The sequence below is a fragment of the Panthera uncia genome, assembly GCF_023721935.1.
Source record: "Panthera uncia isolate 11264 chromosome E2 unlocalized genomic scaffold, Puncia_PCG_1.0 HiC_scaffold_19, whole genome shotgun sequence".
In the NCBI taxonomy this organism is placed as follows: Eukaryota; Metazoa; Chordata; class Mammalia; order Carnivora; family Felidae; genus Panthera; species Panthera uncia.
Window position 1 is genome coordinate 4,976,186 of NW_026057588.1, and position 56,633 is coordinate 5,032,818.

General features: G+C 48.3%; 2 protein-coding genes and 1 long non-coding RNA gene across 4 annotated transcripts in view; 2 read left to right on the forward strand and 1 right to left on the reverse strand.

The window, feature by feature from the left end:
* The first annotated feature begins 5,338 nt into the window (after positions 1 to 5,338).
* TARM1 (T cell-interacting, activating receptor on myeloid cells 1) lies at positions 5,339 to 31,629 on the forward strand. Of its 2 annotated transcripts, XM_049621492.1 has the most exons (6): positions 22,391 to 22,540; positions 27,742 to 27,777; positions 27,909 to 28,199; positions 28,455 to 28,751; positions 30,259 to 30,436; positions 30,774 to 31,629. In XM_049621492.1, exons 1-5 carry the CDS (start codon positions 22,507 to 22,509, stop codon positions 30,399 to 30,401), a joined length of 801 nt encoding a protein of 266 aa, XP_049477449.1. In that variant the 5' UTR covers positions 22,391 to 22,506; the 3' UTR covers positions 30,402 to 30,436; positions 30,774 to 31,629. The 2 variants fall into 2 exon arrangements, with proteins under 2 accessions (XP_049477450.1, XP_049477449.1); XM_049621493.1 differs by lacking the exons at positions 22,391 to 22,540; positions 27,742 to 27,777; positions 27,909 to 28,199; positions 28,455 to 28,751 and adding exons at positions 5,339 to 5,754; positions 6,032 to 6,328.
* A 237-nt stretch (positions 31,630 to 31,866) lies between these two features.
* On the forward strand, positions 31,867 to 36,741 carry LOC125915600 (uncharacterized). Its single transcript, XR_007455711.1, has 2 exons — positions 31,867 to 32,640; positions 34,125 to 36,741. It is a non-coding gene; the product is annotated as an uncharacterized LOC125915600 (long non-coding RNA).
* A 19,277-nt stretch (positions 36,742 to 56,018) lies between these two features.
* Positions 56,019 to 56,633, reverse strand: part of LOC125916108 (T-cell-interacting, activating receptor on myeloid cells protein 1-like) — a 2,439-nt gene continuing 1,824 nt past the window's right edge. The window contains exon 3 of the mRNA XM_049622275.1: positions 56,019 to 56,163. Coding sequence (XP_049478232.1) covers positions 56,021 to 56,163 — 143 coding nt within the window. The 3' untranslated portion in view covers positions 56,019 to 56,020. The remainder of the gene's footprint in view (positions 56,164 to 56,633) is intronic.

Here is a 56,633-nt window from a genome sequence, read left to right on the forward strand (position 1 = left end):
GAGGGAGAGCAGGAGAGAGGGAAGGAGAGAGGGAGAGCAGGGGGAGAGGGAGGGAGGGAGAGCAGGGGGAGAGGGAGGGAGGGAAGGAGAGAAGAAAAGCAGGGGGAGAGGGAGAGAGGGAAGGAGAGAGGAAGAGCAGGGGGAGAGGGAGAGAGGGAAGGAGAGGGGAAGAGCAGGGGGAGAGGGAGAGAGGGAGAGCAGGGGGAGAGGGAGGGAGGGAAAGAGAGAGGGAGAGCAGAGGGAGAGGGAGAGAGGGAAGGAGAGGAGGAGAGAGGGAAAGAGAGGAGGAGAGCAGGGGAGAGGGAGGGAGGGAAAGAGAGAGGGAGAGCAGGGGGAGAGGGAGAGAGGAGAGAAGGAGAGACCTGATGTTTTCTCATGTCTCCTTTTCTTTTTAATGGTTTTTAAACAATTTTTAAATGCTTTTATTTTTATTTTTGAGAGAGAGAGACAGAGCATAAGTGGGGGAGGGGCAGGAGTGAGGGAGATAAAAGCAGGCTACAGGCTCTGAGCTGTCGGCACAGAGCCCAACGCGGGGCTGGAACCCACAAACAGTGAGATCATGATCTGAGCTGAAGTCGATGCTCAACCAACTGAGCCACGTGGGTGCCCCTAATGTCTTTCTTTTTAAGTTTATTTTTGAGAGAGACAGACTGTACTCTTCGTACAGAGACAGAGTACAAGCAGGGGAGGGGGAGAGAGAGAGGGAGACACAGAATCTGAAGCCGGCTCCAGGTTCCAAGCTGTCAGCACAGAGCCCAATGCGGGGCTCGAACTCACGGACTGTGATATCATGACCTGAGCCAAAGTCGGACGCTTAACCGACTGAGCCACCCAGGCGCCCCGATTCCAGCCAATTTAGAACATGCATAGAAGCAAAAGGAAAAAAAATACTGAGCACAATTCCACCACTTGGAGTTCAATCATGTCCCCACAGCAAACAGTTTTCAAACCCACCACAGAACTTTCTCTTCTTCAAATTTCTTGTCCGCCATGCTGCCTGCCACTGAGGGTTCTTGTCTCTTACCTCCTCTCTGTAGGGCCTGTTGTCTCGTTCTCCCAGATCCTCATCCGTCCCTGATGCCTTGTGACTTCTTCCCTCTTTGCCCTCAGCTCCGGCTCTAACCCTGCCCTCAGGGTCCCTGGGGCATCACCCAGAAGTTGTGCACATCTCTTCTGCTTACATCCTATGACCAGAAGGACCTACGGTTCCCCAATGGAGAGAAATGGGTCTCTTATTCTGGACTGCTGGGGACCCAGCTCTTTTCAGCCACTTGGCAAAAGGGGACAAAGGCTAGCAATTTCTCCCATGCTTTGCATATTCATGGACGTGCCTTAGCCATGGATGATGGCTGTGCTGGGCATGAAGCCTGTGGGAAGTGGCTTGAGAGTGTGTTGCAATAATCCTTTCCTAACAGAGACCAGAAGACACAAAGTGTGGGTAGGTAGAGCAGAGGTTTGAAAAACTGGGAGCAAAGCTGTTGCTGCCTGTCCTGGAGTCAAGAGAACGTTTTGGCTCACCACCAACAGCAAAATTCAAGGAAGATCCTTGGAGGAGGCTTGGGGGGGCCGCCATGATGCCCCAGCTCCCGACCTGGCTCCGCACCGGTAAGCCCTGTGGGGGCAGATGGGCTATGGCGGCAGCTGGAGTTGGTGGGACCTTCGGGGGCAGTAGTGGGGTGGGGGTGAATAAGCACAGACTAGAACCTTCCATTCCCTGAATGCATGTTAGGTACAAGGACGCTTCACACACATTTTCCTGTTTCCCCAAACTCAGTCATCCCTGAACTGCCCAATGAACGACATTGTGCCCTATGTCTGTGACATGTCCCGGGTTTTCACATTAGTATTTTTATGCTCAACTCTATTTTATTATTTAAAAAAGTTTTAAAAATATTTTATATATTTTTGAGAGAGAGAGAGAGAGAGAGAGAGAGAGAGAGAGAGAATTCGAGTGGGAGAGGGTCAGAGAGAGAGGGAGACACAGGATCCGAAACAGGCTCCAGGCTCTGAGCTGTTAGCACAGAGCCCGACGCGGGGCTCGAACCCATGAACTATGAGATCATGACCTGAGTTGAAGTTGGACACTTAACCAACTAAGCCCCCAGGCACCCCTATTTTATTATTTAAAAAAAAATAAGTTTATTTATATTTGAGAGAGAGAGAGAGAGAGAGAGCGCGCGCAAGTGGGGGAGGGGCAGAGAGAGAGAGAGAGAGAGAGAGAGAGAGAGAGAGAGAAAATCCAAGCAGGCTCTGCACTGTCAGCTCAGAGCCTGGTGTGCGGCTCAAACTCATGAACCCTGAGATCACGACCTGAGCCTGAACCAACAGTTGGACGCTTAACCGACTGAGCCCCCCAGGCTCAACTGTACTCAACTCCATTTTAAAAGATCTGTAAAACTCATGTATTAGTGGGAAAATCCGTGCCCCTCATCAAAAACAGACCCGAACCGGCCCCAGTTTTTCCCGGTCTTGTTTCTGAGAGGTAGCAGCGAAGCCAGAAGCTACATTCAGCCGAGCACCCGGCTGTGGTATCTTCCAGGGGCTTGGTGGAGAACGAGCCGGGAACCGAGAAGAGAGAGACTTTCTCACAGACTCAGTGATACCCTCCTGTCATCATATGACCGGGAGTCACCTTACATCTCTTAGAGAGCTTCTCCAAAATAGTCCTCTTCCCCATACTGCATTCAAGGAATCTGAAAATCATCCCTGAAGTCCATGCCAAGGCCACTCAGCTACTAGGCGGAAAAGCTGAGCTCAAATTCTGGTCTGCGCAGGGCCAAAGACCGTAATTCTCCATGGAGCCACACGAGGGAACTGAAAGGGTCCAACGTGGGGGGGCAGGGGGGCAGGGCTCTGGGGCGGAAACATCTGGAGGCTGAATAAAGGGAGTCATGGTTAGCACGACCACAAGAAGGTGAGTGAACAGTGAATCCCTCTTAGGAAATGTCCGGCAACCTTTTCAGAAGGGCTCTGTGGCCGCAGGTTGTCGGTTCCCCTCAACCGGTCAGAATGGCCCTCATCTTGCGACAAGTGTTGACGAGGATGTGGTGCAAAGGGAGCCCACGTGCTCTGTTGGCAGGAATGCACACTGGTGCAGCCACTGTGCGGAAAACAGTTTGGGGGCTGGTTCCTCAGAAAGTTAAAAACAGAACCACCCTGCGATCACTCACCCCACTTCGGGGCTGTGTGTCAGAAGGAAATGAAAACAGGAAATTGAAGGGATATCGGTGCCCCCACGTTCATTGCAGCGTTATTCACAAGGCATGGAAGCGACCTAAGTGTCCATCCACCGACAAACGATGTAAGAAGATGCAGCATGTTATATACAAGGGGATGTTATTCGGCCGTGAGAAAGAAAGAAATCCCACCATCTGCGACAACACGGAGGGACCGTGAGGGCATCGTGCTCCGTGAAACCAGTCAGACAGAGAAAGACACCGGACGACTTGTATGACCTCACTTGTATGTGGCACCTAAAAATGTTGACTTGTTGAAACACGACGTGGGATGGTGCTTGCCAGGAGCTGGGGGTGGTGGGGAGAGGGAGATATGGATCCAATGGTACATGCTTGCAGTTCAAAGACGAGTGAGTTCTGAGGCTCTAACATACAGCATTGTGACCACAGATGGCAATACGGTATTACGTGCTTAAAAAAAAGTCTCAAGATAGTGCCCAACATCCCTGGTGTGTGTGTGGGGGGCAAAGCCCCCCACCCAGTAGAGAACCACTGTTATACGCTAATCAAACTAGAACACCTATATGGATGTGCAGGAACATATTTCTTGGGGTCAGTTTGGTCTAGATCTGAAAGTAAGGCCCCCAGAGGGGAAAGGTGGGGGACACACACTTCATCCTTCCAAGTAATACCAATCTTAGATTTCTGAGATTTACTCTGGGGCACCAAGGAGATGACTCATGGCCAACCGTAATGTCCGAGATGCGTTTCGGTCATACCTTGAGGGCAGACAGAAGTATCTCAGCACAAAGGACTGTGTTCTCAGTGTCTAGATGTCCCCCTATCATAGGGCAGGGAATCTCCCCACCTCACTCCACGTCCTGACTCCCGGGAGCTGTGGATACCTTCCTTTACATGGCAGAGGACATACATACAGGGTGGCAGGTGGAATTAAACTTATCAGTTGACCTTGAAGTAGGGAGCTTCTTCTGGATTACCTGGGTGGTCACAGTGTAACCGCAGGGTCCTTAAAATAGCAAAGCAGGGGGCGCCTGGGTGGCTCGGTCGGTTAAGTGTCTGACTTCGGCTCAGGTCATGATCTCACGGTCCGTGGGTTCGAGCCCCGCGTCGGGCTCTGTGCTGACAGCTCAGAGCCTGGAGCCTGTTTCAGATTCTGTGTCTCCCTCTCTCTCTCTGACCCTCCCCCGTTCATGCTCTGTCTCTCTCCGTCTCAAAAATAAAAATAAACATTAAAAAAAATTTTAAAAAAAACCTTAACATCCATAAAGGTGCATTATTGAAACAAAATTTTTTTCCAATAACCCTCATTTCCAGAGATACCTGAATCAAGACTAATGCATTTGTAGAACAAGTCCAGTTTTAACAAACTCGGCCCAATTATTTACATAAGCTCAGCAAGAATAGTGATTGATCATATAGATCTTTTAAATTTTGGGGCACCTGGGTGGCTCGGTCGGTTAAGTGTCTGACTTCGGCTCAGGTCATGATCTCACGGTCCGTGGGTTCGAGCCCCGCGTCGGGCTCTGTGCTGACAGCTCAGAGCCTGGAGCCTGTTTCAGATTCTGTGTCTCCCTCTCTCTCTGCTCCTCCCCCGTTCATGCTCTCTCTCTGTCTCAAAAATAAATAAACGTTAAAAAAAATTAAAAAAAAAATAGCAAAGCAGGCAGAAGAGGGTGCCAGTGCACCAACCATTGCTAGTTTTAAAGTCAGAGGGAGAGGCTGCCATGATGAAAGGCAGGCATCTCTAGAAGTAGGAAAAGGCCGGGAATGGATTCTTGTCTAGAGCCCCAGAGGGAACGCAGCCCCAAAGAGACCCTGGGTTTAGCAGTGAGACTGTTTTGGGGCTTTTCTACCCCACAGAACCGCAAGATAATAAATCTGTGTTGTCACAAGCCACCAAGTTTCTGACAATTTGTTAATGGCAGCCATAGGAAATTAACACAAGGTGCAAACCAATGCCCACGCCAGATAGGTTCTTGGGCAGGATGCTGGGACTGGCCGTGAGCGGGACCTCCAGGGTCCGGTCTCAGCGGCAGCCCCCCGGGAGGTCCCCTCAGGATGGGGCTCAGGTCTCACGGACAGAGGGTTCTCTTGCAGAGGGCTGTGCGCTGGCCAAGGAATCAGGGGGACTGACGGTGAGTGTTCCTTCAGTTAAACCCTCCCTCTCCTTCGCTCCAAATTCCCCGCATCCCTTCTCTTTCCTTCAAGGGGTTTCCTGACAGCAGGCGAGGGCACCAAATCCTGTCCCCAATGTGCTTCCTTCCAGAGCCCCTTCCCAAGCCCACCCTCAGGGCCTGGCCCAGCTGGGTGGTGCCTCCCAGAAGCAGTGTAAGGCTGCGATGTCAAACCCCGACCAAGAATGTCAACTTTGCTCTCAGGAAGGGAAATATTCTTTTGGATTTTTCACGATCACCGGCTTCCAAGGAGGGCCTGGCTGAATTTCACCTCACTGGCCTAAGAACCAGCCACGCTGGAGACTACACCTGTGAGTGCTACAGACCAGGGGCCCCGGACATAAGATCACCGCCCAGTGAGGTCATCCTGCTGCTGGTGACAGGTGAGGAGCAGGATGGGCCTGGGGGAGGGACCAGAGGACGGGACAGAGAAAGTGGAGAAACACAGTGACTTGGTCGGCCTCATCCAGGGCTCGTGGGGGCAGGGGGACCTCCTTCCCGCAGAGTCGAAAGAGGGTGACACCAGGGATCTGTGTCCCACCCTCAGAAGGAACCCCCCGCGGGTTCCTGGAACCCGCCAGAAACAAGGCCAGCAGGAACAAGGGTGAGTGGGGGACCCCAGCTTCTCCCCGTGACCTCGGAGCCCCCCTTCTCTTACAGGAGGTCTCCCTAAACCTTCCCTGCAAGCCCACCAAAGGGGTGTGGTGACCGCAGGAGATGACGTGACCCTGCAGTGCCAGAGGCCAGACAGTGTTTTCGGGCCCATGAGGTTCGCTCTGCTCAAGGCGGAAGTGGCAGAGCCCATCCGGCTCCGGACCCCAGTCGGCAAGGAGGTGGACTTCTCCCTGCAGACTGTGACAGTCGGTGACACCGGGAACTACAGCTGTGTCTACTTCCAGACCGGGACTCCTTTCTGGGCCTCACAGCCTAGCGATGGTCTTGAGATCCGGGTGAGAGGTGAGGTTTTTACCATTGGGAGGACCCCAGCTGGATTACCTGCCCGCTCAGGTGCTGGCACAGTCTGTCTCCACAAGATTCTGCAGCTTGGAGCAGTCATTTGGGAAGGACGGAGGGAGGGCCAGGATTCTGTGGAATAGAGCAGAGGATCTTCTGCTGAGAGAGAGGGAGCACCACCAATGGTGGAGATCACATAACTGGAGGCTGGGAGGGGGGCTTCCCACTGTAGGTGACCAGCTGTGTTGTGAGGGGGCCAGGCCTGGAGGAGGAGGGATCTGTAATAATTGACCCCCCCCCCACCAGGAAAATAAGATGTAGGCACAAAGTCATTGCTGTTCTCCTGGGAAGGGCACAATTCATTTAGACTAAAGTGTGGATGACACCTCCTGGGGTTATACAGGAGGAGAGTCTAGCAAGAAGGCAGAGGAGGAGGGAGAGAATAACAAAAGGGTCCAGGAACATCTTTCCGAGAAAGATTCAGACTCCAGGAAGATCTCAGTTTCATTTTAACCGGGACTCTAGCACTCTTGCCTTTAGCTCAACTGAATCGAGTTTTTCTCTTCCTGCTGAGACTTTTCCTTCTTTTTGAAAGGAATGATTTTTAAAAATTATGGCAAAACTGCATAAGGTAAATTTTGCCATCTTAAGTATTTAAAAATTTTTTTAACGTTTATTTTAGAGAGAGAGAGAGAGAGAGGCAGAGAGAGAGAGAGAGAGAGAGAGACAGACAGACACAGAATCCGAAGCAGGCTCCAGGCTTTGAGCTGTCGGCACAGAGCCCGACTCATGAGCTACAAGATTATGACCTGAGCTGAAGTCGGATGCTTAACCGACTGAGCTGCCCAGACGCCCCTTAAGTATCTGCCTCCAGAATGCTCTGCATCTTGCAACACTGAAACTCTGTCCCCATAAAACAGCCTCTCCTCACCCCTCCTCCCCAGCCCCTGGCGACCACCATCCTACACATCGTCTTAATCAATGTGACGAATCTAACGACCCCACATCATTGGAATCATTGAGTATTTGTCTTCTTATGACTGGCTCATTTTGCTCAGAATAATGTCCTCATGGCTCAGCCACACTGTAGCACATAACTGGGCTTCTTCCTTATTAAGGCTGATAACATCCCATTGTATGGATAGACCGCATTTTGTCTCTTCATCAGCTGATGGACGTTTGGGTCGTTTCCACCTATTTGGCTGTCGGCCGGTCACCTACTGGCCATCACTTCTTCCGGATGTATGCTCAGAAAGGGGGTTGCCGGATCATACAACCCCCTACGTCTGCTTTTAATTTTTTGAGGACCCACCACCCTGCTGTTCTCCATAGTGACCACACCATTCTACATTTCCACACCCAGTGCACATGGATTTCTGTTGGTTTTTTTCTGAAATGGATGTTTTTTGACCCTTGTGTATTAGGGCCAGTTTTGAGGACTGAGTTTGTCCAGGACAAGGGGAGGGAGAGAGGCCAGCAGGAAGCAGGCATCCTCCCGGATGGGGGTACTGAATCCCCCAGGGTTGATATGGGGCCAGTCATAACTGCACAGGGCACTGACCAATGAACCCAGATTCTCCCAAACCACACACGGGGCAGGCATTCAGGGCCTCTGAGAAAAACCACAGGGGGTACGAGATTCTGAAGTCAGTGGACCCGCAACTCCCTTCTCTCGTCTGTCAAGTTGGGGGGGGGGGACAGTGATGCATACATCTGACCATAAACTTCTGTGAGAAGGAGACATAATAGTAATCAATTATAAAGGAGAGTTTGATGATTGTATTAGTCATGACACTTGGTTCCAAGTGAAAAAAACACCGATCTCGAAGTGACCTAGAAAAGGTGAGGTCCTTGGAACTAAAGGGGTCATTCAGGGCTGCCCAACCCGGCACTACTAACATTTGGAGTTGGATAATTATTCTGGGGGGCAGGTGAGGAAGAAAAGTGCCTCCTGTGTAACATAGGATGTTTGCAGCATCTCGGATATCTACCTACTCCACGTTCCCTTTTCCAGCTGTGACAACCATGGTGTCTCCCGACATTCCAGATGTCCCGCAGGGGGCCAGACTGTGCCCGGCCAGACACAGCGGGGATCCAAATCTAGTGAATCTTGGGAAGCATGAGGATACCACCTGGCTTCACAAACTAGAATGAGGGACTGGAGTCTTGCCCAGATTCTCTTCCTTTCTGACACTTGTGTCTTTATTGTACCTGTTTCATTCTCTTTTAAACTTTTAAAAATGTTTTTATTTTTGAGAGACACAGAGGGTGAGCGGGGGAGAGGCACAGAGAGAGAGAGAGGGAGACACAGAAGCTGAAGCAGGTGCCAGGCTCTGAGCTGTCAGTGCAGAGCCCGAAGTGGGGCTTGAACTCACAAACCGCGAGATCATGACCTGAGCCAAAGTCAGATGCTTAACTGCTTTACGGACTGAGCCACTCGGGCACCCCTGTTTCATTCTCTTTTAGTGGGGACCAGTTCCCTCTTTGGGGCAGAGAGCTTCGCTTTTAAAGCTGAGTTTCATAGCTCATAAATTCTACTCCCTGGAGAAGCATCTGGCTCTCCTTCCCAGACCAGTTCAAAACAGACAGACAGATAGACAGACTGGGGAGGGCTGTGAATAGTCCTGGTTAGCTCAGCCTCTAGATCGATCCTAGGAAATGCTCATGGAAGGATGCCATTCAAGAAAACCCAGCCCCATCCAGGGAGACTGGAATGTAGGAGGGTAATGAACAGTTCCTAAAAGAATGAGAGTTGCTACCCTTTGATCCGATCCTATGGGCTGAAGGTCTATGTCAAACCCCACCCCCCCAATTTCATGTTGAAATCCTGACCCCTAAAGTGACAGCATTAGGAGGTGGGGGCCTTTGGGAGGAGCTTAGGTCATAAGGGCGGAGCCCTCATGAGATCAGTGCCCTTCTAAAAGAGACCCCAGAAACTCCCTTGTCCCCTTCCTCCATGAGGGGCTCTAGAAGTCTGCCACCCAGAAGAGGGCCCTCCCTGGACCATGCTGCCCCCCTGGTCTTGAACTTCCTGTCTCCAGACCTGTGAGAAAAAGGTATCTGCTGTTCATCGGCCCCCTAGCCTGTGGCATTCTGTTAGAGCAGCCCCAATGGACTAAGCCGACGACGGGGAGGTACGCCCAGCAAGTGTGTTTGCTTCAGAGTCACAGACCCCCGAACAGAGCAAGAAAATCCCAAGGTCCGGATGTTGATCTGAAGCCCATCGGCCACACGGGGTAGAGGAGAATGTTTGTCTCTGCCCCCTACTGGGGCCATGGAGCCCAGGAGTGAGGCAGGGGATTCTCACATCTAGGATTCACCTGCTTCATGCTGTTTTCTAGGTCAGCGTGAAGGACATTCCATGTCCCCTCCACCAGGGAGAAGTAAGGCAACTGGGGGAAAGGGGAGAACAACCACGCAACCAGGGATGGGCATCCATCACTTGGGTACATGGCCCCACTGTCTGCAAGTGTGTGTACGGACTCTTGCGTTGCAGATAATTATAACCGCTTGGATTTGGGCTGGGGCCAGTACCTAACAAGCTACCTTCCTACACATTCCTTAGCTTCCCTCTGTCTCAGCTTCCGTATCTGTCAGGGGTTCATAGTAGTACCTACACAAGGGACTCGTGCTTGGGATTTTGAGGAGTTATTTTACCTAAATCCCTCCTAAACTGTGTCCGGTGGACAGCAAAATATTATCTAAGGATCTGCCATTATTATCATTATGAAACACCCAAAACTTCCTCCTCTGACTACTGAAGCAGCTTTATCAAGAACTCCATTCCTCAGGGGAGACTTTCCAGGAAACAGAGAGCCTGCATATCCCTCGGAAGGTACCAGTAAATATCCTTATCGTTATAATGAATGATAAATATTAGTGGAAAATTCCATGACCTGTTAAGGGCTTCCTGGTTCTAAAAAAGCCCATGGGTGCGTGTCTGTGTCTTTAACTCAGTTCAACTGTACGTGACACGGTTAAGCACCGATGAGATGGTCTTTCCAAAACAGGATGATAAAACAGAACGGAAAGAAAAATACCACAAGCTAGATTGGCTCTCTGTAGGAGGGGGAAATTTTACATAATTTTGGGTTCTTCCACAGCTGGTGAATCATTTTTTTTCCCCACTTCTTTATTTATCCTTGGCATATGAGGACACTTCTGAGTTTTTTCCTCGATGGTCATAAATATTGCTGCTTCTGACATGAATACATCAGTGACAGGACGCTTCACCAAGAAGGACCCGGGAAGCTGTTGTCAAGTTCAACGTCGACCTTTCCTGCCTTCCTTCAGCCACGGTTCCGACCCTGGCAACTGTCGCCAAGGGCAAGACTGAGGAAGAGAGGAGGACATCATGGCGGGGAGGGGGTGTTTGGCAGGCAGATGACTGGGTACAGGTGCATTGGCAGATTATTGAAAATGGAGCCCGAGGGGCGCCTGGGTGGCTCAGTCGGTTGAGCGTCCGACTTCGGCTCAGGTCACGATCTCGCAGTCCGTGAGTTCGAGCCCCGCGTCAGGCTCTGGGCTGATGGCTCAGAGTCTGGAGCCTGCTTCCAATTCTGTGTCTCCCTCTCTCTCTGCCCCTCCCCCGTTCATGCTCTGTCTCTCTCTGTCTCAAAAATAAATAAATGTTAAAAAAATTAAAAAAAAAAAAAAAGAAAATGGAGCCTGAGGGTTTCCCTTTGGGATCCGCCAGAGCCTTTTACAAACCCTCACAGTTTTACGCGGCTCTTGCAGGGGCCAGAACCGTCAAGCTGCAGCTACACCCCCGTGTTTGACTCGTGGGGACGTGAGCGTCACCTGACTGGCCAAGGGCAGGAGGCGGGGAGAAAGTGGGCAGCAGGAATCCTGACAAAGGACAAGGAAAGAGAAGTCCCTCACTTTTGGGTCACGTCTTATTTTCCTCAGGCCACTGGTTGTCCCCTGGGGGCGATTTTGCCACTCGGCAGCGTATGGCAATGTCTGAGACAGTTTTGGCGGTCACAGCTGGGGGTGGGGGATTCTTCTGGCATCTAGGAGGTAGAGACCACGGATGCTTCAAAACACCCTATGACGCAAGGACCCCTCCCCGCGAAGAATCATCTAGCCCCAAATATCAGTGGCGCCCAAGAGGAGAAATCCTGCTGTAGACCCACTGTCTAGTTTCCAGTTAGACACCAGAGTTCTTGCAGGGATCTCACAGGTGGAGACCATACTCTCCTCCAATTCCTGAAGACTCCAATTACTTAAACTACGTGCCCCAGACCAGTAGCTGTTTCAGAAAATACTTACCAGTGATACTGGCATCACCTGTCTTCCTTGAAGGCCGCTCGTGATGTTTGGGGTTTTTTTCTTTTCTCCCTTTATTCCGGTTTGATTTGTCTCCAGGCTCCCAGAGATTTCTTTGGAGCCAGTCCCCAGGGTTTCGTGGGGTTTCCTCGTCATTTCCGAAGCTGGAACAAGACGAGTGCAGTCTCCGGTTCGGAGGAGAGCAGAATGCAGCTGGCGGTGGGGGAGGCTGAGTCGGCAGGAGGAGGCTGGGACAAACGGTGTCCCACCTCCTGACGGTGTGGCTGTGCAGGGCAGAAGTGAAGAACCATAGGCGGTACCACAGGGAACAGAGGAGACAGTGGTCGGGAGTCAGCAGGCTTCCCAGGCTTGCCTTCTCTGAAGTGTAAGGCTGAGGGTGGAGGTCGCGGCTTCAGGCTCGAGGAGGCAGGGCCAACACAGCTGTGGATGATAAAGGCAATGAAGAGTCATGTGGTGTCACATCAGTAGAGCTTTGTGAAGCTTGGCTCTGCTACTCACTGCCTGTGTGACCCCGGGCAACTCTGGAGCCAACAAGCTAGAGACCCCGGGAAGAGGTGATGTCGAGTCTGAAGGCAGCCGGAAGCCGAATTCCTTCATCCTCAAAGGAGATCAGTCTTGTCTCCTTGGACCTTTGACCGATTAGAGGAGGCCCACCCACATGACAGAGCGTAATCTGCTCCGCTCAAACGCTACCGCCTTAGATGTTAAACACATCTTCTTTTTAATGAATTGACTTAAGATTGCATTTGCTTTATTTGACTGTAATTCCAGTGTAGTCAACATAGAGCGTTATATTAGTTTCAAGTGCCAGCTTCCTGGCCACCTTTCTAGGCTCGTATTAGACCCAAACAACTGGGTACCGCGGCCTAGTCGAGTTGACACATAAAACTAACCATCACACCCGCCCACACGGGAGTCTTGGGGTCCTTGAGTGGGGTCTGGACATTTCTGGAATACACTCACCTTCTCTTTCTGCATTCCATCTTACTTGTTTCCTAGCTAAACCTAAAACTCACAAAAATTTCCCTCCAGAAACCAGCAAGACAACGGATGAGGATTAGCTTCCTTTTGGGGCACCTGGGTGGCCCAGTCAGTTAAGCGTCCGACTCTTGATTTCAACTCAGGTCACAATCTCACAGTTTGTGGGCTCGAGCCCCGCATCGGGCTCTGCACACTGTCTGTGGCACTGTCTGTGCGGAGCCCGATTGAAATTCTTTCTCTCTCCCTCTCTCTCTGCCCCTCCATCACTCTCTTTCTCTCTCAAAATAATAATAATTAAAAAAAAACCTAAAAAGAAAAGAAAGAATTTCCTTTCTTTTTTTTTTATTTTTTATTAAAAAAATTTTTTTTCAACGTTTATTTATTTTTGAGACAGAGAGAGACAGAGCATGAACGGGGGGAGGGGCAGAGAGAGAGGGAGACACAGAATCCGAAGCAGGCTCCAGGCTCTGAGCCATCAGCCCAGAGCCCGACGTGGGGCTCGAACTCACGGACCGCGAGATCATGACCTGAGCTGAAGTCGGACGCTTAACCGACTGAGACACCCAGGCGCCCCAAGAATTTCCTTTCTTTTGAGAAATCTGAAAAAGTACTACCTAGTAGAAATAACAGTCAAATATCAGATAGTCACGTATCCACCACCCATAATTATACTTGTTCACATTTTGTCATATTTGCCCCAAAGCTGTTTTCTTTCCACAAGATAAAAAAAAAAAAAGAAGTCCTTTTTCTCTCTCAACATTACTTCTGTTATTTTTCCCCTTTCCAGAACTTACCGCCCTGAAGTTGGTGTTATTTCTGTGCAGGTTTTTACACTTTTACTACATAGACATGCCTTTGTAAACACAGCATAGAGTTTTACATTCTATTTACAATTATTTAAGTTTAAAATTTAACTCTAGGGGGCGCCTGGGTGGCTCAGTCGGTTGGGCAGCCGACTTTGGCTCAGGTCACGATCAGTCTGTGAGTCTGAGCCCCACGTGCTGACAGCTCAGAGCCTGGAGCCCGCTTCAGATTCTGTATCTCCCTCTGTCTCTGCTCCTCCCCCTCTCACACTCTGTCTCTCTCAAAAATAAATACTTAAAAAAATAAAATAAATAAAATTTAACTCTAGAATTCTCTCTTCTAGATAAAACTGAAAGGAAATCACCCAAGGGAGCAGAAACAGGACTCGGTAGGAGCACAGATCTTACATACATTCATCCATGCGTGGGATGAGATATCCTTGTGACGCTGTGAAATGTCCACACCTGGGAAAGTTCTCAAGGATGTCTGTCTGTCTTGTGGTGACGCCTGAAGGCTGTGGCTCAGTGCGAGGTCTTTCGAGGTGGGTAGGATTAGGGGCGCAGCCCTGCCTAGTTACCTGGGCCACTTTGGAAAGGGAACTTCAAATCTCTTGATGCCCAGCTTCTGCTCTGTGAAGTAGGCATCACTCTGTCGCTCTCCCGGGATACTTGTGTGAAGAGAATGTCGTGAGAGCTCCAGCAAGTGGTAGGAATGTGATCGACGGGAGACACAGTGAGGTGCCTCAGTGCACACTCAGGGAACCACTGACCCTCTCACCTACTATCCTCTCCCCAGGGACCACGGGGATTTTCCCCCCCTCGCTGTGGTCTTTGCCCTTCTCTTCCTGCTTGGAGCCTTCCTCATCTACAAATACACCCGGTGGGGCGAGTTCAGGAAAACAAGGGCTAAGTACCTGGGAGGAAATGGGAGAAACAGAACGGGAAAGTAACATCACAGGGTCAACACTGTCTCTGTCTCTTTCATCCCCAGGGGCGGCTCCCGACAAGATGACCCAATGGTAGAGCTACTCAGCAAATCCCATCAGCCCATACCGAACCCTTCCCCCACTATTGCCTTGACCACTCAAGACCCCCTTTCTTACCTGAACCTTTCATGTGCCCCCGACCAGCCCCGACGATCATCCCCAAGTGTCTCTCCACATCCTCTCTTCTCATGACCACCTTCCACTTCTCGCTCAATGTTCTTCCCTTGGATCCTCTCCTCGTGGACCACACTGTCCCCAACCACTTCTCCTCCTCAGCTCTCAAGACTTTGCTGAGCACCTGAATGATGTGGGGACCCTCGTGTGGGGTGTATGAGCTTGGAGGAGGTTGGGGGGGACTTTGGTTTACACATAATCTTGCTGGGCGCCTCACCTCCGCCTCCCCGCAAGGATCCTGACGTCTCACTCCAATTCCCTTTGTCTCCGGTGCCTCACGTTTCTCTCTTCCAGCTCCTGCTCTTCTGAGGAAAAAGTGGGGACAAGTAATCAGCCCGGGAAAGAGAGCGATGGTGGGTACACATGTGTATGTGTGTGTGTGTATTTGGATGCGTGTGGTGTGCTCACATAAGCATGTATATTTGTGTGTGAGTCTGCACGTGTAGGTGTGCAGGGATGTATGTACACGTGTGAACACGCATATGCACGTAGAGGTACGTGAATGTGTGTGCATGTGTATAGATGTGGATATGTTTGTGTGTTGTGCGTGCACACGGGTGTGGTTTGCACGTCCGTCTGTTGCACGTGAATGTGGGGTATGTGTGTGTCACGTGCATGCCTTATTTGTGTGTGCACACACACGTGCGTGCATGTGTGTGTGAGGATGTATAATGTAAATGTGCATGTGAGTGGGATTGTGTGTCCAGAGTTAACCCCTGGGGCCTGGGGGTGAAGCAACAGCAGGAACTTTTCCCTCCCAGATACAGCCACAGCCACGATGAACCGTCCTCCTGCGTCGGTGAGTGTCCCCTGTGGACATCTTCCATCCCCTCCTTGTCCCAGGCTCTCCGTTCCTCCTGCTAGTTTTGTCAATGGTCTGGGCTCCCGCGTCCATCCACCGCCACCCTCACTCTACATTCCAGGAGAATCTGGTCTGAACCCTTCTGTGCCTTCTCTGGCCAGGGGACCTTCATCCCATGTCCTTTCTGAGGACATTTTCCCAGGTGACTTGTGATGAACATCACCTTTTTGTTTTTATTTTTTTTTACGTTTATTTTTGAGAGACAGAGAGCAAGCAGGGGAGAGGCAGAGAGAGGGGGAGACACAATCCAAAGCAGGCTCCGGGCTCTGAGCTATCAGCACAGAGGCTGACGTGGGGCTCCAACTCGTGGACCGTGAGATCACGACCTGAGCTGAAGTCGGACGCTTCAGGCACCCCCGCATCACCTTCTCCCTGGGATTAACAGGGTGGCTTAATGAGCTCAGAGACACAGAGGGGTCAGTGGGATCTCAGGCACGCCCTAAGCATTCAGTACTCTGAAGCTACTGCTATTATAAACCATTGGTTATAATCGCGGGTGAGTGACTCTCCCACCCTGAGCCTCAGGGTCTCCATGCGCACAATGGGGGTAATATGCCCCACCTGTTGGGCAATTTAGGAAAACACGGTAAGAGCTCTTTGTAAAGCACTTACCGTGAAGTACCCACACAGCACATTTATTAATAGTAACGCTTATTTTATCCTTTACAGTTCAGTTTCTTTTACAAAATTGTGGCGAAATGCACATAAGCCTAAAATCCACCATTTTAACCCGGGATATTCACAACTTTCGTAATATTCACAACGTTGCCCAGTAATACCCCACGAATCCAGTTCGAGAACATTTTCATCGCCTCGAAGAAAACCCCACACCCTGTAAGCAGTCTTTCTGCACACCCACACCGCCACCCCAAGCCCCTGACAACCACTAGCTTCCTGTCCCTAAGGATTTGCCTACTCTGGACATCTCACATTCACACTAATGTGATGGCTGTCTATTTGAGTTATCTGAAGTTTCATAGTGGGACTCAGGTCCTTGCTGGCTGTTGGCCAGAGACCACGTTGGCCATAGGGACCTTTCCATACGGCAGCTCCTAACACAGCAGCTGGCTTGATCAGCATGAGTGAGGGAAACAGGTGTGAACAAGATGGAAGTCATAACCTTAGTCTTTCATAACCTAGTCTTGGACACGACACATGACAGCCCATCCTTCTTGCTTATTCCGACTGACAGATGCAGGTCACTAGGTCCCGCCAACCTTCGAGAGGGGAAGGGACTGCACGAAGACTGGAAGGGCAGAAGGCTCTTCCTAACACAGCTGTCTACCACACTGTCATCACAAACGCTAAATCTCCACAATCTAACACTCTTTTCCGGGGGGACTTGATCCTTCTCTCCCTGCTTACCTTCAGGATGAAGCATCCCAGGTCTCAAGAGCTGAGGAACCCCACGGAGTGACATATGCTGAGCCGGACATCAGAGCCCTAAGTGAGGGTCCTTCCAGCCAGATGGAACAGCCCCTAGAAACCTGTGTGTACTTGACCCTCAAGACATAGCTGGGAGAGTGCCTGGAGCCCAGCAAACAAGATCTTCCGATAGATGATGGAGAGCCCTTGGGGCACCAGGCAAATGGGGATCCCTTTCCTCAAATCTGCAATGAAGACTCGTTTCCTTCTAAAAATTTATTTTTTACATGAGAGGTATCAGGGCGCTGGGGTGGCTCAGTCGGTTGAGCGTCTGACTTCGGCCCAGGTCATGATCATGATCTCATAGTTCATGAGTTTGAGCCCCACGTCATGCTCTGTGCTGACAGCTTGGAGCCTGGAGCCTGCTTTAGATTCTGTGACTCCCTTTCTCTGTCTGTCCCTCCCCTGCTCATGCTCTCTCTCTCAAAAATAAATAAACATTAAATTTTTTTTAATAAATAAATAAATGAGAGGTATCATTTGCACAGAGTAAAATGCACAAATCTTGCACAGCTAAGTGACTACAGATAGATGACTGACAGACAGATATAGATATATAGATATCCCAATAATCTATCTCTACCTATCCCCTTTGGTATAACCACCATCCAAATAAACACAGTATTTCCAGAACTCCAGAAAGTTTCCCTGTGACACCCTCCAGTCAACCACCACAGCCCCAGAGACCCTTCCTTTTTCTGCCTTTTCACCACCTTTTCATCACTTTTCAAGCCTGTTCTTCATATGCCCTCACATACACGCAGCCACGCTATGTGTTCTCTTCTGTGTCTGGCTTCTTTCACCTAAATATGTCGTTCCTGAGGTTTATCCCTGATGTTACATGTAGTTGTGTTTTCTTCCCTATCTACCGCTGAGCATCACTCCAATGCACATTCGTGCCACGGTCACGGAGAACGGTCTCCAGGGGACGGACAATTGGGTTGTTTGTAGGCTGCGGCTTCTGTGGGCCAGCCTGCACGAACACTCTTAGCTATGTCTTTGCAGACATGGGCACATGTGCGCACTTTCCCCCTGGATTATAAATAGTGGGATGGCTGGGTCAAAGAACAGGTGTATATTTAATTTCATTTGCTACTTCTGAACAGTTTTCTAAGGGGGTTGTACTACTTCCTGCTTCCTTCCTGACAAGTGCTCAGTGTCTTTCTTGATAGCCGCTCTTCTGTTCACACTCCCTTCTCGCCACAAAGCTGCCCCATCACCTTACATAAGTTTGTGGGTGCGAGCAAAGCCTTCACTGTGACCTGTGACCTCCAACTATTCTCACTCCTGGTATTTCTGTCCCTGGGCCATCCCTCCCCTTGGTTTTGTCAACTTGCTTCTAACCTACAGAATATGGCAAAGGAGATAGGATGTCACTTCAGTGGTTATGCTACTGAAGAATACAACTGCCATCTTGACAGTGGGCTTTTTCTACCTTCTTTGTGCATTTGGATGATGATGTGGAATCCCTGTTTTGGGAAAAGCCCACTTGGCAAGGAACCGAGGACCGTCTCCAACCAGCAAGGAACTGGCTTCTTCCAACAAGCATGTGGGCTTGTGTTGTATAATAAAGAATTTGGCTGGTCGTTGTCCCTGGCTCCCGGGAGCTAATCTCTAAGCGCTTGGAATCTACCTCTCACCCTTTTTTGAAGTTTATGTATTTATTTTGAAGAGACAGAGGCAGTGCAAGTAGGGAGGCGCAGAGAGAGAGGGAGAGAGAGAATCCCAAGCAGGCTTCGTGCTGTCAGCACAGAGCCCGATGTGGGGCTCAAACTCACAAACTGTGAGATGGTGGCCTGAGCTGAAATCAAGAGTCAGATGCTCAACTGACTGAGTCCCCCAGGGAACCCCTTGGATCTCTTGGGTAACAGCAGCGTCTTTATTATTCACAGCAGGCACCTTGGACCACACCTGAATTTATGGCAGTGAGATGACTCAGGAGGGGCTGGTGGTGCCAGAAAGACCATGTGATTACAAGGTTACAGCCTTGACCTCTGGGGATGAGAAGAGGCTGCAGATAGAGTCAATCATGTGGGCAATGCTGCAATCAATCATGCCTATGTGATGATATCCCCAAGAAAACTGTGCACACTGAGGCTCAGGGAGTTTCCTGGCTGGTGACACATCCTGAGACCATAGGAAGCTTTGCTTTTGGGGCCCTCCCAGGCTTCACCCTATGTGTCTCTAAATCTAGATGGTCTTGATTTATATCCTTTATAATAGAAATTGTAATCATAAATATAGTGCTTTCTTGAATTCTTTGAGTGGTTCTAGCAAGTTATTGAACCTCACGGAGTAGTGGGAACCTACAAAAATTTAGGTCATCTGTTCATGGGTGCAGGTGGCTCGGGAACAGCTGAGCACTGCAGTGAGGACAGTCCTGTGGGCCCCTCACCCTTAGCCTGTGAAGTCTGTGCTCACTCTGGGTGATGCATGTCAGAACTGCAGCACGGAAGTGGATCCTTCCCCAGCTGAGCTTCCGGATTAGACCCCAGCCCCGGCTGACTCGGCGACTGCAGGTCACAGACAACCCTGCTCAGCGATGCTTTGGCTCCTGGCCCCCGAAACAATGAAATACTGAAGGTGTGCTGCTTAAGCCGCTACCTTCGGTAATGCTGTTACACAGCAATAGATAACCGAAACACTCACACCGTTGTGGGCATCATTCCACAGAATGGACCCAAGACACAGAGACACCTTCACCACTGGGGGCCAGGGGTGGGGAGCGTCATGTGATTTTCTGGAAAGGAAATGGGCTTTGGAGACAGAGCTGAGTTCCAACTCCTGCACCTGCCTCTCCTACCTCTGTCTTTGTGCAAGGAGACCTGCCTCACTGCCTCTCAGGTTACATATTCCCAGTTAATTTGCCCCCACCCGCCAAATTTTACCAAGTACAATTTGGAATTTTGTCAAATACAATTTGGTAAAAAATAATGGTTCACCTACACCATGAAGTCAGCAAGTTGGTCAAAGTGTGGGTAAACTGGGATTTACATTAAAAAAAATTTTTTTTTTAATTAGGGGTGTCTGGGTGGCTCAGTCAGTTAAACGTTGGACTTTGGTTGAGGTCGTGATCTCATGGTTCATGGGTTCGAGCCCTGCAATCTCACGTTTGTGGCTTTGAACCCCTCGTTGGGATCTGCACTGACAGGTGGAGCCTGCCTGGGATTCTCTCTCTCTGCCCCTCCCCACTCACACTTTCTCTCTCCCACTCAAAACAAATAAATAAACTTAAAAAATTTGTTTTAAGCCCCGCCCAACTGGGCCAACCTCACTCTTTAGGAACACCATGCATCTCTCTGCCTGCTTAGTTTATGGACTATAAAGTGCTTCATAGTTTGATTTTTAGGGGAAAACAATACAATTTCAATTGTATTTCAGTTTGCTGGTCCATCTATTCATATTTTTTATTTTTCTTTTCTTTTTCTTGGATACAGAAAGAGAAAAAATTTATTTTTATTTTCAATTGTATTAAAAATATTTAAAATTTTTTTCTACCGTATTTTTTATTTTTGTAAATTTTTCAAATTCTACTTTACTTCCATCATTTCATTTTATTTCATTGTATTCATTTCTCAAATTTTCAAACTTTTTCCTTTTTTTTCTTATCTTTCCCTTTTTTCTCTAATCTATCAAGCTCCTTTCAACAACCAGACCAAAATACACCTAGGATCTAGCATCATTTATTTGATTTTTTTGTGTATTGTTTTTAATTTTTTAATTTTAATTTTTTTACCTTATTAATTCCTTTTATTCTCTCAAAATGACAAAATGAAGGAATCCCTGCCTCAAAAGAAAGAGCAGGAAGAAATGACAGCCAGGGACTTAACACAGATATAAGCAAGATGTCTGAACCAGAATTTAGAATCATGATAATAAGAATACTAGCTGGGGTTGAAAATAGATCAGAAACGCTTTGTGTGGAGATAAGAGAAGTGAAAGCTAGTCAGGATGCTTGGAAGTAGGCCTCACGCCCAGTGTGGAGCCCAACGCAGGCTTGAACTCATAACCTGAGATCAAGACCTGAGCTGAGATCAAGAGTTGGACGCTTAACCGACTGGGCCACCCAGGTGCCCCTGAGGATTTACATTTTTAAGTTGCAGCAGTGCATTTTCCTACCTAGACACAAAATCAGTGGAGGAAGCAACAAGAAATGGAAAAGGGGCCGTTTCGGACCTTCTGATAATTTCATTTCTTGGCTAAGTAACAGCCTGTGAGTCCCACACAGCTTTTCCAGGAGACGAAAGCGATCTTGGGTGCAGAGAGCACGGCGTCCCCTGAACCACTGCGCATCCTGAGGAACGTGGCTCAGTGGCCACGCATGAAGGTTACTGGAGCACTGTGCTGTGAGGGTCGTTCCAGCAGGAGCTGGTCTGAGCTATTTGGTTGGCATGACGAGGTACCCCATGACACTGACTTCTAGTCACGGGAGGAAACCTACTCACCCCTAGTGTTGCTCTGTGACCAGAGGTCCAAGAAGTCCCGGGGAGGTTTGTGCCAGCTTCTCACAATTACTTATTGGTAAACGTGAGAACAATGATTTATACCGGGTCCCGTGAGACCCATCCAGAGGGCTCTGCCCCTGGGGCTGGCAACATGCCCATCATGGAAGAAGAAACTCAAGCCCAGGCCCCGTTTTGGGTCTCCTGGTTCTGAGGTGCTCTGTGAACGTACTGGTGGGTCCTGACCCAAGAGAGAAAGCCCATCTATGCAGCTGTGAGGAAGGACAGAATTCCTTTTTGCCTGGCATACATACTCTCATTTTATTATTTTTTATTTTTAAGTTTATTTATTTTTAATTTTTTTCTTTAATATATTTTTTTTAACGTTTATTTATTTTTGAGACAGAGAGAGACAGAGCATGAACAGGGGAGGGTCAGAGAGAGAGGGAGACACAGAATCTGAAACAGGCTCCAGGCTCCGAGCTGTCAGCACAGAGCCCAACGCGGGGCTCGAACCCACGGACCGGGAGATCATGACCTGAGCTGAAGTCGGACGCTTAACCGACAAGCCACCCAGGCGCCCCAAGTTTATTTATTTTTAATTTTTTTTAATGTTTATTTATTTTTGGAAGAGAGAGACAAAGTGTGAGCAGGGGAGGGGCAGAGAGAGAGGGAGACACAGAATCCCAAGCAGGCTCCAGGCTCTGAGCCATCAGCACAGACCTGATGAGAGGCTTGAACCCACGAACCGTGAGATCATGACCTGAGCCATGGTCGGACACTTAACTGACTGAGCCACTCAGGCGACCCTAGTCCTCAGCTCTTAAGACAGTGGACAATGTCCAGCAACCTGAGTGTCCAGCATTTTCCAGTATTCTCAACAGTGAAATATCTTCATCTTCTCTTAGGAATCCTTCAGGCTCAGGCCCCAGCTACGTGGGGGGTTGCATGTCTGATGCATGCAATCTGAAGACAGACAAGGACTGAGGACTTCCGTGAGTCAAATCCTTGAAGCTGGGCATGTGAGGAACATGTTGCAATCAGCAGCACTGAGAACGTTTCCAGTTTGTAGCTGTGAAAGGAGGAACTTAACAGTTAGCGAAACCTTGTTCCTGCCCACACTCTGGAGTCAGGAGCGAGGTTGTGGCCGTCCCAGCTCCGCTCCCTCCCACAGGCTGCACAGCTGAAGACGGGGCTCTGGACAGGCTGGTTTGCTGCCATGATCCCTAGGCTACTCCCACTGCTCTGTCTCAGTAAGTCTCACGGGGCGACCCTAGAAAACAACAGACTCGGTAAGAGGTTTGGGCTGGGGATTGAAAGAGAAAGCAAAAGCATCAGCCTTGGTTTATTGAGCACATACTACGTATCAGAAATCTTGCCGAGTGCAATCAATGCACACATTACTTCTAAACTGGTGCTTTACAAATTTCAATGAATGTTCCAAGTTCATGATTTCTGCAGAAAAGCCTTTGCTACCTGTACTTTATTGGCTTAACGTGTTTTTTTTTTAATTTAAAAATAATATTTATTTATTTTTGAGAGAAAGAGCACAAGTGGGGGAGGGGCAGAAAGAGAGGGAGTCACAGAATCCGAAGCAGGCTCCAGGCTCTGAGCTGTCAGCACAGAGCCCGACGCGGGGCTCGAACTCACCAACCGTGAGATCATGACCTGAGCCGAACTTGGATGCTTAACCGACTGAACCACCCAGGCGCCCCGGCTTAACGTGTTTTGTTTTTAATACTAACTTAGCCTTTTTTACCTAAATAAAAGTGCTTAGGAAAGAAACTTTCGATACTATGAATGAAAATCCAGGTCGGGGCACCCGGGTGGTTCGGGTGGTTGAGCATCGGCTCTTGGTTTTGGTTCAGGTCATGGACCTCATGGTTTATGGGATCTGAGCTGCGCATCAGGCTCTGCACTGACAGCATGGAGCCTGCTTTGGGGTTCTCTCTCTCTCCCTCTCTCTGCCTCTTCCCCACTCAAGAACACACAGACCCGCGCTCTCTCTCTCTCTCAAAATAAATAAATAAACTTAAAAAAATCCAGGTCAAATACAAAAACTATAAAGTAAATGCAGTGAGAAGGAAACAGTATTAGCATTCTCTAACTATACGCTGGTCCTTGTCAAGCTTCTGGGCCTGAGAGCTGCTAGTTCTCTGCTATGGAGGCAATTAGCCCCCATCCAGGTATGTCAGAGGCTAGCTTCAAGGAGGCTCTCTTGGTGCTTACTGCATACAATCACGCAGCGCTTGGACTGTCCTTCCTTCCGCCTCGAACTCATCACGTCTAACACTGATGGGACGTATTCCACGTTTGGGAAATACCACGCTGGTCCCCACCCCTCAAAAAATAAAAACAACACTCCCCACAACACAAACCCTGCAAGAGAGAACGAGGTCCACGTCTGCAGATTAGGAATCCAATCTGAGTCTGCAGAGCGAAGTGCCTCGTCTCGGATCGCACGGGTGGTATGCAGGGAAGCCAGATCTCGACCCAGAACCGCCGGGTTCTAAAAACGTTTCCACTCAGCCAAGATGTTGAAGTAAGAGGGACACACACATGGGGTCCTTGGTATGGAGCACTCTAGGAGTGTCTGAAAGGGTTTCGGGGTTGGAAACCCCTGAGGAGGCAGAGATACGTGATTCAGAATGTCCCCAGTGATGGGAGCTAGAATGTACCTCAGAATGAACTGGTCTCCAGAAACCAACAAAGCTTGATACCCACAAACAGGAAAGGAGGACTCACGTCAGCGTGGCTCTTTGCACTTGGCTTCCTGCCATCGCCACGGATCTCTGATCCCAAGACTTCAGGCTTGCTCACAGAGGGCCCCTTATGTCAGAGGCTCGTCGTAGGAAGACACGCCCGTCTGTGTCCAAAAAAAAAATATGTCTACTATCCCTTTTATCGTTCATTCTCCTCTGGCTGGGTTAGGCACAGGTTCAGCTAGCAACACCTTCCAGAGATCGTCTCCGGACACATGTCTGAAATCTTCACTCCTTTTGACGGCTGAGTACTATTCCACTTATACATGGATCTCATTTTGTTTCTCCATCCGCCTGTTGGTGGGTGCCTGGGTTGTTCCCACCTTTTGACTATTCATTCTCTGCCTCACTGCAATGAGATAAACCTTTTTCCATGTTTGGCTTTGAGAGCGAGTGAGTCTCTCCTAAGAGGACTTCCTCTTGCCTCCATAAGCAATGAGGCCTCTAAGCAAGTGTCCTGCTCAAGACAGGGGTGAGATCAGAGGAGATGTGCCGGGGGCCTGGGGCCGAATGATAAACCCCACGTGGCCTGAAGGTGTGTCCAACCACCATCTACCAAGTTCCATCTCCTTCCTGCTAACAGAGCACAGGAGGCCACTGAAGCGATTAGGCCCATGTTTCTAACACATCTCCATTTTTTTTTTTTTTTACCCTATGTGGACCACCAGTTTTGTGTCTCAGCAGTGAAAAGGGGGGAACTACCAGATCTTTTTTTTTTATTTTTTATTTTTTTTTAACGTTTATTTTTGAGACAGAGAGAGACAGAGCATGAACAGGGGAGGGTCAGAGAGAGGGAGACACAGAACCTGAAACAGGCTCCAGGCTCTGAGCTGTCAGCACAGACCCCAACGTGGGGCTCGAACTCGCAGACTGTGAGATCATGACCTGAGCTGAAGACATGTAGCCTGCTGAGCCACCCAGGTGCCCCTAGAGCGGAATATTTTAAATGCAAAGGTAGGGGGCGCCTGGCTGACTCAGTCGAAGGGGGCGAGACTAATGATCTCAGGGTTGGAAGTTCAAAAGCCACATTGGGCGCAGAGCGTAGCTTTAAAAAGTAAAACATAAAGAGGGGTGCCTGGGTGGGTCAGTCAGTTAAGCGTCTGACTTTGGCTCAGGTCATGATCTCACGGTTCATGAGTTTGAGCCCCATGTGGGGCTCTGTCCTGACAACTCAGAGCCTGGAGCCTGCTTTGTATTCTGTGTCTCCGTCTCTCTCTGCCCCTTTTTCGCTTGCTCTCTTTCTCTCTCTCTCAAAAATAAACACTAAAGGGGCACCTGGGTGGCTCAGTCAGTTGAGCGTCCAACTTCGGCTCAGGTCACATCTCACAGCTCATTGAGTTCAAGCCCCTCGTCGGGCTCTGTGCTGACAGTTCAGAGCCTGGAGCCTGCTTCAGATTCTGTCTCCCTCTCTCTTTGTCCTTCCCCCACTTGCCCTCTGTCTCTTTCTCTCAAATATAAATAAACATTTAAAAAAATAAATAAACACTAAAATTTTTTTTAACGTTTATTTTTGAGACAGAGAGAGACAGAGCATGAACGGGGGAGGGTCAGAGAGAGGGAGACACAGAATCTGAAACAGGCTCCAGGCTCTGAGCTGTCAGCACAGAACCCGACGCGGGGCTCGAACTCATGGACCGCGAGATCATGACCTGAGCCGAAGTCGGATGCTTCACCGACCGAGCCACCCAGGCGCCCCGAAACTACCAGATCTTTATGCTAAAACTGTCTCCCTCCCTCCATAGTTCTCTGATCCCAAGACGTCAGGCGGCCCCACAGAGCGATCCTTACATCACCTCCTTACCTCCCTCAAAGGTGTTTGGGACCGAGCGTCTTGAGGAGTGCAGGAGGGGGCTGAGGGACACAGGGCTGGGACTGCAAAGGCTCTGAATTTTCACAGGCCCCGAAATGTCCCGTGAGGCAAGACAGAACACACGCTGACTTCTCTGTCCTAATCGCAATCCCCTTGTGAGCTGTCCCATGCCATCTAGAATTTATTTTTTCAGACTCCCACTTTGTCTGGCATTGGTGAGAATTTTCTTTTCAATACCGTAAACACACCCATTATGTTCTACTTTTTATTATGTTAAATATATGTAAATAATATTGATCCTCTTAACTCTCTGTAAGTACACAGTTCGGTGGCATTTCAGTGCATTCACAACGATGTGCAACCTTCACCCAAAACGTTTCTGTCATCCCCGACATAAATTCTGTACTCGTTCATCAATACTCCTTTCTGCTTCCTCCCCAGCCCCCTGATAACCATGCATTTGCCCATTCTAGCTAGGTAATTTGTGTCAGTGGAATCACACAGTAATTGTTCTTGGGTGTTGGGCTAATTTCACACAGCAAAGTGTCATCCAAGTCCACTCATGATGTAGCATCTATCAGCATTTCATTGCTTTTAATGTTTATTTACTTTTGAGAGAGAGAGACCGAGTGAGAGCAGGGGAGGAGCAGAGAGAGAGAGGGAGACACAGAAATAGAAGCAGCTCCAGGCTCTGAGCTGTCAGCACAGAGCCCGCCGTGGGGCTCGAACCCACGAACTGCGAGAGCATGACCTGAGAGGAAGTCAGATGCTTAACTGACTGAACCACCCAAGCGCCCCAGCATTTCATTCCTTTCAAACGGCAGAAGAGTATTCCACTGTCTGTACAGACCACATACCTTTCCTTTATCCACTTATCCTTCACTGGATGCTTGGGTCTTTTCATGTTTTGGCTATTTATCACTTTTTCTTTTTCTTTTTTTTTCAAAACATGGAATGTAGTATTTTTGATTTCCCCAGACAATTTTAGCACAAAGGCCTGGTAACTTCCCCCTTTTCATGACTAAGACACAAAACTGGTTCACACAGGGAAAGAAAGAAAGAAAGAAAGAAAGAAAGAAAGAAAGAAAGAAAGAAGAAAGAAGGAAAGAAAGAAAGAAAGAAAGAAAGAAAGTAAGTCTAAGTCAACGGATTTTTTTTTTAAGTTTTTATTTTTGAGAGAGACAGACAGAGTGCAAGCGGGGGAGGGGCAAAGAGAGAGGGAGTCACGGAATCCGAAGCAGGCTCCAGGCTCTGAGCTGTCAGCACAGAGCCCGACGTGGGGTTTCGACTCATGGACCAGGAGATCATGACTGCAGCCAAAGTTGGACGCTTAATGGACTGAGCCACCCAGGTGCCCCTGGCATAGAGCAGCCTTCAGCATGGGGTGGGGAGGGGTTCTTCCAGCACAGGTGAGGCTGTCTGCAGACTGTCAGGCCCACTCAGGGTCTCAGACAAGATCAGAGGTGGCCCAGGGTCACATTCAAGTCCCATGCTTCCTGATCTTTTTCAGGGTTCCTGCCTTCTACATCCAGGGTGAATTGGCGGGGGCTGGTGGGGGGGATGTTCAGGAACTGTAACACCAGCTTGACAGAAATGCAAGAACCTGTCCATGATAGAGGCTGAGAATCCAGGGGTCTGTGGACGTTTGTGAAGCCAGGAGAGCCCCTGGAGTGGCAGGTGGCATCCAAAGAGGAGACCTTCTGTGGGAAATGGGGCAGGAGCTGAGGGCGGAGTGGAAGCCTGGGTCCAGCATGGGGAAATGAGAACCCTCCCAGATGCGTGACCGCCAGGGTCCGGTCTCAGTGGCAGCACCCCCCCCCCCCCCCGGGGAGGTCCCCTTGAGACAAGGCTCAGGTCTCACGGACAGAGGGTTCTCTTGCAGGGCTGTGCGCTGGCCAAGGAAGCAGGGGGACTGACGGCGAGTGTTCCTTCAGTTAAACCCTCCCTCTCCTTTGCTCCAAATTCCCCGCATCCCTTCTCTTTCCTTCAAGGGGTTTCCTGACAGCAGGCGAGGGCACCAAATCCTGTCCCCAATGTGCTTCCTTCCAGAGCCCCTTCCCAAGCCCACCCTCAGGGCCTGGCCCAGCTGGGTGGTGCCTCCCAGAAGCAATGTAAGGCTGCGATGCCAGACCCCGACCAAGGATGTCGACTTTGTTCTCAAAAAGGGTAATGTTGTTTTGGACGTTTCACGATCACCGGCTTCCAAGGAGGGCCTGGCTGAATTTCACCTCACTGGCCTAAGAACCAGCCACGCTGGAGACTACACCTGTGAGTGCTACAGACCAGGGGCCCCGGACATAAGATCACCGCCCAGTGAGGTCATCCTGCTGCTGGTGACAGGTGAGGAGCAGGATGGGCCTGGGGGAGGGACCAGAGGACGGGACAGAGAAAGTGGAGAAACACAGCAACAGAATGACTTGGTCGGCCTCATCCAGGGCTCGTGGGGGCAGGGGGACCTCCTTCCCGCAGAGTCGAAAGAGGATGACACCAGGGATCTGTGTCCCACCCTCAGAAGGAACCCCCCGTGGGAGAACAAGGGTGAGTGGGGGACCCCAGGCTTCTCCCCGTGACCTCGGAGCCCCCCTTCTCTTACAGGAGGTCTCCCTAAACCTTCCCTGCAAGCCCACCAAAGGGGTGTGGTGACCGCAGGAGACGACGTGACCCTGCAGTGCCAGAGGCCAGACAATGTTTTCGGGCCCATGAGGTTCGCTCTGCTGAAGGCGGGAGTGGCAGAGCCCATCCGGCTCCGGACCCCAGTCGGCAAGGAGGCGGACTTCTCCCTGCAGACCGTGACAGTCGGTGACGCCAGGAACTACAGCTGTGTCTACTTCCAGACCGGGACTCCTTTCTGGGCCTCACAGCCTAGCGATGGTCTTGAGATCCGGGTGAGAGGTGAGGTTTTGCACGACTTTTCAGAAGTTGGAGAAATTCAATTCATTTCTTCATCAGCTTGTTTTTATTTTGGCTGTTTTGCTTGCTTTCCCAGTTGGGTGGACCCATCACTGACTTACAACACTATCAGTTTAAGGTGAATGACGTGCTCTTTTTTCTACCTGGAGAGCGTTGTTTCTGTTCCTTTCTGATTCTTCTTTCTCTTCTGATTTTACCGTCATCTCCTCCTCACACCTGCCCTTTCCTAACCTCTAGTCTTTGGCCTTTGTTGTTCTGTATTCCTGGAGAATTGCTCAAGTTGTTCTTGCAAACGATCCATCCCGCCAACCGTCAGCGTCCCTTCCCCTACCCTTTGCGTCTCTTAGACTTGTGGGTCGTCCCGGTGATGGCAGCCTCATGGCTTGCGGTCTCGTTCTTAGTGCGCGGTGCTGCCCCGGCCGCCGGGTTCTGGGTCACCCGTGCAGGATCTTCCACAACCATCTTGTGTGTCTGGCCAGAATGTTGCTTCCTCGGATGCCACACCCCGTGCTTCCGTGGCACCGTAGACGTGTGCATGTGAGCTGTGGTGGCCCATCGCCCTCTGGTTGGAAAGCAGGGACCGTGCAGCCAGCGCAGACAGGTGCAGAGGGCACCCTGGGCTCCGCGACGTCACCACGGGTTCCTCCCACGGACTCTGTCTCCGGGAAACGTTGTGGCTGGTGGGCTCACACATGAACTCTGCACCCACGGCCTGTGTGACATGGAAGCTTCACTCGCAGGTCCTCTTAGGAGCCAGGGCCAACCCCGAGCCCAGGTCCTGGTTAGCAGCCAGGGCCAACCCTGAGCCCAGGTCCTCATTAGCAGCCAGGGCCAACGCCAGCCCAGGTCCTCATTAGCAGCCAGGGCCAACCCTTAGCCCAGGTCCTTGTTAGCAGCCAGAGCCAACGCCAGCCCAGGTCCTCGTTAGGAGCCAGGGCCAATGCCAGGGCCAACGCCAGCCCAGGTCCTCATTAGGAGCCCAGACAACACTGAGCCCTAGCTCTTCTTGGGTGTGGTGGGAATGAAATGCACAGTGCTCTCGGTGCTTAGCTACTGGGCTTGAATTTTCTTGAGCTCACGGCCGCCTGAAGTCTTTGCCGTGAGGAGGGGGTGCACAGACACCCACCGAATCATTTCCGAGCTCGGGGCAGTAACTTTGGGTTTTGGTCTTGCTCCTAAGCCTGATTCCTAATATCAGGAGGGAGAAGGGAAAAGGGACACGTGGGAGGGTCAAATGATATGAAGAGCCAATAAGTGAAGGAAGAGAGACCGAGCATAGAGAAGACAAAGGACAGAAGACCAAGGAAGACCCACTAGAACCCTCACAAAATCCCACGTTGGGTTTTCAGTGATTACAACTTCAGGGCGGCCACAGCTGACCACTGGCCAGGGCACACAAGTGGGTGCAGGAGCGTCCCGTTGGGCAGATCCACGTGGGAAGGACGGGCGCTCCTCTACTGGCTGGTCCTGACGCTCTCCTCTCTCCCAGTCCCCCCAGGTGCCATATCGAGGGACTACACCACGGGCAACCTCATCCGCCTGGGTCTGGCTTCCCTAGTTGTGGTTATTATGGGCGCTCTCCTGCTGGAAGCCTGGTGCAGCCAGAAGGAGTCTCCACGTGGATCCACGTAGAACAGCTGAGCTGTTCTTGTCTTGTTCATGGGCTGGTATAGTGACGCGGGGTTCTCTGAACACCAAACTCCACCATGGGGACATGCTGTGTTTCTCACCATGGGCACAATTGGCACTTTGGGTGGGATATTTCTTCAGCACGTGGGACTGTCCTGTTCCTTGTGGGAACATTCAGCACCATTTCTTTTTCTCATTAAAGAGCGGCTGAAGCCCCAGTCATTGTGGGACAAGATAATGAGTGCTATCAGGACCTTTCCCAACATTCCTAGAGACGGGGAATGGGAGGTGGGGTGGTGTTCCCCTGGTGGGGAACCCTGTGTTAGGAGGCCAGGGAAATAATATTCTTCCTCTTCCTTCCTCCCCTGTCCTTAGGTCTGTACTACCCACATGCTCCAGGGCTTCCCAGGGAATGATGAGTGCGGATGGAGAGACCTGCCGATCCTTAACAGTCCTGTGGAACCTACATTCTTAGCTCTATGAAGAACCACTCAAGGACGAGGCTTACCTCTTGCCACAGCTTTGCCTGGGGCAGAGCACAGAATGGAACATAAAGACACATTCAAAAAATTTGGATGATTTGAAAAAAACACTTAAAACTTCAGAGTCTGGCTGGGTAGCACGTGCAGTTACCTCCATAGGAACCGTGATGCCATTGACATGTAGGGAAAACACTGCTTCCTGCATATTATCGACCCCCCTCCATTCTCTATTTTGTACTTCGGGACCAGCAATTAGTCAAGTGTGAAACTTTCCTTATTTATCCTATGTGTCTTTTCAATTTTATTTCATAGAGTCTCCATATTTTGCCTAATTTTGGGAGGCTCCCTCTCAACTTCATAGCATCAAGTTGCTTCTGAGCTGTACCCAGGATTTCTTCGTCATCTGGTGCAGGTCTAAAAAGGTTATCCACGATATTTTCACCTTCATGATCTGTTGCTGTTTGTTCATAATCCTGTTGTCACCAATACTCATTCTTATTTTAGAACTATTGTCTCCTCTCTTAAAACCCGGGATATATGCTTATAAAAATCGAGTTCTGGGGTCGCCTGGGTGGTTCCGGCAGGGGTCTTGACTGTTGACTGTGGTTCAGGTCATGATATCAGGATCATGAGATCAAGTCCCACACCGAGCTCTGCACTGAGCATGTAGCCTGCTTAAGTTTGTCTCTTTGTCCCCCTCTGCCCATCTCCCCCACGTGCTTTCTCTCTTTTTCTCTCAAAAAGAAAAAAAAAAAGTCCTGTTTGGAGTAGAGATGATTCTTGCAAATGTAATTCTTTGTTTCATCTGCTTCGTTTTGTTGCACTGGCTTTCATCAGATCATGGACGAGTCTTGCTTCGGGGTTCCGGGGGCAGACAGGAACTTCTCCCAGGCTGCAAATCTTTTGGCCGACTTTTTCAATGTGGACACTCTGGTAGCCTCAGGCACCAGGAGAATTTTTTTGTTCCTTCTACCCAATGAGTGAAACTCATGGTTCCTACTGAGAACAGACCCCCTTGGCTGGTGTTTGGCCAAGAGTGGTCAAATGGACAGAACTTTGGATTTATGCCCAGTATGAGTGTGGCACATCACAGAGACACCAGTTGTTCACTGGACAACCACATCTTGCTTCAGTCTCTGCCTTGGCTGTGCATGCAACAGACTTTGTGATGTTTCCACTCCCTAACGTGTAACTGCCCATGTCTGTTTTAGACTGCCTTTCCTCTTCAATCATATCTTACTTTTATTTTGAAGTCATTCAATTCACAGGAAGTTGCAAACTCAGGACAGATACTTGTACCCTGCACCCAATTTCTCCAATGGTTCCATGATATGTCCATTACAAGATCCAAACCAAGAAGCTAACACTAGCACAATGCGAGGGTAGGGTTTGATGTTGTTTTGTCACCTGTAGATTCGTGGAGCCACCAGCACAACCAACATAGCGATCCATCTATCACCTCATGCTGTGCCTTACTGTCACACCCACCGCTCTCCCCAACATCACCCTCCAACCTGGGCAACCGCTGGTTTGTTCATCTTTACCACTGTGTCATTTTCAGAATGTTTTATGTGACATCACCTGACTTTCTTTTCCTGACCTGCGGGTCACATGAGAGGAAGGAAGGGAAAGGCTGGAGGAAAGAGGTCACTGCCCACATGCAGCTGTCCTCCGTCCAGGGGTTGCAAAGCTGAAGAGGGATCCTTGGATCAGGCTGCATGGCCAGTATGACCGTGGAACTCCTTCCTTCCTTTGCTTTGGTACGTTCCTTAGGATGGTACGCTGGGGGGTTCAAGATAAGGGTGGATGGACAGGTTGAGAGACGCGGAAAATACAAAAGACATAACACTGGTTGTATTTACAGACCGCTTCACACATGTCAGGGCCCACGCTGCAAGCTTTACATCCATTCATCACTCAAGTTTTTTCCAATATTCAAATATGTACATTCCACATTCATGACTGTGTGCTATGCCTGCACCACGGTTACTCATTTAGTAATTTACTAATAGGAGTCAACGTTTGTTCTTTAAATACACGGTTTTATTTGAAAATGGAAACAGTTAGCAATAATTTAAAAATGCAGTGTCACCTACCTGGTAAAGGAGGGTAAATATAAATATAGAATATGATGGAAAGGCAAAAAATGTTAGGACGTGCTAGCCTTACACTGTTGATGGTCAGGCTTCTGAGCCCACGGCCAACCACTCCCTAGTTACAAAGAGTGATGAGCCAGAGATAAAGGTGTTCTAAAGTCGGCTTGAAATGCATCTTCTCTCCTTGATGTGATCAGAAGGGCATAACGTGATTGAAAGGGTAATAACTTTCTAACGCCATGATCAAAGCTACAGAATACCACGTCACTGCATTGCCCAAAATCATCTCCTAGAGCATTCTGTGGGACATGTCACTCTGACCCTTGCAAACACTCCTGTGTGGTGGGAATTAGGCCCACTTGGATAAATGAGGACCCTGGGACCGATGGCTGAGGGTTCCTGCTCAGGGCCACAGGGAGAATGAGCAGAGAAGTCAAAGCCCAAGTCCATCTGCTTCTAAAGGCATTTCTGTTTCCACTGGGTTACAACAGGAAATTAAGACGGATACAAGTATGAGGTCTTCAAAACAGAAATGTCCTTGGGGTACCTGACCAGATGCTGAGGGGGGGACATTCCAAAGACACAAAAGGGAGGAGCTCATGATGCTAAGTGAAAGTCTAGTCATAAAGACCATATAATACACGATTCCACTCATAGGAAAGTCCAGAGGAGGGAAACCCACAGAGAAAGCAGGCTAGTGTTTAGGGCTGCAGGTGGTAGGGGTAGGGAAATACAGCAAAAGCTTTAGAGTAATGGGGGGTCATTTTGAAGCCATGAAAACGTTTTAAATTTGGGTGGTATTTGCACGCATCTGTGAATAAAGGAAAGCCGCTGGACTGCACGTATTACATGGGTGAACTGTATGGCATGTGAATTACATCTCGATAAAGTTGTTTTAAAGTTTCCTGGGTGTGGAACAGGGTACAGCTCAGGATGTCTGTCTACAGGTGCCAAAACCCCTGGTTTCATCAGGCAAGAATGGCTTGTGGTTCTCAGCTTGGTTTTGGGCACGTGACTGGATCCAAGTTCTTACCACATCTCTCTGATCCCTAGATTCTAGGATAGTCTATGCGCTCTCTTTACATCAGACCCTCACCGTGGGAAAATGAAAAGAATGTCCTTCTTAGGCCTTCTAATTGTGTTTCCAGGAAAGAAGTGAATTCAACTCATGTTTTGGAGCCTCCTCTCCTGCGCACGTGGGTTGTGGTGCCTGGGCCCGATTTCCTTATCCATACAACGAGGACAGTTATGCCCGTCTGCAGGGCTGTCACAGTGATTAGAGACTGCGTGCTCATAGGAAGATTACTGCTATTTCCATGGGGGAATGAATCCTATCGTGCCCTCCCCCTGGCTCAGGAGCTATTTCTACTGGAAACCCATCACATAGGACTGTCCGTCGTCTGTCAGCAAAGAAAGCATGTCCCTCCTGTCTTCTGTCCTTGAGAGAACGTGTGACCCTGTGATCAGGCTTCGAGGCAGCCCCAGTGAGATTCTACAATGGTCTACAAAAGACTTCTACAATGGTCCCCTCTGATCACTGTGGAGGTGCTGTGCAGAGTGAACCTGAGTTCTGTGGCCTGGGTCAGTGTGATGAGAAGCCACGCGGTCAAGCCTGTGTCCAACCAACATGTTCTTCCTAATCATATTGGGTGAAACCCTGGAGTCTCAGAGAGATATACCCCAATCGGGAAGCAGGGAGAGGGTCCCCGTCCCTACCAGCAGCATCCGTGGCAGTGAGTGAGGGCAGGCGTTGGGGAGGCAGGAACTGAAGAGCTCTGAAGGTTTCAGAACCTGCGTGGTCCTCAGTCAAGAGACGGCAGGTGGAGGGCACTGAGTTCTAGCAGAAATTCACTTGATGACTACATGATGCTTGCTGATATGTTTTCTTCACTAAGTTTAATTTACAGGGTAAGCTGGACTCTCACACTTGAGTGCCTCCCTCTACTCTGATCTTCCAACAGCTATGGGCAGCTTAAGGTCCTTTCACATTCTGTGACTCCAGACATCCCACTCGCTCCCATAGGAAATCTCATCTCCACCACTAAATCTGCTCACACTGTGTGCGGTCTGACCATGGTCTTCTGCCTTCTGCCCAGTTTCAGCAACATCAGAAGTGGCACATGCCCTCCTGCCACAGTACGGCCCATCACAATGGGGACGGATCTGTTCTGGGGCTCTGCCCTCTCTGCAGGGACTGGGCAGGAGGGACAAGGGTCCAGGCCCCTGGTGCTTTGATGCACAGGGACCAGGCTCTGTCTAGACGTGGGGGTCATGCTGCTTCCGATGTGCAACTTCTGAGGCGTCCACAGGTCTCTGCTCTCTCTACATGTTTCTTTCCTCCATTTTTTGTGTTCCTCTGACTTTGCAACAGCAGTCCTTAGCATGCCTTGGCATACGCCCACTATCTTCCACTTTCTCAGACTTTTCTTTCTTTCTTTAATAAAAAACCGTTTTTAATGTTTATTTTTGAGAGAGAGAGAGAGAGAGAGGGAGAGAGAGAGAGAGAGAGAGAGAGAGAGAGAGAGGGAGAAAAGGCGCAAGCAGGGGAGGGAGGGGCAGAGAGAGAGAGAGACAGAATCTGAAGCACACTCCAGGCCCTGAGCTGTCAGCACAGTGCCTGACGCGGGGCTCGAACTCACAAACTGTGAGTTCAAACTCAAACTCATGACCTGAGCCCAAGTCGGCTTAACCGACTGAGCCACCCAGGCACCCCTGCTTTTCTTGATGCGTGCACGTGTTTGCACCTAAAAGTCCTATCAACTTCTCACTTTCCCCCAGAAACACCAAACCGTTTTTCCATACGGGAGAAGGAAATTTCTCTTCTTAGAAATGCATGTCTAACTAAACTCCTTGTGAACGTAAAATCTTTATTACAGTAATATTCATGTACAGGCATGATGTCAATTTCCAGGAGCTCTTAGCACTCAGGCAAAAGTACGTACCCACACAGACACTCCGCAAATCACACTATGACCGTTCTCTATCCCAAAGTGCACTTAATCTAGCCATTTCTTCTACAGCCCCTGATACATTTTTTTTTAAATTTTTTTTAACGTTTATTTATTTTTGAGACAGGGAGAGACAGAGCATGAACAGGGGAGGGTCAGAGAGAGGGAGACACAGAATATGAAGTAGGCTCCAGGCTCTGAGCTGTCAGCACAGAGCCCGACGCGGGGCTAGAACTCACGGACCACAAGATCATGACCCGAGCCGAAGTCGGCCGCCTAACCGACTGAGCCACCCAGGCGCCCCCCCGATACATTTTCTAGATTGCTCCAGCGGGGCAATAACCATGAGGCAGTCTGGGGAAGCCTGGTGACTGAGTCTAACTCTAGCCAAGTGCTGCCAGTATCTAAGGAAGTCTGTCATAAACTGACTGGGAACCTTGTTCCACACAATAGCTTGTATCTCATGGGTGATTCTTTTACAGGGTTGTGTGTCTGGCCAAAGAGACACAATAGATGGCGATTATTTTTCCTACTTGTTCTTTCATCCCAAATTCCCTATCCTTTCCATGTCCTTCTTTAAATTTTTTTTTTTTTACATTTATTTATTTTTGAGAGACAGAGTGAGACAAAGTGAGAGTGCGGGAGGGGCAGAGAGAGAGGGAGACACAGGATCAGAATCAGGCTCCAGGCTCCAAGCTGTCAGCACAGAGCCCGACGTGAGGCTCGAACCCACAGACCGTGAGATCATGACCTGAGCTGAAGTCAGACGCTCAACCGACCGAGCCACCCAGGCGCCCCAGAAATATATTATTTTTAATCAAAGACTGTTCTGTTAGTCTTTGATTCTCATTTCTCCATTGCACCCATTATGTTCCTTTTAAGTCTTTCATCGTTTCCATTTGTTTCACCTTTTCTATTTTGCATTCTTGGATGATCTCTCCTGTCAGTCTTTAAAATCATTAAGCTGGTCACCAGCAGAATTCCTTCTACTACTGTCTGCAGCTATTACCATTTTGGTTTATCTTCGCGTTAACAATTTAATTTTCGATGACTCTGTCTTGTTCTCCAGATGCAGGGTTTCTACAGCACTCTGCTTTTGGGTCATGTGTGTGGTATCTACTTGGGTCGCCAGGCCCGTACTACATCGTTGAAAATTACCTTGGTTTCTACTATAATTCTACTTCACTGGATGCTACAAATGAATTTCTTGGTTTATAACTTTGTGTCTTCCTGATTCTTCCCACAGTCAATAAACGTTTTATAATTAGAAATGAAGGCCTGTATGGTCAGTAATGAGAGGGGGAGAGGACTTTCTAAATATGGTGGCATCATCGGGGCCTGGGTGGCTCAGTCAGTTAAGCATCTGACTTCGGCTCAGGTCACGATCTCACGGCTTCTGAGTTTGAGCCCCGCGTCGGGCTCTGTGCTGACAGCCCAGAACTTGGAGCCTGCTTCCGATTCTGTCTCCCTCTCTCTCTGCCCCTCCCCTTCCCATTCTCTCCCTCTCTCTCTCTCAAAAATAAACAATAAAAAATTTTTAAAAATATGGTGGCATCATTAGAAATTACTCTGCATGGACCTCACCTCAGGGAACGTGGTTACCGCTGAGTTTAGAGATAGACTCGGCAGTAACTGGGATGTGTGACGCTGAGAAATTCCCTGTTTATAGGCCATAGCTATTCCCAGTTCTACTGAGAGGGATGATGCACATACAGGCTCCTCCTTAGGAACCAGGTCCACAGCCAACTTCAAGCCCTACTTGGTTGCAGCTGATATGCACCATGACCCAGATGCTTAGCTTCTGAATTCCAAAATTCCCGGGCTCACTGCCTATATGAAGTTTAAGTTTTGTGCTATGAGGATACTGGGCCAGCTACGAGATTTTGGCACTCTGCTGGAGCCGTAATGGGTTGATTTTTGTCCCCCAAAAGGTATGTGTGAGTCCTAACTCCCAGTACCTGTGAATGCGACCTTATTTGGAAATAGCATTATCTGGTCTTTGCAGATAATCATTTGTTAACTTCACATGAGGTTACACTGGATTAGGGAATACTCTTACTCAATGTGACTGGTGTCCTTAAAAGATGAGGAGTAAGTAATGACACTGAGACATACTGAAAGAAGACGGCCATGTGAAAACAGAGGCTGAGATTGGAGTGATGTGGCCACAGGCCAAAGAGTGCTTGGAGCTTCCAGGAGCTAGAAGAGGAAAGAGGGAAGGATTTTTCCCTAGAATCTTTGGAGAAAGTATTGCTCTGTCAACACCTTGACTTCAGACTTCTGTGGGAGGCCGGGTCCCAGTGCCAGGCTGAGACCAGGCCGAGCAACGGCTCCCTGTTGACTCAGCCAACCCAGTGGTTCCCCCTCCCATTCATGTGGGAGGCCGGGCCCCGGCGCCAGGCTGAGACCGGGTCGAGCAACGGTTCCCTGTTGACTCAGCCAACCCGGTGGTTCCCCCTCCCATTCCCTCACTTTCAAGGGCATACGAAAGCCTCGTCAAGGCTGAGAAAGTTAATTCCTGAAGCCTGTGGTCTGCAGGTGTTGGCAGTAATGCTACCTCCCTTTTTCTACCCCGAGTCAGATAGAAACAAACATGGGAATTGTGTTTTGCTAGCAATCTTATCAACAAGGTCTTGTTGTGACCCGTCTAGAAAATTCACAAGAAACACAGAACTAAATGTTTTGGTTGGCAGCGATTATGTGAAACCTGTTTATTCTTAGAATGGCCTGACCCATAAGAGTCTGGATATAAAAGATTGTGTACTGCAACAATAAAGCCGTCACTTGGGCCATCAGCCCAGGGGACCGTCCTGTTCCCAAACTGTCTTCTCTTCTCTCTTTTTTTCTTATATTCTCCTACCCTCAGGACCCTGATCTCGGTGTTTGTTGCACCGGTCGCAACAGACTTCGAAACTTCAGACTGTGAGAGAATACATTTCTGTTGCTTTATGTCACCCAGTTTGTGGCATTTTGTTATGACAGCCTGAAGAAGGCAATAAAAGTGCTCTGAGTCTTTTGTGTTGCTCCTAATCCCTAATCCTTGGAGGGAGAAAGGAGAAAGGAAATGCGGGAAAGTGGAAATGAGATAAAGACCAAATAAACGAAGGAAGAGAGAGAGGGCACAGAGAATATAAAGGAAAGAAGACAAAAAGAAGGGCCATTATAGACCTCATGAAATCCTACATTATGTTTTCAATAAAACTTGAGTAAAGGTACAAGACCACTGGCCAGGAAACACAAGAGGGTGTGTGAGAGTCACATTTGGTAGATCCATTTGAGCAGAAGGGATACCAGTCATGATCTCATTATTTCAGTTTTCTCAGGTACCACACTGGGGGATTACACCAAAGTCAACCTCATCCAACCGGGTCTTTCTGTCATGTTTCTGATTATCACCAGGACTGAAGCCTGGCATAGCCAGAAGGGAGTCTCCACAAGGAACCACGTAAAGCAGCTGGACTTTTGTAGCGATATATGGTTCCTTAAACCCCAAACCCTATCATTAACATAACACTTCCTGTTTCTCAGTAGGAGGGCCAATGGCCTTGTAGGTGAGGTATTTCTTTACCATGTATGCCTGTCCTATTGGTTACAGAAACACTTAGCATCTGCTTTCCCCGTTAAATACCAGTTAAAGCCCCCAATAAGCACGGGAGAAGAAGAAAAGCACATACTATAGCACTTTCTCAAACATCCCTAGATATAGATGTTGGGGAATGGGGTGGTATTCCTCTGGTGGAGAACCTGTGTTTAGAGGCCAGGAGAAATAATATTCTTCCTTTTCCTTCCGCCCCCCACTGTGATCTCTTTCTGTCCTTCTCCCCACAGACCCCACAGCTGCCCAGGGGAATGATGGGTGTTGATCAGATCAGACCCACTGACCCTGAACAGTTTCTTACGGAACGCGCATTCTCACCTCTGTTGAGAATGTTGCCGCTCCAGGAGAAGATGACGGCTTCCTCTTCTGTACTCTTCACCTGGGGCAGAGGACAGGCATAAAGATCAGTCCAACAACACATGAATTTATGCAACACATAACAATTAATCTTTCTCCTACTGATCTACCATTTCTGTCATAAACCAAAGTTCCATACGTGTGTGGGTCTGTTTCTGGGATCATTATTTATTTGGTCAGTGTGGCTTTTACTGTGCCTTTTCCTGACCTCCTATGTTGTGAGCACTTTCTCAGGTACTACTGGAAATATGTATATATTCCTCATGAAGTATATGAAGTATATGAGTATATACTTTGCCCTTTTTTTAAAAAAAATTTTTTTTAATGTTTATTTATTTATTTTTTAATTTCTTTTTTAACGTTTATTTATTTTTGGGACAGAGAGAGAAAGAGCATGAACGGGGGAGGGGCAGAGAGAGAGGGAGACACAGAATCGGAAGCAGGCTCCAGGCTCTGAGCCGTCAGCCCAGAGCCCAACGCGGGGCTCGAACTCACGAACCGTGAGATCGTGACCTGAGCCGAAGTCGGACGCTCAAACGACTGAGCCACCCAGGTGCCCCTTTAATGTTTATTTTTGAGAGAGAGACAGAGAACGAGCAGGGGAGAGGCAGAGAGGGTGACACGGAATCTGAGGCAGGCTCCAGGCTCCGAGCTGTCAGCACAGAGCCTGACGCAGGGCTCGAATTCACAAACCGTGAGATCACGACCTGAGCTGAAGTCGGACGCTCAACCGACTGAGCCACCCAGGTGCCCCTACTTTGTCCATTTTTTAATTTGGTTGTTAATCTTCCTGATACTGTGTGGTAAGAATATATATAATCTGGGCATATGTCCATTATTAACAGACACACCTTGCAAATATTTACCTCAGTCTGTTACTTCTCTTCGCATTTTTAAATGAAACTTTGCATCTTCTTAAAAGTCGGAGTTTTGACAAAAGTTCTTCTTTTATAGCTAAAACTTTTGTATTCTAACCAGGAAGTCTTGCCACACATATACTATGCACCCTTATAGATGGTATCAGCTAAGAGTCAGTGTTCATTCTTTTCACATATAGATTAACTCAGTTGTTCCTGCACCATTTCTTGAAAGGATTCTTCTTTTTCCACTCAATTACCTTGGCATTTTTGTTTAAAAACCAGTTTGTCATAGATTCATGAGTTGATTTCTGAACTCTTGTTCCAGTAATCCATTTTTCTATACTTTGGCTTATACCACACTATATCGATTACTGTAGCTTTTTAAAAGTCTTGAAAACAGAGGCTATTGGTTTATCAGATTTTTAAATGATCCTGGCTATTCTAGATCTTTTTAATTTTCATGTACATGTAAAAAAATGTTTTAAGTATATATATTTAAAAATTTTTAAGTTTGGGGCTCCTGGGTGGCTCAGTCGGTTGAGCGTCCGACTTCGGCTCAGGTCGTGATCTCGCGGTCCGTGAATTCGAGCCCCGCGTCAGGCTCTGTGCTGACCGCTCAGAGCCTGGAGCCTGTTTCAGATTCTGTGTCTCCCTCTCTCTAACCCTCCCCCGTTCACGGTCTGTCTCTGTCTCATAAATAAATAAACGTTAAAAAAAATTTTTTTTTAAATAAAAAAAATTTTTTTAACGTTTATTTATTTTGACAAAGAGAGAGAGAGGGAGAGAGTAAGTGAGTACAAGTGGGGGAGAGGCAGAGACAGAATCCCAAGTAGACTCCACATGTCAGCGGAGTCCTACATGGGGCTCAAATTGGCAAACTGTGAGATCGCAACCTGAGCCAAGATCAAGACTCCGACGCTTAACTGACTGAGCCACCCAGGCACCCCTTTAAGTATATTTTTAAGTTTATTTATTTATAGAGAGAAAGAAAACGTGTGTGTGAGCAGGGGAGGGCAGAGAGAGAGGGAGAGAGAGAATCCCAAGCAGATTCCACGGTGTCGGCACAGAGCCCAGTGTGGGGTCTGATCTCATGAACCTCGATATCATGTCCTGAGTGAAAATCAAGTTGGACGCTTAACTGACTGAGCTACCTAGGTGCCCCATCAAATGCATTTTAGAATCAAATTGTCAATTTCTCCCAAAGGCTACTGGGATACTGAATGGGATTGCGTTTACACCACACATCAACTTGGAGGGAATGTGAACCTTAATAATATTGAGTGTTCTGATCCAGGGGCATGGTTTATCTATTTTGATTTTCTCTCATCAGTGTTTTGCCTTTTTCACTGTTCAGCTCTGACATATGTCCACTTTAATTTTATCCTTAAGTTTTTCATGTTCATTGATGTGATATAAATGTTGCTGCTTTCTGAATTATCGCTTGCAGTGGTTCCCTGAGTGGGCATATGAATACAATTATTGTTTTTGTTACTGACAAATGCTGCTACCTTCCAAGTTCAGACATTATTTCTTACAACTTTTTGTAGATTCCTTAGAAACTTCTACATAGTTTATCATATTCTCTGTGACTAAAGACAGTTTTACTTGTTCCATTTCTATTCTGCATGCCTTTCTTTAAACTGCCTAATTTCTTGGGGCGCCTGGGTGGCTCATTCAGTTAAGCGTCTGACTTTGGCTCAGGTCATGATTTCGTGGTTCATGAGTTCTAGCCCCACGTTGGGCTCTGTGCTGACAGCTCGGAGCCTGGAGCCTTCTTGGGATTCTGTGTCTCCCTCTCTCTTTGCGCCTTCCCCGCTCACACTCTGTCTCTCGAAAATGAATAAATGTTAAAAAAAATTTTTAAAAATATGCTACTTGTAGGTTTTTCACAGAAGCCCTTTATAAGTATAAGGAAGTTCCCTTCTGCGTCCTGATTTGCTGAAACCTCACACCTTATAAAAATGAAATCAGGGGCGCCTAGGTAGCTCGGTCACTTGAGCATCTGACCCTTCATTTTGGTTCAGGTCATGATCCCAGGGTTGTGGGATCAAGCTCATGTCGGGATCCATGCTGGGCAAGAAGCCTGCTTAAAGTTCTGTTTCCCTCTCCCTCTGTCCCCCTCCCCTGCTTGTGCTCTCTCTAAAATAAAAATGAAATAAAAATAGATTATCTAAATGAAGACACATTCATAGGTCTTGGAGGTTAGGAGTTCAACATCTTCTGGAGGGACACAAATCAACCCATTTGAAAGATGGCTGACGGCCTGTCTACCCCATTATTTAAGTGTTTGTGTATCTTTGGTTGGAATTGTTAGAACTACTTCTTCACTTGACTCTATTTATCAGATTTTGGGAAAAAATACTTAAAAACACAGCATATGGAGCGTATACTGCAGAAGGGAGAGATTTCTGGTCATTTAATAAGGCTCTTATTCTTTCTTGTAGTCAGAGGACCAAACACTCGGATGTGAATTTTACCTAATCTTTATTAGTGCATTTTCTTTTAGTGAGTTTTTGAATTAAGAATCATTATGGAGGGGCGCCTGGGTGGCTAGGTCACTTGAGCGTCTGACTTTGGCTCAGGTCATGATCTTGCAGTTTGTGAGTTTGAGCCCCACATGGGGCTCGCTTCAGATCCTCTGTCCCCCTTTCTCTCTCCCTACCCCCCACACCTCTCTCTCTCTCAAAAATAAACATTAGGGGCGCCTGGGTGGCTCGGTCGGTTAAGCGTCCGACTTCGGCTCAGGTCATGATCTCACGGTCCGTGAGTTCGAGCCCCGCGTCGGGCTCTGTGCTGACCGCTCAGAGCCTGGAGCCTGTTTCAGATTCTGTGTCTCCCTCTCTCTCTGCCCCTCCCCTGTTCATGCTCTGTCTCTCTCTGTCTCAAAAATAAATAAACATTTAAAAAAAATTAAAAAAAAATAAACATTAAAAAAATGAATATGAAGCAACAATTTTCCATTACCAGGCATTACAAAAGATATAAAATGCATTGAGTCTTCTTTGATATTTATCTTTCATGAAATCTATTAGTAATGGGAATGTTTCCACCCAATGGAGTGGCCAATTAAGGACACCTAAATAGCATCTATAAACTGCAGTGAAAAGGAGCGCATACTAAAATTAAGATGAAAATAATCTCACAACATACAAATTAACATCTTTTTAAAGAAAGGTGCAATCTGCAGATATCTCATCTGTAGCAACTTCCAGACTACACGGTGTCCAAGTACAGGAGGAAAGCCTTCTGGCTTGCAAACCATTCCAGAGTGTGACACAGTAACTGTCATCGCCTGCGCACTCCAGTGTGTGATCCCTGCAGATATAGGTGTTCTTTTCTACAACCACAGGACACCCCTTAGAGTCAGGACTCAACACGGATACACGGCTGCATTCTTGTACTCAAGAGCTCATTCAAGTTGTGCCAATGGTCCCAGGACCTCCCTTCCCAAGGAGAGAATCCAGTTCGGGGTCATGTGTGGCACTCAGCGGCCACACTTCCTTCATCTTCTTCCCTCTCGAATGGTTTTCCCTTGATTTTCGTGAGCTGAGATTACAGGCTAGTTACTTTGCAGAACGACCTCAGTTGGATTAGTCTCGTATCCATTCACATTCAGATTCAGGTTATCTGTAGGTCAACAGAACCTTCAGAAACATGATCTTGCCTCCCAGCAAGTGGTACACCATTTTGACCTGTCTTGTTTGATGGATGTTTGACACCTCTTTACTTTCCCTAAAGATTTCCTAGACAATCCACTTCTCCCAGAGCATGTAATTCTCTACAGAGATTTGGTGCAGAGTTACAGAGGGGGTACCACACTCTGCTAGGCTGACCAGGGAAAACATTCCAAGGGCTCAGAGCCCATCCCTCAGGAGCTGCCAAAGGTGAGCTCTGAGGGGAAGACAGGATTTTCTTAGTAACACATAGGTTCTGAGCAAGGCGGGCCTGCTGACTTAACCCTTCCCTGCACACCTGCCTGCATTCTGGTTGTTAGAAGCAAGCCGCTACAAATGGCCCGTGTTCCAGAAGAGGAGAATTCGACTCTAACTTTTGGTGTGATGAACAGAATATATAGACAGGTTTAAACCGTCGTAAGTCCAAAGTAACCACCACACGCTCCAATCTCCTAAATACGTATTAAACTAGGACTTAGAGCCCTCACTCCCAGAGACACAAACCTTCTCTTCTTTTTGCTTTTTTTCCTTCTTGCTTTTTATTTTTAAGCTTATTAATTTTTTTTAATGTTTATTTATTTTTGAGACAGAGAGAGACAGAGCATGAACGGGGAAGGGGCAGAGAGAGAGGGAGACACAGAATCAGAAGCAGGCTCCAGGCTCTGAGCCATCAGCCCAGAGCCCGACGCGGGGCTCCAACTCACGGACTGTGAGATCGTGACCTGAGCTGAAGTCGGACGCTTAACCGACTGAGCCACCCAGGCGCCCCTAAGCTTATTAATTTTTAAGAGAGAGGGAGCACGAGCAAGCAGGGGAGGGGCAGAGAGAGAGAGAGAGAGAGAGAGAGAGAATGAATATATCCCAAGCAGGCTCCTTGCTGTTAGCACAGAGCCTAACACTGGGCTCAGTCTCACACAGACTGTGAGATCACGACGAGAGCTGAAACCAAGAGTTGGACGCTTAGCCGACTGAGCCACCCAGGCGCCGCTAATTTTTATTTTTAAAAACTAATTAATTATTATTATTATTATTCTTTAGAGAGAGAGAGGCAGAGAGAGAGAATCCCAAGCAGGCTCTGCACTGTCAGCACAGAGCCTAACTCAGGGCTTGAGCCCATGAACCAAGACATCATGACCTGAGTCAGGTGCTTAATTGATTGAGCCACCCAGGCGCCCCACCTTTTTTGTTTTTAACAGTGCATGTGGCCTATTTTGGTTAATGCTTCATGCCTACTTGAAAATAATGTACAGGGGCGCCTGGGTGGCTCAGTCGGTTGAGCACCCGACTGCGGCTCAGGTCATGATCTCACAGTCTGTGAGTTCGAGCCCCGTGTCGGTCTCTGTGCTGACAGCTCAGAGCCTGGAGCCTGTTTCAGATCCTGTGTCTCCCTCTCTCTCTGACGCTCCCCTATTCATGCTCTGTCTCTGTCTCAAAAATAAAAAAAGTAAACGTTAAAAAAAAATTAAAAAAAAAAGAAAATAATGTACATTTTGTAACTGCTGGGGGTAGTGGTGCTCTGAAAACATTAAGTAGGTCAAGTTGGTTAATCCTGTTGTTCTAATCTTCTTTAGCCTGATATTTTTGCTTGTTTCATCAATAACTGTGTGCAGATAAAAGTTTTCCATGATGGGGGGAGGGGGCGGCACCTGGCTGATTTAGTCAGTGGAGCACACAACCCTTGATCTCAAGGTTGTAAGTTCAAGTGCATGTTGGGTGTAGAGATTGCTTAAAAATAAAATCTTAAGGGGTGCCTGGGTGGCTCAGTTGGTTAAGCGTCCAACTCTTGATTTTGGCTCAGGTCATGATCTCAGTCATGGGATCAAGCCCTGAGTTGGGCTGCACATGAAGTGTGGAACCTGCCTAAGATTCTCTCTCCCTCTATCTGTCCCTCCCCATTTCAGGCTGCCTCTCTGTCTCTCTCTCTCTAAAGAAACAAAACCAAAACCCTAAAAATAAAAAATAAAGTCTTAATTAAAAAACAGGGAAATCTTTTTTAAAAAAGTTTTGCCATGAAAGGTGTGCCTGGGTGGCTCAGCTGGTTATGTGTCAGACTCTTAATTTCATCTCAGGTCACGATCTCACAGCTTCGTGGGTTCAAGCCCCACATCGGGCTCTGTGCTGACAGCACAGAGCCTGCTTGGGATCCTCTCTCTCCCTCCCTCTCTGTTCCTCCCCCGCTTGTGTTCTTGCTCTCACAAAATAAATCAACTTTAAAAAAATGTGTTTTTTTCCCATGATGGAAGAACCCTTGTGTGCCTGGATGGAGGGGTGGGGGTGTTTCACGCACTTTTTAACGACCTTAATGAAGGGTCTCGCTATAGCCGTTCAAACACTCAGCAATGTGGATGACCTCATTTCATACCAGTCTCCAGCGTCTTTTCCATTAGCCAGGGAATTAGCAATATTCTCCACATCAACCGGTTTCCGTATCCTCAAACAGAATCCTTTGGTCCCAGTGCTCGGGGCTAAGAGGAGTCAGAACTGAGACCTGAGCTCGCACGCAATCAGAGCAGGATTGCGACACCAGAAGTACTCGCTTGTGGGGCTGTTTGTGCACTCCACCTGGTTCTCACCGTGGGAGCATGGGTGTGTCATGAAACTCACAGGTCAAGAGAGAAGAAGGAAGAGCAGGGCGGGCCAAAGATACCACCGTGGGGGGCTTCCCTCCTTCCTGTGGTTGCAAAACTGAAGCAGGCCCTTCGAGCAGGTTGCAGGGCCAGGATGATCCCTGAATTCCTTTGCCTCCTCCGCTTTGGTAAGTTCCTTGGACTGCTTGTACTGGGATTCAGGACAGAGGTGGGCTGAGTAAGAGACGTCGTTAAGGTAATGAAGTTGGAAAGAAATACCGTCAGTATGCCTTCATTGGCGGCTTTAGACATGCTTCCTATAAAGTGATGGCAATATTTAAAACTTACATTTCATATCCATGACTGTGCTCTATGCCTACATGTCTTCCACTTTATTTATTTTTAGCAACTCAGTATTTTTCATTTAAATGTAGTTACTCGGGGATGGACACTTTCAATATTCTTCCCCTTAAAAAAATTTTTTTGGGGCGTCTGGGTGGCTCAGTCGGTTGAGCGGCCGACTTCAGCTCAGGTCATGATCTCGCGGTCCGTGAGTCCGAGCCCTGCGTCAGGCTCTGTGCTGACAGCTCAGAGCCTGGAGCCTGTTCCAGATTCTGTGTCTCCCTCTCTCTCTGCCCCTCCCCTGTTCATGCTCTGTCTCTACCTGTCTCAAAAAGAAATAAACTTTAAAAAAAAATTAAAAAAAATTTTTTTGATGTTTATTTATTTTTGAGAGATAAAGAGAGGGAGGGAGAGAGAGAGAGAGAAAGACAGAGCATGAGGAGGGGAGGGGCAGAGAGAGAGAGGGAGACCCAGAATTCGGAAGCAGGCTCCAGGCTCTCAGCTGTCAGCCCTGAGCCCAACATGAGGCTCGAACTCACGAACGAGGAGATCATGACTGGGCCACCCGGGCGCCCTTCTAAATTATTTTTAATTCCAAGGGAGCCAAGAAGTAGCCAGGAGTAAGAACAACTGGGTTGGAGTATCCTACTTCTATGGACTGAATGTCTGTGTTTCCTGAAAGTTCCCATATGGAAGCCCTAACCCCCGAGGTGATGATGTTGGGAGGTGGGGCCTTTGGGCGCTAACCAGGTCGTAAGGGGAGTCTTCGTGCATGGGATTAGTCTCTTCTTGTGAGAGACCCAAGAGAGACGATCTGTCTTCACTGCAGGAAGATACAGAGGAAAAGGCAGCGGTCTGTAAAGTGGGAAGAATGTCCTCACAAGGATCCAAACACGCTCGTACCCTGGTCTCAGAATTTAGCCTCTAGAGCCAAGAACCCCCCCCCCCCAGTCTAGGGTCTTCTGTTAGAGCAGCGGGAGCTGACAAAGACACGGCAAATCCACCTGTGTGGGGGACAGAGGTGGATGGACCTTTTTCCTTTTTGAATATCCACTTGGATTCTGAGGTTTATTTTAGGGCACCGAGCAGTGAGCCTCGTCCTGTCTGGAGTATCAAGAAATGAAAAACGACGATGGAAAAGATTGGTCCAAAAACCTTTCGATGCCAGAGCTAAGGCTGTCACTTGTTCCCTGCGATGATGGGGCTTTCTCCATCTCTGAGCCAGCCCTTCATCCCATCAACTGGAAGTGGTGACAACGGCGTGCTGTTTGAAGTGGGGTTCACCGGGTGGGAGGAAGATGGTGAGTTATGGCGAGTGTGCATCTTTTCACATCCTAGAAAAAATCTTTGTGAGTCGTGCTTACACTGGGGACCCTGTCAGTCTGCCACTGTGCATTTGTTGAGGTCCTACTACATGCCGGGACCTGTGCAGACATAGGGATGCCAAGGTGGATAGCACAGAGTCCGGGCTTTCTGGGTGAGTGACATCTTGTACCTCCCATGGCGTGAAGCACATACACTTGTATAAACGCACGCAAGAGTTTACAACCAGAGCGATGTTAGCATCATGGTGACAGGAGTTGGTCCTTTCCTCTCTCATTTTTGGGCACAATGAATCCACATCTGTAACTGAACGACAGCACCTCTGCACAGCCCACTAGGACACCAGAGGTTCATCCTTCTGTGCAAGGAAGGTAGGTGGCTGGGGCCTGGAGGTGCCTGCAACATGACAGCAGTGGTGGCTTTGGCAGTGGAGGAGGTGGGCAGCGAAGGGGTCAGTGGAAGTCTGCATGCCTGGCTGTGGCCGGACGGTCCCCCGCTCTTCAGCAACACCCCTATTTCGGAGGAGAGAGTGCCAAGACCAGTGGGAAGGCTGGGGTGAGGCTGGGCAGGGGGAGGGTACACACAAAACTGAGAGAACTGGCTCCTGCTGCCTGTGCTGTCTGCCCAGGAGGAGCTCTGGGACACCCCCTCTCCAAGGTGGGGACGTACCCAGAGCCACAGCACTAAGCACATACTTCTCCCCACTTTGTGCCACCCCCACCGTTTTCCCTCAACCTGCTTTTTCACATGCTCCCAACCTGAGCTGGAAGACGGCACTGGCAAGAGAAACCAAGACTTATGCCCTAGCGCCACCTTCTGGAAAACAAAAGAAAGGCTCCTATGGGGCTCATCGGTTGAACCATTAGATTAGACTCAAAGTAAACAGAACCTTACCCAAAAGAGGGTCCCTACTTCAAGTGCGGGGTCAGGGATACTTCTCATCAAACACCATGAAAAATCACGGCCACATGGCCTCACAAAAAGCAAATGACAATTTTCCAGCAACCAACTAAACCCAAAGACACAATACTGTGAGCTGACTTACAAAGAATTCAAAAGAGCTGAGGTGCCCAGCTGGTTCAGTGGGTAGAGTGCACAACTCTTGATCTTGGGGTTGTGGGTTTGAGGCCCATGTTGAGTGTAGGGATTAGTTAAAAAAAATAAAATATCTGGGGAGCCTGGGTGGCTCAGTTAGTTTTAAGGATCTGAGTCTTGATTTTGGCTCAGGTCATGATCTCATGGTTTGTGAGTTCCAGCCCCACGTCGGGCTTTGTGCTGGCAGTGAGGAGCCTGCTTGTGATTCTCTCTCTTTCTTTCTCTCTCTGCCCCTCCCCTGCTCATGTGTGCATGCTCTCTCTCTCTCTCAAAATAAATAAATAAACTTAAAAAAAGTAAATAAAATCTCAAAAAAAAAAAAACAAAACCCACCCACAAAACCCTCCAAGAACAATCAGACTCCATCAGAGGAAACAACACAAGATTAACAGGTATGATGGAGAAGAGAGGGTGAGGGGAATAGAGACTGTATTTAAAGAAACAATAGCTAAGAACTCCCCAAACCTAGGGAAGAAAGTGGAAAGCCCATGAAGCTAACGGAACACCTTATAATCTCAAGGCAAAAAGACCTTCTCTAAGACACATCACAACAACACTGTCAAAAGACAATGATAAAGAAAGAATTTTAAAGGCAGCTGAGGTGGCAAATGGAAGGTAGTAACCTATAAAGGAACCTCCGTCAGGGTATAAGCAGATTTCTCAGCAGAAATTCTAGAGGTCAGGAGAGACTAACGTGACCTCTTCAAAATACTGGAAGACAGCAACTGCCAGCCAAGAATACTCTCCAGATATAAGGAGAGGAAAGACTTTCTCAGACAAAAGCTGAAGAAGCCCATCGCCACTCAACCTGCCTAACAAGAAATGCCGAATGGAGTTCTTCAAGCAGAAACAGGACACAAATACAAAAAAAAAATCTGATAAAGGTGATAAATAGCATCAGAAAAGTGTAACTCTTTTTAAGAATAGTATATTAAACACTGAAATATAGCATGAAGGTTAAAAAAAAAGAGCATTAAACATAACCACAGCCACTGCAATTTGGTGATGAAATCACGGCATCCAAAGAGGTAATTTATGACATCAAAAATATACAGAAGAAGGAGGAGTAAAAGGATGGGGCCTTTACAGGCGAATGAAGATAAACTACTATCGGCAGCAAGGGCACTATTTCATCTATTCGATGTTTGGTGTAAACCTCATGGTAATCACAGGGCAAAAAACTACAGCAAAGACATGAAACATAAAGAAAGGACAGACATAGCAAATCACAATGGAAAACCACCAACTTACAAAGACAGAAACAGAGGAAAAAAGAAACAACAGAGAGACAAAATAACCAGAAGGTAAAAAGATAAAAGGGAGTAGTGAGTCCTTACATATCAGCAATCACCCTAACTGTAAAGTGGTTGAACGTGCTAATCAAAAGGCACAGACTGGCTGGTTGGATTTAAAAAAACCCACTCAACTCTATGCTGCTTGCAGGAGACTCATTTCTGCTCTCAAGACACAGAGAGGCCCGAGCTGAAAGAATGGAATTGCAAGCAAACATAAACCAAAAGAAGGCAGGCAAAACCATACTTGTATCAGACAAAACACACTTCCAGCCAAAAAGGGTAACAAGGGACAAAGAAGGTTATTATATAATGATGAACGGGTCAATACATCAAGAAGACAATAACAATCATAAATATATATGTTCCTAACGCCTGAACGACAAAGTATATGAAACAAATACTAACAGATCTTAAGAAAGAAACAGACCATGATACAATGATAATAAGGGACTTCAATATCAGCAACATATAGATCATCCAGACGGACAATCAACAAGGAAATGTTGGAACTGAACCACACTTTGGAACAAGTGAACTAATACAGAACATGTTATCTGACATTTACAGAAACCACATTCTTCTCGAGTGCACAGGGAGCATTCTCCAGGACAGATCGAGACAGGCCACAAAATAAATCTTGGCAAATTCAAGAAGACTGAAACCACACCAACTATCTTTTCTGACGACAATGGTCAGAATGACCAGTGAAACATAAATCAACAACAACAAGAAAATGAGAAAGAAGATCTACAAATATGTGGAAACTAACCCACTTCTAAACAATGGCTCAAAGAAGAAATCAAAGGGAAATTAAAAATTATCTTGAAACACACGAAAATGGAAATACAATTTATCAAATCTTGTGGGACCCAGCAAAACCAGTTCTGAGAGAAAAGTTATAGCAATAGTGGATATATTAAGACGTTAGAAAGATCTCAAATAATCAAGTTAACTTTACACTTCAAGAACTAGAAAAAGAACACCACCACAAGAAAAGTACAAACCAATATCCCTGATGAATATAGATGCAAAAATTCTCAGCAAAAATCAATAAATGGGACTATATCAAACTCAAAAGCTTCTGCGGAGCAAAAGAAACAATTAACAAAATGAAAGGACAACCTACAAAATGGAAGACAATTTTTGCAAGCCATATATCAGATAAGGGGTTAATATGCAAAATATATAAAGAATTCACACAACCTAGTAACAACAATAACAAAAACCATCCAATTAAAACATGGGCCGAAAAAGTAATTGACATTTCTCCAAAGAGGACATCCATTTGGCCAACAGGTACATGAGAAGATGTTCAATGTCACTAATCATCAGGAAAATGCAAACTAAGACCACAATGAGATATCACCTCACACCTGTCAGAATGGCTCTCATCAAGAAGAGGGGTGCCTGGGTGTCTCAGTTGGTTACGTGTCCTACTCTTAATTTCAGCTCAGGTCATGATCTCCCCGTTTGTGGGATCAACTCCTGCATCAGGCTCTGCACTGACAGTGCGGAGCCTGCTTGGGATTCTCTCTCTGCCTCTCTCCTATTGGGGCATGCACACACACACACATGCTCTTTCTCTCTCTCAAAATAAATAAACTTAAAAAAAAAAGACGAGACAAAAAGTGTTGGTGAGGATGTGGTGAAAAGTAAAACCAAAAACAAACCCTTGTTCACTGCAGTGGAGATGTAAATTGGTCCAACCACTATGGAAAATAATATGGAGATTCCTCAAAAAATTAAAAATAGAACTCTGTATGACCCAGCAATTTCACTTCTGGGAAGATCCCCAAATGAAATGAAACAGGATTTCAAGGAGACCTCTGCACACCCATGCTTACTGAAGCATTATTCACAAGAGCCAAGATACGGAAACAACCAATGCCTATCAATGGATGGACAGATAAAAAGATATAGTATACGGGCACTTGGCTGGCTCAGTTGGTGAAGTGTGCGACTGTTGATCTCAGAGTTGTGAATTCTAGCCCCACATCGGGTATAGAGATTAATTGAAAATAAAATCTTAAAAAAAAAAAAGGTGGAGTACGCATACACAACAGAATATTAAGGGAAGATATCCTTGCCATTTACAACAACGTGGATAGACACTGAGCACATCACGCTAAGTGAGATAAGTCAGACAGAAAGACAGGTACTGTGCTATCACTCATATGTGGAATCTAAAAAAAGTCAAACCCATAAAAAAAAACCCCAGAGAGTAAATGGTGATTAGCAGGGGATTCAGGGATTAGACGAGGCTGGTTCAGAGTACAAACTTGTAACGAGCAGGGAATAAACCAAAGATCTAATGCTCGGCATAATGAATATAGACGATAATACTGTACTATAATTACACAATGTGATAAATATTGCTACAATCATGTTAACGACATATAAATGTCAAAATGATATATACACCATAATTTTACACAATGCTACAGGTCATTTTTTTTAATGTTTATTTTTGAGTGAGTGAGTGAGAGAGAGAGAGAGAGAGAGAGAACGTGAGCAGGGGAGAGGCAGAGAGAGAGGGAGACAGAATCTGGACAAAGCAGGCTCCAGGCTCTGAGCTGTCAGCACAGAGCCCCATGCAGGGCTCGAACCCACGAACCGTGAGATCATGACCTGAGCCCAAGTCGGAGGCTTAACTGACTGAGCCACCCGGGTACCCCTACAAGTCAAATTTATCCAATAATAATAATAAAAGGTCTGGCATGCCCCACTTTAAGAATCTAAAGTGTTAAGGGGCTCGCCAGGTGGCTCAGTGGGTTGGGCGTCCGACTTACATACTTGGGGCGCTCTTTGGGACGCACCCCCTGAGCGCCTGAAGTCCCGGAACCCCCCTTCCCCTGCGAGGCAGGGGCGGAGGATGGTCCCTCGGGTGCCCCCGGCCCTCCCGCCTGGGGCTACGGGGCGTCCCCTAGGCCGCGAGCAGCGCTCTCCAGGGCCGGACTCGGAGGCGTCCTCCTGGGAAAGCGCGCTCCTCGGGCGGCGCCGGGGAGCTCGCGGCCGCTACTCACCCGTGGGGCCACCGCTCCTTCACACCAGGACGCGAGGGGCGCGCCCACGCCGCTCCCACGCCTCTCCAGCACAGACGCGGGCGGCGCCAGGGCGCGGACGGCGCGCACCGAAGCTTCCCGAAAGCGCACGCGGCGCGCACGCTCGGGCGCCCCGGCGGAGGGAGCGCAGGTGCGGAGCGCGCGGGCCGCAGGTGCCCTCGGCGCCCTGCTCGCCCGCCCACGCTTAGCAACAGTGCGCGGTGCGTCCCGGGCAACGTGGGGCCCCGACCCTGCGCCGCGAGAGGCTCCAGCATTTTGTCCGGCTGGAGCCCGCTCGGAGGAAAAACCCTGCGCGCCCCCTGACCCCCACCCCGGGCACGCGGTCTGGCCCGCAGGGGCCGCGGGGACTTGTAGTCCCCAGGGCGGAGCCTACGGATCCGTCATCCCCTCTGGGAATCTGTAGGGTAGGGGACCAGTCGGTTTGCTTCACCTAAAAAAAAAAAAAAAAAAAAAAAGTGCTGTTTGAAGGTTGCACTCCTCTTTTGAGTTTTCCTCCAGGGGAGACTATCAGTACAGGCAGGGAGATGCGTCTTGAGGCTTAAATAAAAGACGGCATCTCCCCGTTTGTTTCCAGGTTCTCGACCTTGTGGCCTGTGTTTGTAAACTGTTTCGGCATTTATCGGATTTTTAATGTCCCCCAAATCCCAAGGGAAGTGGACCCAAATCTTTCTTGACTTAAAGGAGCACGTTGATGCTTTAGGACTTGGTCCTGAGAGCAATGGATGATTTGTGAGAGCAGTTTTGATGTCTTTCAATGACTTATACATAAACTCACACATCAGAAAATCCTTTGGGGCACCTGGGTGGCTCAGTTGGTTAAGTGTCTGACTTTGGCACAGGTCATGATTTCACCGTTTGTGAGTTCAAGCCCCGTTTCAGGCTCTGTGCTACAGCTCAGAGCCTGGACCCTTCTTCATATTCTGTGTCTCCCTCTCTCTCGGCCCTTCCCCACCCCGCCCCCCAAAATAAATGAACATAAAAAAAAAAATCCCTTGCCAGACCACTTGCTCTTAGCTTTTGATTTCAGAAAACAAAATCACAGTTAAGTAAAGGATATTTATTCTCCAGTTTGTCAGCTAATGGAACACCTAGAAGTCAAGATGCTTTTACTAGAACGTTGCTGACTGCTGTATCACAGTTAACTAATTGTAGAATTTTTTTGGTTAAAGTCTACCTTTTCCATATCCTAGTACTAGTGAAAGACAGCTGGTGCCATACATTTTATTAATTTTGATTTTGACATAAAAATATTACAACCAAATGATTCTAAATTTATCTCATCCTAAGCACCAAGAAGCCTTTAATATTGGGGACAGTTCTTGGTCACTTTATCTCAGGTGTCACTCTTAGGAGACATAGGGGCCACTTTGTGTCTTTGATATTGTCAGGAGATGAGTGAGATCTCATCTCATCTGCAAACTTTCCAGACCTCCCCCCATGGTGTGCCTTCTGTCCCACGAGGGAAGAGAACCAGTAAAATCTCACACAAGCTGGTAACTTGATCAAGGACTCATCATTCCCCATGGTAACTGTGGAGCCATTGCATGCAAGGACAGACCAGAGGACAGGGAGTAAGGAAGAGAGGAACTATTTCTCCTGGCCTCCTAACACAGGTTCTCCACCAGGGGAACACCACCCCACCTCCCATCCTCCGTATCTAGGAATGTTGGGAAAGGTCCTGATAGCACTCATTATCTTGTCCCACAATGACTGGGGCTTCAGCTGCTCTTTAATGAGAAAAAGAAATGGTGCTGAATGTTCTCACAAGGAACAGGACAGTCCCACGTGCTGAAGAAATATCCCACCCAAAGTGCCAATTGTGCCCATGGTGAGAAACACAGCATGTCCCCATGGTGGAGTTTGGTGTTCAGAGAACCCCGCGTCACTATACCAGCCCATGAACAAGACAAGTGCTCAGCTGTTCTACATGGATCCAGGTGGAGACTCCTTCTGGCTGCACCAGGCTTCCAGCAGGAGAGCGCCCATAATAACCACAACTAGGGAAGCCAGACCCAGGCGGATGAGGTTGCCCGTGGTGTAGTCCCTCAATATGGCACCTGGGGGGACTGGGAGAGAGGAGAGTGTCAGCACCAGCCAGTAGAGGAGTGCCTGTCCTTCCCACGTGGATCTGCCCAACGGGACGCTCCTGCACCCACTTGTGTGCCCTGGCCAGTGGTCAGCTGTGGCCGCCCTGAAGTTGTAATCACTGAAAACCCAACGTGGGATTTTGTGAGGGTTCTAGTGGGTCTTCCTTGGTCTTCTGTCCTTTGTCTTCTCTCTGCTCGGTCTTTCTTCATTATTGGCTCTTCATATCATTTGACCCTCCCACGTGTCCCTTTTCCCTTCTCCCTCCTGATATTAGGAATCGGGCTTAGGAGCAAGACCAAAACCCAAAGTTGCTGCCCCGAGTGTGGAAATGATTCCGTGGTTGCCTGTGCACCCCCTCCTCATGGCAAAGACTTCAGGCGGCCGTGAGCTCAAGAAAATTCAAGCCCAGTAGCTAAGCACCGAGAGCACTGTGCATTTCATTCCCACC

What these genes read in the sequence shown, in the direction of transcription:
- TARM1 (XM_049621492.1), top strand. Translation starts at nt 22,507, where the DNA reads ATGATCCCTAGGCTACTCCCACTGCTCTGTCTCA. An exon ending in ACTCCCACTGCTCTGTCTCA is followed by an intron (nt 22,541 to 27,741) that starts GTAAGTCTCACG and finishes GTTCTCTTGCAG; the next exon opens with GGCTGTGCGCTGGCCAAGGA. An exon ending in TCTTGAGATCCGGGTGAGAG is followed by an intron (nt 28,752 to 30,258) that starts GTGAGGTTTTGC and finishes CCTCTCTCCCAG; the next exon opens with TCCCCCCAGGTGCCATATCG.